We start from the raw sequence: 72089 nt of genomic DNA on the forward strand, positions 1-72089 counted from the left end.
CACTTCATAATAACTTTGGTGAACTCCTTATGAGTTAGTCAATTTGTTCCATTCATGATATTGATTAAGATGAACATATGTTTAGCAAGTACTAATGAGCTTTGTTATTTAAGATAACATCAAAACAAACTTGTACTCAGGTACTTGAAAAAAATTATGTTCTGTGAGAAACCTATGGTTTCGTAAGTATAAACATAAAGGAAAACATAAGATAGTATAATTGTAACTCCCCAAAATATAAGTTTTTAATTTCTGCATGTTATGACACAAATTGCTTGTTTGCTTTAATGGCTAAGTGATTTGGGTGTGTATGGGAGTGTTTGAGAAGCTGGGTTCAAGCCTTGGCTTTTGCAGAATTTTTTATTTTTCTCTTAAATAAACCTGGACACTAGTATATAAGCTTTAAAAATAATAGTGTTTGTTTTATGACATAGCAATAGCTTGTGGTCTAGTGGCAAGGTAGTGTTGAGTAATTGTGAGGTTTGAGGTTCAAGTCTTAGGTTGCGTAGTGGAGTATTTATTTTGCTGCTTAACCTGGGTAGGTGGTGGAGTTGGGTTAGAATACTACTTAAGGGAGTTTGGACTGGTCTTGAAGGAAGTTGGGGAGGATTTGATGGAGAAAATCAAGGAGGGATAAGGGGAGGGATTTTAGGAGAAAATCAAAGAGTTTGTGGGAGAGGAGGAGAGTGTGGGGGTATTCCAACTTGGAAAATCGGCTGGGGAAGGGGTTTTGTGCTGAATTTGCTCATTAGTGAGAAGGGTAATCGATTTGGGGGTATTTCTTTACTCTCTTTGCTTCGGTTTTGTTTAACTTTTCTTTCTCCCTTTTGTTTTCTTTGTGCCGATTTTCGCAAAGGACCTTGGGAACCTCTCGGGTTTGTTCATCTACCTTTTCCTACTCTTTTTTTTGATTAGGGTGGCCGAATAGTTTTGTATCTTCTCTACCAGATCCTTTTTCCTCTTTCTTCTTCTTTTTGTGCCGAATCTTCTCTTCTCATCTCTTATTCTCCTCTCCATTTTTGTATTGCAAGTATTGTCGACTACCGGTAAGTGCTGCTCTTCACTCTGTCCTCTTCTTTTCTCTTTCTAAAACTGAATAGCCTCCTCCATAATACTTTGATTTCTGACTGCTGATGTTTTTCTCTCGATACGCTGCTTGTTGCGGTGTTAAGGTTTTCCTCAAGGTGTGGTGCAATGTAAACGTTGTAAAGTCGTCGAAATCTCTCTCATTCCTTGATCAAGGTAGGTAGGCTAGCCTTCTTTTATGTGATGGCCAAATATTCTATGGTTCTGCATATGATCATGTGTGGTTTCCAACCACATGAATACGCAATACTGTTTAATGAGTGGTTGTATTGCAGATATTTGTCAGCAAGGTTGAAGTCGATCGTCATTGGTTGTAAAAGAGGGCAGAGCCATTTTTTTTAGTCGAGGCAAGTGTTAGTTTAGTTTTGGGTCAAGGTTGTAAAAGAAGGGGATTAGCCTTATTATTTTTCGATTAATGGAAAACGTGTTTGAATGTAAATTTTAGGGTATTCGCGAATCTTAGTACATTTTCACAAACAGGTGTGTAATCACACCCTCTCTCAACTGCAAAGCAGTAAGAGCCGAAAAGCCGTAAACACGATGTTCGAGACCACACGGGCGTGCGAGCGCTCGAGTGGTAAGCTTAACGTGTAATTTGTGGGAAAAATTACCGAAATACTCTCGAAGGGTAAAATTATCGAAATACCCTTGAAGGGTAAAATTATCGAAATACCTTCGATGGGTAAAATTATCGAAATACCCTCGAAGGGTAAAATTACTGAAACACCCTAGAAGGGTAAAATTACTAAAATACCCTTAAAGGGTAAAATTATCGAAACACCTCTGAAGGGTAAAATTATCAAAATACCCTCAATAGGTAAAATTACTAAAATACCCTTAAAAGGTAAAATTATCGAAATAACCTCAAATGGTAAAATTACTGAAATACCCCCGAAGGGTAAAATTATCGAAATACCCTTAAAGGGTAAAATTACTGAAGCACCCCTAAAGGGTAAAATTACTAAAATTCCCTCGAAGGGTAAAATTATCGAAACACCCCCAAAGGGTAAAAATTATCGACATACCCTTGAAGGGAAAAATTACCAAATACCCTCGAAGGGTAAAATTATTGAAATGCCCTCGAAGGGTAAAATTATTGAAATACCCCCGAGGGGTAAAATGACCGTTTACCTCTAAGAGATGAAATGACTGTTAAGGCCTTATGCTATGTATGACCGTTTTGCTTTATGATAATTACATGACTGTTACTGAGTATGACATATTGCATACAGGTATGATTTATGACGTGACATACAACATAGAGTTGGGATGTTGATATAGAGGAAGTGTACTGTTCTAGTGGCTTTGCCACAAATATCATTCATGGCGACTTTTTGCTATATCGATCTTGGCGGCTCTCATGCGATATCATTCTTGGCGCTTTCTTTGCGTTCATCGATCTTGGCGACTTTGCTGCGATATTGGTGTGTTGGTTGGATGGGTCGATTTTATCCTCACATGGTGTGTTGGTGGTGCAGAGTGGTGTGTTGGATGGATTGGGATGGGTTGCATTACTGCATTTGTACTGATTACTATTTTGGGCTAAGGCCCATACTATTACTGTATTGGGCTAAAGCCCATATTCTGATACTGTATTGGGTTATGACCCACACACTGCTACTGTATAGGCTCAGGCCCAGACTGATTCTGCATGTTGCATGCTGATTGTTTGGTAGAGGATTACACACTAAGTTTTCGTAAACTCACCTCTCTTCTAACTGTGCAGGTAATCTTCAGCCATAGGCGGTTTGGTGCAGCGAGGGACTCGGAGGTGGCCACACAATCACTGCTGTACACCTTAGCTTTTATTTTTATTTTAATTAATAAGTTGGGTTTTGGTTTTGTAATAAGGCCTTTTCATTTGTGTTTTAAATTTTTAATTGGGTTTTTACTTTTATCTTTTATACTACTAATTATTTGAAAACGGATTTTCAAAATAATTACTGTTTTCAAAGACACGAGCTTTAAATGCTAGAGTTTTTAAAATGCTTCCACGTTTTAAATCAACTTAATATAACAAAAAGCAGTTAACAAGGCAAGCATATGAATAAGTGCTGCGTTGTTTATTAATAAGAGGTTTCCAAAAATAAGAAATGAGTTTGTCATCAAGCCAAATTTTCGAGAGACACTTTAATGTGATACACCAGTACGGCCATAACGTCTAGGCCGGGTTTGGGGTGTTACAATAATAATTACCAAGTCCTAAGACAATCAGCAAAGTCATTAGAAAGATATCTTTAGCCTAGAATAGGATCCCACATTGCTTTTAATCCAGGGTTTGTTTTTTTCACCTTTTCAATACTGGTACTTTGCCTAGATCATTCATCTTGCCACTGCTCACCTTGATATTTATCTTTTTGAAGTGTTTAGAAAGGAGTGTGTGAGTTCTTGTGAACTTAGTGAATATAGAGGAAAGAATAAGCACAAAGCACACACAAATCATAAGTTAAATAAAGACTATAGTAAAATTACTGAACTTGAGAACTGGGTTCGCCATTCTTAGACAATGCCTAGTTCACCAATACTTACTGTGAGATAAGTTTAAACTGTAAACATTGTTTTTAAGAAAACATTAACTTGTTCACTTGTTCTTTCCTATTAGATAAGTGAATCTTCTTATAACACCTCATAATGACTCAAACAGTCTTAACATGTCCCATAAGTGCAACACAAAGCTAAGTACTCTCCAACACACTAACATGTCCCATTGAATAGAGCTAAAGCTCAACATTCCCCTATCTCTTCAAGCTATCCCAGGGCCTCAAAGCCTAAAACATAAAACATATAGGTGAGTACTCGCAATCCTATGACATGCCATTATATCCAATAGATTCAGGAGATTAACATGTTAAAACTTTTACTTAAAACATAAAGCTTGCAAAATTTATAACATATAGGGTCGCTATAAAGTGCCCATGTATCACTATTAATGAAAACATATAGTTTAGAACATAATCACAAAATCAAAGGTTTTAGAGAAGGCTTGCTCTTGGAACTTAGGTTAAAATCCTAAGTTCTTGATCAACACTATGGTTTGCACATACAAGTGGCAATCCCTGAACACTCACAAAATTTCTAAAAATTTAGACAAGTTTTGCTTTTCCCTTGTCTTTTCTTGAAGATGGTTCTGTTAAGTTCACAATTTCAAAAGTCACTAAGAGAGAAAACATATTAAAACTCATACATATCCACAAGCGTAACCTAGGTTCGCACATGCTAGTCTTTTAAAAAACCTAGGTTCCTTTGTTGCAAACTTTTCTAAACATCAATAGAGGAACAAAGTCTTACCTTAGTTCCCAAGGGCTTAAATTCTGGGTTACTTGAACTTGGTAATAAATTAATCAATGGAGAATTCAAGAGAATAATAGAATATGGATTTTCTAATGGCAAGGGGCTTAATTTATAGGCACTTAGTGTTTTAGTGTTCTTAGGATACTCTAGTTGTAATATAAGTAGGAAATAATTACATGCATGAATAGTCTTGTAACATAAATTGACTTCTTAATTTTGGTATAACTCTACTTCGCTACTGTAAACTCTAAATTATATAGATTTTTATAGCTGTTTAAATAACTTGTTTTACTTCAAATTTATGCTGATCTTGAGTATTTGATATTTAAATTGGGTGATTTCTATTCATATTGAGAAAATAAGCATAATTTTAGTAAAGTATGCAATTTTATAATTTTTTGTATTAATTTCACATAGTTTCACTATTTTATGTTACATATTAATTTCTGTGTTTTAATTGTTACAGTGGGACCATTGAATTAATAAGAAGGGAAGCTTATTCAATTCATGCATGGATATGGGGTAAAATCCACCTCAATTGGATGAAAAAGATAATAAATTAAGTATTCAATTTGATCCAGTTTGAGTTTCTTGATTAAGAATAGCAAGCCAGATTAATTAGACCACAAAATTATCCAAGTAGGGAGAGAGGAGCCCAAATTCGGTTAAGGCATGAAGAGCAACCCAAAATTAACTTTGGGATAATTGGAGGTCCTTGCACTTTTAAAAAAATACAAAATCAGCTCTCAACTTTTACCCAAGAGACCGTCCACCTCATTACATGATTCATGCATGGAATCAAACATGAATCAAGAAACCATCAACTCCTTCCTCCATAATTTATGGCCGGCCAAGTAAAGGAGAAACCTATGGAATATTCAAGCTATTTTTAGTAAACTCCTTAGCCGTCCTTCTATTATAAGTACCAACCCTTACTTCCCATTCATTCATCATTGAATAATCATTCATTCATCCCCATACCTCTCTCAATCCTCTCATATTTTCCTTTCCATTCTTCCATGCATAAGCCTTCCATTTCTCCACCTCCTTTAGCTAGCATGTTCCCTTGAGGAAAACCACTCTTGACCAGCTACCTTGAGGAGAAATTTGTGGAGAAACAGCCGTGAGAATTGGAGGAAGCCTCAACGATTGGTCACCAAACTCATCAAAGAGTTTCTTCTTCCTTTTGCTTATTCTTAATTATTCAAATATCTTTGCAAATTTTTTTGATGTTTTTCTGTTGACAATAATGACTTAAATTTTTTAATTGGAATGATTATATTAATTTGACGAAGTTTATTTGATTCATGTTTATGATGTTCTGTGTTTCAATCGTTCATGCTTTCAATTAATCTCATGCATGCATTTAATTCATTAAAATGTGATTGAATGCATTAGAATTAGTTGATCAATCCTAGCCAGATGATGATTAATGGACGCAATAATTCAAACGTGCATGCGTAATTTAGATCTTAGCTTGATTAAATTAAAGGTTCGTAATAACTCGAGAGAGCTCTATTACCTTGCATAACATTAGATTTGTGTAATTAAATTGTTTCAAACCTAATCCATCTCTGTTACTTCACATAAACTTTAAGAAACTCTTAGTTAAATATGATTATGGTAGTATGCATGTTATTCGAAGTATAAGATTTCGAAAGGACTTATAACTAATGTCAAGTTAATAAAAGATCGAGTTGCCATGAAATTTTTTTTAGAACATTGTTAAGCATGATGAAAAATGAATTGAGTCAAATGTTGTAATTATTCTAGCTTATTCATGTTATTTTTGTTAACTCGTGAAAATTACTGCTAAACCATGACCTTGCATTTTATTTCATTTGCATTTAGATTAACTTGTATTTAGTTAATTAATTTAATTTAACATCGTGAAAATTAGTGCATTAAATTAATTCTGTCTAAGGAGATTGGAATTAAGTGGGACCATTTGTGACCCCTTCAACCTTTTCTGGGAACTTAATTTAATGTAATTTTCTAAGAAAATTTTTCTAAGTAGGTGTTTTAATTTTTGATTTCAATTTTAAGTTTATTTTAATTTTAATTTTTATGTTCAATAGGAGGGTCAAGTTGGCCTAAGGTTTAATCAGTTTATTTTTGTCAAGTTTTATTTTAGTGCAAATAATAAAATTTTTGTAGTTTTGGGCTGAGGCCCATAACAATGATGAGGAGAAAAATATCCAACACTCGCTGCCCCTTCCCTTCGCTGCAGCATCACTTCCCCACGTTGCAACAATCTAAAAAAAAAAGCGGATGATACAAATTAATAAAAAGGGGAGGAATTTCTTTAATTTCTTTTTCTTAGTATTATTTTAAGGATATTTTTTTTCTACTTAGGAATATTTTGTTTTACTTATAAAATAAATTGAATTATTTGTAATACATGAGTAAATTAAGACTGAAATTTGTTCTCTAATAAAAAAAGAAAAGTAATGTGGTAATGTGAATGTACATGTATAGGATTGGATCTGCAATAAAAGACTTGGTATTTAAGTAGTCTTCATGACTCACCTTTCTTAATTGCAATCCGACCTGGTGTACAGTTTTCATTCATTGCTTTGTTCTTATGTAATGAGGACATTGTTTCTTTTTAAAGGGGGTGGTAAGGGCCAATCTTTTATATGTTTATTTTTTTTTCAATTTTCACACATAAGTATGCTAAAATAAATCAAGTGCTCAGAGAAAATTTTTATTAATAATTTAGCTCATATGAAATTATAATTATTGATTTTGTTCATGTTTTTTTTTGAATTATGTTAGCATAATCATGATTTAGTATGTTTTACACGTTCCATGCGAAATTATGCCATGAAAAATTTTCTTTCTTTTTGAATTAGACATGCATGAAGTTTTAAGTTTTTGGAATTGGATTAGTAACTTTCTTGAGGTGAAATCCTAGGAGGCATAATGATCTAAAAATGATATAGACACATTTTGTTTGGATCGTTTGAGCCTTTCAAGCTTACTATAATTGAATTTAACCTTTGAAACTTTAATTTGAGCCATACTCTGAAATTTTGGAACCTTGGGTAATTTTAGACTTTGAGGAAGATCGTGAAATACCCATCATGCTGGGTAGACCATTCTTAGCAACATCACAATCCACCATTGACCTAGAAAATAATGAATTAATAATGAAGATCAATGGTGAGACAGAAACGTTTAAATTTGGTCACCAGCAGAATGAGGAAAATAGGGAAAAGTTAGAAAAACCCTGTTACGAAATAATTATTCGAAAACCTAACTACCTTGAGCCAGAAAAAGTGTTCTATGTGATTAGTGGACGTCAGAAGAACAAGTTTTGAGAACGGGATAAGCGAAGGAATGTGGAATGACACGATGGATGCTGGACAAACACTGATAGAACCGAAGAAGCGTCCCCAAATACATTAATGGAGCTGATGAATGATCCAACAACAAGACTTGATAATTTACAATTAAAATGATAATCTTAGGTATAATCTTGTATTTTTAACTAACCAATTAGTTTAAACCTTAACGATTATTACATTTTTTATTAAACAGAACCCGAGGCACTTTCGAAAATGGAAATTTGGGTTAAAACAAAGTCGGTGTCGCAACACAGAATCCTATGTTGCAACATTGCATCCAAAATTAAGGGAGTCGAGAAAACCATCTCGATGTCACAACACAGAACCTTTGTGTTGTGACACGAAACCCCTATGTCGTGACATCATTACAATTTTCTACGGGGTCACTAGACCCGGTCGCGTAAACGATCGATTTTAAGCTTGTTTTAACCTGTTTTTAACATTAATATAACCCTTATTTCAACCCTAAAACATATCATAAACGTCTTTTAAACTCTAAAACCATGTATAACTCTTTCAAAAACTTTAAATTCCTAAAACCATAAAACTCTTTTTTCAATTGAAACCCACTCGTTGATAATGAATAAACCAAGACAAAGAATTCACGGAATGACAACTCTACGAGGAATCCAACGTATCTCCACTCGAGGTTAAGAGTTCTAAACTTCTTTTTACTGTTCCATCGGAAACATTACTTGATATTTAATTAAGTATTAGCATAGGATTACATGAAACACGCCACCTAGGAAATCTAGAAAAATAAATGACAATAACCACCGACGATTTCGGATCCTCTAAAGTTTGGAAATAAAAGTGTTGAAAAATATTTCCTCGAACTTCAAGGCAAAACCTTTATTCATGAAAGGGGATTCAAACCGTCGATGCTTCTTTGTAATGAAATTTGGTCTCTAGTACAGTATCATAGATGGGAGCATTTTTGCATAATCCTAAAAGAAAATGATGTTATTCCTCTTTTGCAAGAATTTAGTGCTACTCTTAGAGATGAGGAAACTCGAAGACCACATAGTGTTTTGTGGAAAATAGTGACAGTGAGAGGTAATGATGGACCATTCTCTCCGAAAAAGATATGTAAATTCTACGATGCTCCATTTTATAACTCTGACTATTTAGAAAACACTAATTTAACAAAATATAAACCTAATATGTCGTGATTCGGTGTAGCATATTAAACTAATTATCGCATTTTAGGAGCTTGAAAATAAGCATTTTCAATAGGTTTGAATTATGTTTTATTAAGTTTTTAAAGTTAATAAAATGTGCAAATTAAGTCTGTTATTGACTTTAGGGGCCGAATGAAGCCTAATGTAACATCCCAAACCCGACCTAGGAGTTGTGGCCGAATCTGGCGGTGTCACATTGAGATGTTTAGCGAAAATTAAACTCGTTGGTAAAAATTCGTTTGTAGGTTTAAAAACCCCTTTATTATTACTTAACAAATCATCTAGTAAAAAACGTTTACCTTGTTATCTGCTGTTATAATAAAATGTTGATCTAAAATCGCGGAAGCTTTTGAAAACTCTAATGTTGAAATTTTATGTCTTTGAAAATAGTAATTATTTTGAAAATTCATCTTCTGCTAAACTAGCAGTTTAAAATAAGTAAGCAAAAGCCAAATTAAAAATTTAAACAAACATAAATGGCCTTATTACATAAACAAAACCTAACACAAACTTTAATTTTAAATAAAAGCAAGTGTAGCACAACTGCAGTTGTGTGGCCACCTCCGAGTCCTTCGCAGCACCAAATCGCGTATGGCTAAGGATTATCTGTACAGTTAAACAGAGGGGTGAGTTTACGGAAACTCAATGTGTAATCCCCTAATAAGCAAACAGTCAATTAAATAGTAGATAAATGTAGTTTGGGCCTGAGACTGTTACAATAACAGTCCAGTTCAGTGTGGCTTAAGCCCTTTCACGTAACAGTAAACGATTGGACTTGAGCCCATCACAATGCCAGTAACCAGTAGGGCCTTTGCCCAATTTCAGTAATAGTATCAGTGGGGCCTTAGCCAATAATAGTAACATATATCAGTCATTGATATCATTAATCAGTGCAGATATGCAGTTAGAAATCCTATCCAATCCAGCCTCTACACACCACTCTGTCCTACCAAACACACCATGTAGGGATAAAATCGACCTACCCAGCTAGACACACCAAGATTAGCACTGGTTGCGGCACTAAACAGTATTGCAACAAAGCTGCCAGTAAAATAAACGGCATATAGCCATCAATAGGTCCACAGTCGTCTTGGACGACCCGTGCAACCTTATCAGCACGATACACTTCCTCCAAATATAACAACCCATCCCCATGCAATATGTCGTGACATAATATCATACGTGTATGCAAAATGTCATGCTCAATCATAGTCATACATAACATAGAGCAAATTAGTCATACATAACATAAAGCCATAACAATCATTTCATCTCCTAGGGGTATAACAGCCATTTTACCTTATTGGGGTATTTCGGTCATTTTACCCTATGGGGGTATTTCGTCATTCTACCTTGTGGGGTATTTCGGTCATTTTACCCTATGAGGGTATTTTGGTCATTTTACCCTATGGGGGTATTTCGATCATTTTACCTTATGGGGGTATTTCTATCATTTTACCTTATAGGGGTATTTTTGTCATTTTACCCTATGAGGGTATTTCGATCATTTTACCTTATGGGGGTATTTCGATCATTTTACCCTATGGTGTATTTCGGTCATTCTACCCTATAGGGGTATTTCAGTCATTTTACCTTATGAGGGTATTTTAGTCATTTTATCCTATGGGGGTATTTCGGTCATTCTACCTTATGAGGGTACTTCATTCATTCTACCTATTTTTGGGTCTTGGTGTAGATATCGACCTCTCAAAAAGTCCGCAGTTGCCTTGAGCGACTCAAGTAACCTAAATGGTCATAACAGTGTAAATGGGCCTAAGGCCCATTACTCGGCCCAAGTGGGCCCACACGCTCGTACGGCCCAATCAGCCCAGATTTTGCCACGGCTATGAGATCTACATAGCCCAGTCCAGTATTTGCCACAAATCATGGATTTCATCCGTGTGGGGCCCACAAGCCCATAAAGCCCACACGGCCTATTTCGGCCCAACGTGGCCCATTACAGCTTAAGCCAATAGAAATGCTTATGGAGTCCTCTACAGATTATCACCCATGATTCACGGGTTTGGCTTACCACACGAGTGATCACACACTTGTGTGGTCTCAAACGCCGTATTTCCAACTTTTCGACTTTTGCCGTTTTGTAGTTATAGTGGGGTGTTTACACACCTGATGCGATTTGCAGATTCCCTTCATTTCGAACACTCTTATTCCAAAAATCAATGATCATCGCACCATTGGTTCCTAGGCAATGTGCCAATCAACCTCGACCACCACCAGTTAGGAATGGAAGCAATGCAGGTTGGAGAAAGCGATGAAAACCTTAAAAACCTCACCGATCTCCCCTCGAGAACAAGGAACAAATGAGATGATATATATCTCTCCACAACAACAACCTCCCCACATCCCAATATTCTCTCCTCAAATCTCTCAAAATATCCCTCCTCAAGTCTCTCTATGACTAGTTCAAACTCCATTTAGCAGTATTTCAATCCAACTCTACCACCCACACGAATTAGGCAGCAAAATAAATACTCCCTTTTTGATGCATCACCATTTGAGCCTTAGACCCCATGTATACTTCACACGCCCCTTACCACTAAACCAACAACTCCTTTGCATCATATTTTAACCACAATAATTTAAGAACATACTATCTAGATCCAGGGATTTTATTCACTTAAAATAAAAATTTTGCATAAGCCAAGGCTTGAACCCCTGACTTCTTAGACACTTCCTAACACTCCTAAATCACTTAACCACTGAAGTAGACATTCATCTATGTCACTTACTTGCACAACTAAATATTTATGTGCAGTCTCCTAACTGTTCCCTTCTTCAAAACCTATTTCTTCTAGTCCCAAAATTTAGGGTGTTACACCTAAGGGTGAGCTAACGCAGCTTGTGAGCATACAAGAGACCTTTAAAAGGCATATTAAACTGATACTGGTTGCTGTGTCGTAACACGAGATGGCCGATGTTGCAACATAGAAAGCAGAATAGAGAAACCTCAAGACTACTTTTATTATTGCGACACAGCCTGAGGGTGTCGTGACATACCCTTTAAAAGGTATATTGACTGCTATGTCGCGAGACAAGTCCTGGTATGTCGTAACATTGACTTTGGGACAAAAATCAAATACAAAATAGGGGTTTGGTCTATATAATCAAACTTAAAGCTCGAGAATGTTAGCTAACCTAGGGTTGGGGACGACGACAACCTGAACTCTATAAATAGGCTCATTTGGCAGATGTTATAGACATAATTCACTTAGTCTAGATTTCTTTTAGTAATTTTAGTTTGTTTTTCTTTCGTTTTTAGGTTTTAGAATTTATTTCACTTATTCTTCATTGTTCTCAAGAGATTTGAATTGTGGAAAGCTTTCAAACTTTGTAGATTCACGATTAATCTTAATACAATCAGGCTCTTTCATATACTCTATACTATCGATTAAATTAACATTCTTTCTATTTATATTGATTCTATATTGTCTATGAAAACCATGTGTAACTAATCCTTCTATGGGGGATTAGTGAGTGGAAGTATGATCTATTGACTGTTTTGTAAGGTTACTCAACGGATCAGCTATTTGGGAAAGGAAGAATGTGAAAAAAACCCTAGGCCAGACAACCCAGGAAAGTCATCAATGTAGGAATTAAGCCAAAATTGGTATGGCCTATTTGTGAACACCTTCACCCCAAGCTAGTCTGGACTGTGAGGTCGGAAGATAAGTTGTCCTTGTTGACTCGTTTTGTTAGTGGAAGATCGGTAGATCTTGTTGCGATAGCAACTAGTTGATTGATGAGGAACCTGAAATGACAGTTGATGTGGATTATCGAAGCGAGCTAATCAAGCATAATCAATATTTGATTCATTCTCTTTTTCTATCTCTTGAAGTTTATTTATTTTATGATATTTTTTTATTATAAAAACCCTAAAAATATTTTATTTTATTTTTTCATACTATAACTAATTTAAAGTACTAATTAGATCTTTTAGTGTTTAGGTTAGAATTGATCTTGCACTCGACTCATTTGAGTATGATCCTCAGAGTACTCACTTACTCTATTGTAAAACTATATTACAACAAAACCCATATACTTGAGGATACCGCCTCGTACTTTTATATTTTATTGTAGTATTCACACTTTGGACGTTAGTACGTTTGAAGGTGGTCAAGTTTTTGGCATCGTTTCCGGGGAGGTAACATTTGTAAAATAATTTTAATTTTCGCATTATAATCAGAATAATTAGGAATTTTTTTAGTTATAGATACCCTTTGTATATAAATCACTAACAATATGCAGGTTTTAGGGACATTATTTGATGTAAACTGGTTAAGGTCTAGCATTTCTCGACCTGTTATCCATAGTTCATATTTTGAATTAAATCCTACTTTATTAACATGGGGGGTCTAATAATGTCAAATTTGTCGACCATATAAATGAAGATCCCATAGCGTTCTTGCGGAAATTTGACCATACATGCAACACTATTAGCTACGCAGGAATTCCCTTGGAGACTATCAACTTATTTTTTGATTCCATTTGCATTAGAAGAGAAAACAAAAATGTGGTTAGAGACAATTCCACCAGACACCATCACTACATGGACCGATTTTGTGCAACTATTCCTTCACTAAGTGTTGCTTATGACTAAGGTACTAAGTAGTTACACACAATTTTTTTTATTTTCAGCAAGGTATCACTAAAACTTTGGGACAAGTGTGGGAAATGTTCAAGTCAATCATTAGATCTATATTAGGCGAAGGTATACATTTCACGGTTCAAATACAACATTGTTACTATATGTTGGATACTCAGAATAGACGAAAATTTGATATCATGTCGGGGGGAAGTATTTGGACAAAAACCCAAGAGGAAGTAATGGAAATATTGGAAAAAATCAACATTAATGAATCAACCTGGGAAGAATATCCTGAAATAAAAAGTTAGGAACTGGATTCATAAAGAACAAGAATGTAACCAATTAGAGTTTAGTACAAAAGAACCAACGGGCTACAAAACAGAAGAATGGGATAGTGCATAACAAGAGAACAATCACATGGTAACCCAATTGGACTGGTGGAGACAAAATAAGGAACAACCAGAGAAAATTATCCCAAACTTAGTAAAAATGATGTCATTTATTGTAAAACCCCCAAAATTAGAACTTAAGCCATTATCCAACCACTTGAAATATGGATATTTGGGGAAAAAAAATACTTTACTAGTAATTATTGCTGTAAGCTTAGACGCAAAATAGGAGGAGGCTCTATTAAATGTCCTGAAAATGCATAAAAAAGAGATAGGATGGAAAATTACTAATATTAAAGGAATCAATCTTGTGTTCTGTCAGCATAAGATTAGATTAGAAGAAGGGAAAAGACCTGTGGTGGATGCTCAGCGTAGACTTAATCCAGCTTTGAAGGAGGTGGTAAAAAAGGAGTTGCTTAAATGGTTAGATGCAAGTATTGTTTATTCCATCTCTGATAGTGAATGGTTAATCCCGACCTAGTGTGTTCCGAAAAAGGGAGGTCTAATTGTATTTGAGAACGATAACAATGAGTTAATTCCAACATGAACAGTTACTGGTTGGAGAGTATGCATCGATTACTGGAAACTGAACAATGAAACAAAAAAAAAAACCACTTTCTGTTGCCCTTTATTGACTAAATGCTAGATCGTTTAGTAGGAAAAGATTATTATTGTTTCCTTGATGGATATTCAGGGTACCATCAAATCCCAATTCATCCCGATGACTAAGAAAAAAACTATTTTCACATGTCTCTTTGGTACATATGCCTTTAAAAGAATGTTTTTTGGCTTATGTAATGCTCCAGCAACCTTCATGAGATGCATGAATGCTATCTTTGCAGATATGTTAAAAGAGGGATTAGATGTATTCATGGATGAATTTTTGATATATGGAAACTCTTTTCAAGAATTTATGGGTAACCTCGAGAAAGTGTTAAAAAGATGTGATGAGACTAATCTCATACTTAACTCAAAAAAATAGCATTTTATGGTGAAAGAAGGACTGGTCTTAGGGCATCAGATATCGGGAAAAAGGTATGGAAGTAGATAAAGATAAAATAGAAGTTATACAACATCTTGCAAATCTGACAAATGTTAAAGATGTTAGAAATTTTTTAGGCCATGCGAGATTTTATTGGAGCTTTAGAAAAGATTTCGCTCATATTTCTAAACATCTGAATCAACTCCTCCAGAAAGAGACACCATTCATATTTGACCAAAGCTGCATCAAAGCCTTTAAGGTAATAAAAGAAAAAAACTCATATTTTTTCCTATAATCATCACCCCGAATTGGTCGAAACCTTCTATTATTATGTGTGATGCTAGTGAGTATGCAATAGGTGTAGTTCTGGGACAAAAGAGGAATAATCTATTTGGGGCTATTCATTATGCTAGAAAAATGCTAAATCCAGCACAATGCAACTACACTACAACTAAAAAAGAAATGCTGACGGTAGTGTTCACTTGTAAAAAACTTTGACCTTATTTAATGGCGAATCGAGTATATATATATACTGATCACTCTACGTTAAAATATGTCATGAAGAAAAAAGAAACAAAAACCAAACTATTGAGATGGGTTTTATTACTTCAGGAATTTGATTTATGACTAATAGACAAAAGGGGACTAAGAATAAAATTGCAGACCATTTATCCAGAGTTGAGAATAATTTAAAAGTAGAGGATATTGAAGAAAATAAGGAGACCTTTGCAGATGAGCAATTATTCAGAGTAGACATTAATCAACCAAAACTAGGTAAGCATATAACACCATGGTATGCAAATTATGTCAGTTATTTCATAAAAGGGGTCTTCCCAGCACATGCATCTTGGCAACAGAAAAAGATGATAGCCCATGAATCAAAAAATTACATTTGGAAGGAACCATACGTGTTTTGACAGTGCACGGATTAATTAGTCTGGCGATGTGTAGTGGAATAAGAGATACATGATATTTTAAAAGGTTGACACACATCTCCTTGTGGAGGGCATTTTGGCGGAAAAAGGATAGCTTAAAAAGTACTATAATCGGGGTTTTATTGGCCAACTATGAATATAGACACTTATGAATTCATATAAGGATGTGAGAGGTGCTAGAGAATTGGGAACATATCAAAAAAAGGAAAAAATGACGCAAATAGGGATAATTGAGGTTGAAGTGTTTGATGTTTGGGGGATTGATTTCATATGACTTTTTTAAAGTTCTTTTGGGAATCAGTACGTCTTCATGGTTGTAGATTATGTTTCAAAGTTGGGCAAAGTTGTCGCAATACCTACTAATAATGCAAAATCAGTAATGAGATTACTAAGAAAGCCACATTCGCCAAGTTTGGTACACCGCGAGCGTTGGTCAATGACGAAGGATCTCATTTCTGTAGCAAGCAGTTTGAAGCAGCTTTGGCTAAATACAACATAAGACATAAATGACAACAACATATCACCTACAGGCTAATGGGAAAGCAGAAGTATCTAATCGGGAAATAAAATAGATTCAGGAGAAAACAGTAAACCCAAGTCGAAAGGATTAGGCAGTCAAGCTAGACTATGCATTATAGGCTTACAGAACAGCGTATAAGACTCCCCTAGACATGTCTTCATATAAGCTTGTGTATGGTGAAAACTATCACTTACCAATTGAATTGGAGAGGAAGGCATGCTAGGCGATCAAAGAGTTAAATTTGGATCTAAAATTAGCTAAAAAAGAAAGACAAATTCAACATCAGGAATTAGAAGAATTCCGCGAAAATACTAAAATGTTTAGTGAGAGGAGTAGACTTCGACATTATGCAAAGATCAGAAAGCGTGAATTTTTATCAGGACTGAAAGTGTTGTTTTTCAACTCAAGATTAAAATTATTTCTTCAAAAGCTGAAATCAAGATGGACTTGTCCATATACAATACATCAGGTAACTCCTCATAGAACAATAGAGTTGATCGGAAAATGGGGAGAGCCTTTTCTTGTTAATGGCCAAAAAGTAAACTATTATTTTGGAGGAAGAATTAATACTGTAGTTGATGAACAAACCTTGCAGTGTAGCGTGCTTCTGGTTTTCCAAGGAATCAATGGGAAATCAACAAGCATAAAGAGTGATAATGAAGAAGGTAACCAAAGTACTGATTTCACAAAACATACAATGAACAAAATTCTTATTTTGGAACCTGCCCTTGAAGTCGCGACATCACAAAGGGATGTCGCGACATCACTGCGTAACTTTGTTTTCAGATCTAACCTTAATTATTAACTTTTTTGTATCTGAATTATATTAGGATTCTTGTTCTTTAACTTTTTATTTAGTAGAAATAAACTATAACTCTTAAATAATTTATTATTTCCTTCTAATCTATAAATAGGACACATTGCTACCCTCTTTTATCACCATCAAAGATTAAATTGCAGGCATAATAGATTTTAACAAGAATAGATTATCAAATGGTCAGTTTTAGTGTAGGTGCTTCAAGCCTAGTTGTTGAGTTCCAATAAGGCAACATGGATAAATACTTGCAGCAACTACAACCTTATACCTTTATTCAAGAGTAGGGATTTGACCCTCTAATGAGGAATTGCAAAGGAATATGGGAGAATACAACTGGAAGAGAATGGAAAAAATTATGTTTTCCCTCCGAAGAACCCGTAATAATTCCTATGGTGCAAGAATTTTATCTAGCATTAAAACAAAAGGAAGCATCCAGACCATTCTATGAGATGCGCTCTTTTGTGAAGGTTAATGTTCCGGTAATTGAGATGAGTATTTTCCAAATTTATGATATGCCATATTATTATCACGTTTATCTCTATAAAACAGATTTGAAGGAATTCAGAAATATAGATACGGAAAAAGTCTTGAGATTTCTAACGAAAGGGAAAGAGATGTGGAAATATCGAATGGGAACAAAAATAACTGAAACATTCAATCAAGAGCTAATGACACCAAAAGCAAAGATATAGATGAAATTTTTTTATTGAAGAATATGGTCTATAACAAAGATGTTTGAGATTGGTCCAAGTCAAGCCATCATAACATATGAGACCCTCCAAAAGAAGCAAATATGTATTGGAACATGGATATATAAGAACATGGTTGACAGTGCGAGGAATTTAGGAAAGGGAATATTTTTCCCCAATATAATTATAGAATTGTGTAAAAGGGTAGGAGTACCCATTGAGCGGATGGATAAAACCATGAATCCCTCAAGCAAATTACTCGGTGATGATTTATTAAAGCAATTTGTTCTTCTATAGACAAAAAAAAAAGAGGAAAAAAGAAAAAGAGGATTTCAGGAAGATAAGGACTGATATTCAAGAGTTAATTCAATAGGATTTTAATTTTAGGAATAGATGAATTTAGGAAAATTGAATGTGTTTTTATTAGGAATTTGTATTTTCATTAGTAGTTATTTTAGGGATCGTATTAATTACTTTAGGGATGATGTAAATATGTTTGTAGGATTAGGGATGTATATATAAAACTTTTTGTTTTGTAGTTCATTCAATTTTTTAAAAACTGTAATGTTGGGGTTTGTGCAAGTGTACATAGTCGTTATCAAGTAATAAGTAAGTATCTAGTTATCGCTCCACAGGATTGTATTTGTTCTAAGTCACTTAATTTGTAAAATTATATTAACAATTTGAATAATAAAAGCACAATATAGTTGAGAAGTGGTGATTAAAATATATTAAACTAAATGCAATGATCCCTAATGCAAATTATCCTAAGTATGCAAACTATATGAATGAAATAGATTTTAGAAAATTTAACACAATTTGCAACAATTATAGCATAAATAAACTAGGACAATTACTTTAATTAAACTCAATTTATTATGTTGACTTGGTCCCCAATTTGGACGATTTTGCAATTAGAAGAAACTCTTAGACTGTTCAAAAATAGTAGATAGTTTAAAGGACCAAATAATATAATTTAACCACTTTAATTAATCAATTTACTTAATTAATTAAAACCTAATTTATTAATGAAGTATTTAAAATGAATTATGAAATATAACTTTATATTTTATTATTTAATTTAATCATGCATGACCCACTTTATAGCATAAAAATATAATATGCTCAAATTAATATAAAATAAGCCATTTTATGCATGCAAACTATATAATAAAGTATAAAATCACATTTTAATAATTTCTATGTCCTAATTTCATATTTTCAGATATTTCCTTAATTTATTAAGCAATTACTTGGTTTTAACAACAAATTTAAGTAAAAAGGTGATGAATTATATGAGAAAAATCCTATATGTTTTTTAGTTTACACACCCTCAAACTTAAATCATTGCTTGTCCCGAGTAATGTTCATGCACAACACAATGTCTTGCTAAGGTAAATTTTTCTAAAAGTGTAAGTAGCATCAATCTTCGTCTCATAATCATGCATCAATAAATTCATGCTCATAGATTTCTTTATTAACAAGTAACTCATATACAAACATTTTGAAAATTTTATTCTATGTTTCAAGATATGCCAACATGAATCATAGTTTGCATGTATGTCACAACCATAGATAATATTCATCATTCAACACAATTTCTCATCAATCAAGCAAAACAATCATAAGGCTTATTTATGATCTTCATATGTTGAACTTAACACTTCCTCTCCACTAGTGCAGGTGACATAATCATCAAATCAATAGGTCTTTTATAAGGTTGTAATGGGGCTCGGTTAAAGGTGGGGATTTTAAGAGATGGGACATTTCAGTTTCAAAATCTTAACCTTTAACTTGTCTTGGATTTCTCAAAATTCAACCTTTTTCTTCAAGTGAACCTATGGAACTCTCCCAAACTTATTTTGAACTCATACTCATACATTTTCTTTTTGGAGACTGAACAAAATTTTCTTCACTCTTTCTTTGTCTTTGTTGTTGTTATTGTTTTTTTAAGCATGAGCACATACATCTTCTGGAAATTTCCCTCAAATGTTAATTACCAAGACAACTTTAGTTAAGACGGTGTACAAAATTAGGATAGCTTTAAAAAAAAAGATATGGCTTGTAATGTAGGTTTATTACAATGAACAAGCCTTTAAGCTCAAAAATATAGTTTCAAGGGTCTAATATCATAAGGTGGGCTTGAAAAGGCTCAAACGGTCTAAACAAAAATGGTGCCTATATCATTTTAGATTTTTATGTCCCCTAGGATTTTGCCTCAAGAAAGTCACTAAGTCAATTCTAAAGATATAAACCTTCATGCATGTCTAATCTCAAGAGAAACTAAGTTTTCATGGAAAACATTACCTAAGACTAAGATCATAAAAACATTCCATTTTTCATGATAACATACAATCACTCAGATAAAATCATCATTCATGCTTGATACAAGCTATCTTATTAAAAAGAATTTCTCGAAACATTCATTTATTAAAACATACTTATGAAAGAAATGATTTGCAACATACTTGAAAATTTTAAAGAATTGAGCAATTATTTGCCTTACCACCCTTTAAAAAGAAGCAATGTTCTAATTGTAAAAAAAAAGTAATGAATGAAAAATGAACACCAGGTAGGGTTGTAAAGAAAGAGAGGTGAGTCAATAAGACTGCTTAAATACCAAGTCTTTCCTTATAACTCAATCCTAGACATGTTCATTCCCATTGCCACATTACTTAGTCTTTTTCTTTCGAAAGAAGTATTTATTCATGCTTGCTATGTTTTATTTTGTAGAAATTAAATCCTAATTACTAAAGAAATAAATTCCTAATGACCTAAAAACAATTAAATAAATAACAAGACAAGAATCCCCCCTTTATTTTTCTGACTTATTCCCCTTGTCTTCTTTAGCTCCATCTTCACTTGCATCGTATTCCGTCCATGTCTCAAAGATAGCATCTAGGAACTCAGGAACAAAAGTATTAGAGCTATTCTTAAAAGTATTTCAAATTGAGTCATCTTTAATTTTTGCATATTTCCAGTAAGTTTGTTGTTGATTGTGCACGAACTTACACATATCCATCAAAATTGACAATTTCGATTTCCCTGAAGTACTTGCATAAGTTGGCATGGGAGTTGTATATTCAGGTTCAACACTTAGCTTGACTGGTTCTTTTTCTGGCACAACCCTAGGTTCAGGGTTTTCAGCTCCTTCAGCTGGTTGATGACTATTTGGTTCCTTATCAGATTCTTCTTCTTCAATGTTTGTAATTGAATTGGCTTCAGTTTCAGTTTTATTTGTTGACTCTTCAGTTTCTGGCTCAGTTGGTTCCTCTTGCTCGCCTTGGTTCAGCTCATGCACTCTCTCTACTAACCTTTCAAGATCATGACTTGTAATGCACCCTTGGACATACTGCCCCTTCAAATTTGCTTGTGTTTTAACACGGGCCCTTAAGCAAAGTGAAGTGATTAATGATGGGAAATAAGAACTTCCTGCGTTCTTTTTAGCACAATCATGAATCTCCTTAAGGATAATTCTCCCAACATTAATAGACTTTTCTGTCAAAATTGCATATAACAAGAGCATCCGTTCTATCAAGATGGTGGAACTGTGTGAGATAGGCATAAAACTGTAGCGAACAAAATAAAACCATATCTTTGCTACTGGTTTTAAGTATTCTCTTCAACAAGAATGGCTCCCATACTTTCTTATAATCCTTTGGGATCCCGGATTTGTCACAACATCAAGCACTTGTTGAAGAAACTCCCAATTGATATTGTTCATCATTGGGTAGTACTTATCTTCTTCAACATCAGGTAAATTAAACAAATCATTGATGGAGTTAGAAGTAAGAGGTACCTCTTTCTTTCGAACGATGGCTTCAATAGCATCTTGCCTAGTCAAACTAGCATAGAATTCTCGAACTAGTTCATCATCAGAGAGTGAACAAGCATCACAGAATCGTTCCCACTTGAGAACATTGATTATCTTTCTAATCGACACAGGAACAACCATCACATCATTGCTCTCCAGGTTAAAACTTTTTTCCAGCATCATAGTTTGATGCTTGAAAATTGAATCAAATAGCTCTTTCACTTCTTCATCAACCACAATCGGGTTTTCAGGAGTACTCTTTGACGATCTAGTTCTTTTGCGAGACATAGTATTTTCCCAAAAATTTGGCAGAGTTTCTGCACAAGAGAGAAAAGATAAATCGACAAAGTAGGTATAACTTGCTACAACAAAAATCTTGCGACAGCAAAGATGATGCGTCGGCGATCTCTTTGCGGCAGCAATAGGGAATTTTGGCAAAAAGAAGAAAAGAACTAGGGTTTCTTTCAAGATTTGAGGTTGACAGCACAAAAAAAGAGGTTTAGGGATTTTTAAGGTGTAAGCAAATTGCTTTGAGGGATATGAAAATTAGTAGAATAAAGAGGGGTTTATATAGGGAAAAATTAGGGCAACATGTAGCAAAAATTTAGCTACATTAAAGTTACTTGGGCAGCAAGTAATAGATGTGAAGGCAAGGCATAGATTTTTCCCTCCTTTTTGCTATCTTGGGCCTTAAACTTAGACTATATCTTAAAAAAAAAAACTGATTAGTACTTGGGCCAAATTTGACCCTCTTTATTAAGACAAAATTTAAATAGCACAAATGAAATTAAAAAAAAGAGTCTTAATTAGAAAATTTCTTCTTAAAAAATTACATTAAATTAATTCCCAAGAAAGGTTGGAGGGGTCACAACGGTCCCGCTTAAGTTCCAATCTCCTTAGACAAAATGAATTAAATGTAATAAATTAAGAAAATAAGTTCTAATTAATTAATTATTTATTTACACAATGAGTTCATGAAAAATTAAAGGTCTGTTAAGATGAACGAGGATTCAATTCACTCATCTTTACCATCCTAGTAATGTTTGAGACGTTGACCATTAACTTTAAAAGTACCTCCGTAATTGTCGTACAATTCAATAGCTCCATAAAGATAAAATCGGTAGATGGTATAGGGTCCTTCCCATCGGGATTTCAGCTTCCCAGGAAATAACTTCAGCCTTGAATTAAACAACAACACCTTCCCAAAAACTAACCGGTAATGAGTCATTCCTAACGGAGTCTTGAATGCTGTTCGATAGGCCCATAATGCATCATCGAGCCTTCGAGACCAATCTTTTCTGTTAGGGCATACTACCTTTTCAAGGATACCTTTTGTACAAGCCCAAATTTACCCGGGGCCCAAAAACACAAGTTACCAGCCCAAATCAGAAACCCACACCAAAATAAAACTAAAACAGCCCAATAAGCCCAATAACAAATCAGAACCAACCCAAAACAATTAGTCAAACTAGGGTTTCAGCTTTTCTGAAACCCTAGGCACCGCACGTCCATAGCTCTACTGGCCGCCGCGCACTGCCACCACTGCCACTGTCCCATCGCCACCTGCTCGTTAATCACCTTGCAAAATGAAGCAAACACGCAAGCAAGAAATAAAAGAAAAAAAACAGAAAAGCATGTATCTTTCTTGGCTATAAATGGCCCAAAATATTTTGTAAGGGGGTTTCGGCCTCTAGTTTTCACAGACATTCGAAATAAAAAGAGAGGTTGTTGTGTTCTTCATTTTTTTCTGTTTTTTATTCTTTTACTTTTATTTATTTATTTATTTTTTCTTTTACAAATCCGTTTAAAAAAAACTATTAATAAGAAGGATAAAAGAGGGGAAAGGGAGTTTACCTGTATTGCGTCGGTGAAGAAAGGCAAATGGTCTTTCTTGTTTTGCCGAGTTTGATTCACCTTTCAAGAGATTTGGCCCTAGATCCGGTTTTTAAGGATGGCCAGCTTCAAAAAAGACCAAAAAAAGGTCCAATCTTGCACCTCCGACCATCGCATACGGCGGGGGTGCGCCGGAGTCTTAGGCCGGAGTATGGGCAAAGGGAGAGAGGGGCTGAGAGAGAATGAGGGAGTTTTTCTAAAAAAGGAGGAAGAAATGAGAAATTTTTTTGGAAAATTTTAGTTTTTATACTGCTACAAAACGACACTGTTTCATTGAAGGTCTTTTAGTGCCAAAACGGTGCCGTTTAAGGTCGACCCGCGTGCGACCCGACCCGTTCCAGGGAAGATCCGTGTGTTTTCAACGGAAGGGCTAATTGCACTTTTAGCCCTTCCACTTTTTTAATGATTTTCAATCAAGTTTTTTTTATTTTTTTGATTTCACCCTGTGATTTTTTTGAGACCCCAATTTAGTCCCCCGCTGGAACGACACCGTTTTGGAGAAAAAGGAAAATTTCCCTTTCGGCCCCTCATTATTCGTGCGTTCAAACCAGCCCCTCCTCTTTTATTTATTTCGAAACTACACTATTTTTTTGTTTTTATTTCAATTTAGTCCATGTTTTTAGTTATTTTATTATTTAATTAATTATTTTAATATTATTATTGCTACTAGATTACATTATTATTATCATTATTGTTATTATTTACTTATTTATGTTACCTTAATTTCAAATTTTGTTATATATACATACATTCATTTGGTTATATATGTGCATACATACGTACATAATTTTTTAATTTATTTGCATATATATATATATATATACTTATATATTATTTATACTTTATGCCTTATATATATATATGTACACATACACACATGCGTTTCTACAATACATGTATATACATGCATGTATATTTTATAACTCATACATATACATACATATAAATGTCTTTCATATTTTATAATTTCAAAGTATATATATACATACTTGTATATGTTCTTTATATTTTAAAATATATTTATATATATATATATTTAAATCTTTTACAATACATATATACATACATATGTTTCTTTTATATTTTATTTAACTTATATACATATATATGTAAATACTTATATTTTATATTTTATAATTCATATGTATATATCTCTACATACATACTTCTACTCATATATATACCTACTTATGTTTTTTACTTTATAATTTATATACATGTTTGCATAGTTATACGTATTTGAATTTTTATATGTAAATACATTCCTACATATTTTATGATTTATAATTTATATATATACGTGCATGTTTTTATTTATATATATACATACTTGTCTTGGTATATATTGATATTATTATTTATATATATTTTATTTCCGACTTTGTTACACATATATACATAGATCTTTATTTTATTTTTATTTTAGTTTTATAATTTATTTTCATTATTGATATTATTGTCTTATCTCGATATTTATTTATTTATGTGTTCATCATTATTTTCATGAAATGCTTTTAGACCCTTTTATTTACTTGTTTTTTCGTGTATAATTGATTTGTTTTATGTATCTTTTGTTGTCACTCGTATTATTTGTGTTTACGTTATCTTAGTCATTATCGTTTCGTTACGCATATTAATATTGTGGTTGTTTTTACCATCTCGTGTTAGATCAACTTTACCCGATTCATAAATCACGATTTTTTTTAAAACGAGTAACATTTTTTATTTTGGGATTTAAAAAGGTCGTATCATAACTTACGGGGTTTCGACTTTCTTGATAAATCCAAACACGATACTTTCCAAACCATAGCTTTTAAATGATCTCGGGAATTAATAAAAAAATTGTGTTCTAACTTACGGGACATGATTTCTTTTCAAAACCGAGATAATCGATTATCTTTTAAATAAATAAATTTTTGGCATTTATTCTCGTGTTGAGAATTTAAGACATTGTGTCCTAACTTACGGGATGTAATTCTTTTTCTTGATTAATGTAAAATATGCCATTTTTTCGAAAGTTTTTTAACATTTCAACAAAGGATCATATTTTGAATCTTTTTTCCAAATTTTTAATCTTCGACACTAAGACACTAATTAATCAACAAGGTACCAATTTTGGGCGTGTCGAGGGTGCTAACCCTTTCTCGTACGTAACCGACTCCCGAACCCATTTTTTGATTTTCGTAGACTAAAATCGTTGTTTTGATCAAATTAAATTGTTTATTAAAAAAATCATTTTTTGAGGTGGCCCGATCACAACTCATAAAAAAAGATTGGTGGTGACTCCTGTTTTTATTTTCAAATCTAAGTCGACCCCGTTTTGTCAAAAAAATGGTGTCAACACCTTTGATTTCGCGATTCAGTCTTTCAACTTGCCCATTAGACTGGGGGTGATAGACAGTAGCAACCTTGTGCTTTACATCATTTTTTTCAAGCAACCGCTTAAGTCATTTGTTTACAAAGTGAAAACCTTCATCACTAATAATAGCTCTTGGCGTCCCAAATCGTGTAAACACATGCTTATGTAGGAATCGCATGACTACCTTAGGATCATTTGTACGGTATGCTTTAGCTTCAACCCATTTGGATACATAGTCCACAGCAACAAAGATGTATTTGTTCTCATACGAAAAAGGAAATGGGCCTAAGAAATCAATGCCCCATACGTCGAATAATTCAATCTCCAAAATATTTGTTAAAGGCATCTCATTCCTCCTTGATATATTACTAGTCCTTTGGCATTTATCACAGTTCTTCACATAAGCATAAGTATCTTTAAATAGTGTAGGCCAAAAGAAACCTGCTTGCAAAATCTTTGCAGTAAGTGAACCATTAAAGTGTCCCCCACTTGGAGATGAATGGCAATGATACAAGATCTCAGCAATCTCACTTTCAGCTGCACACTTTCGGATTATATTATCTGCACATTGTTTAAACAAAAACGAATCCTCCCAGAGATAATACCGACTATCATGAAGGAAATTTTTTCTTTATTGGTATATCATTTCTTGAGGAATTTACTACACTCCTTTGTCAAAGCAACAATCTCATACTCACTCAGTCGTTTCTTCTTAGACAGTATATCCTTCACAAACTTCACATAATTCGGAATATTGATGTGTAACTGCTTCAGAACATCTAAAAACTTCTTGAATTGCACCTCTTGTTTCTACTTATTTTGCTGCAATCTTTGCGGATATAGAGGTGATGGAACTTTCGGTTGAACCAGACAAATTTTCTGAGTAGGTAAATCTGTATCCAAAGAAGATGTTAAAGTATCTGAATTTACTAGGTTAGGATTTACCTTATCAGTCTCTACAGATTCTGACTCTTTTGGTGTAGGAACTTCAACATCTGGTTGACTTCCCTCTTTTTCAACATGCTCATCTTCGACATCAATCAGTCGGGGTTCTAAAGTCTTACCACTACGCAATGCCACCACCTTGATATGCTCTTTACATAAATTCCTTGGATTCTCAGTATTGCTCGGCAAGGTTCTTTGCGGTCTATTACGAAGCTTTGTAGCCAACTGACCTATTTGGTTTTCCAAATTTTTTAATGCTGCTGCTTGGCTTTGGATCAAAGCATCATTCTTTGACATGTACGCTTTCAACAGGTTCTCATAACTATTTGATGCCTCAGATTGAGGTGGTTTTGGAGCTTGCTGATTAAACCTTTAAAAGTGGTTGGGTCTTTGATACAATAAGTTATTGTTCGGTCCATTTCCGTGGTTGCTCTAAGAAAAGTTAGGATAATTACGCCATGAAGGATTGTAGAAGTTGGATTGGGGTCCTTGTCCACTTCTATTTTGATATTGGTTCCCCACACAGTATACTGACTTGGGATTTGATGGAAAATTCTTAAAAGAATGACCTTTCCCACAGTACACATAAGAAACTACTTCAAACGGACTTGGTGGCTGAACTGCAGAATTATTAGTACTATTAGCGATTAACTGTTTTAACATAGAGTAAATAGACGATACCTGAGTTGATAATGAAGTGAGGGAGTTAACTTCATGAACTCCGGCTACACGTCTTCCTGAAGCTATTCGATTTGTTGGCCGTTGATAGTTATTACTCGCGATCCTCTCGATGATCTCATAAGCCTCATTATAAGACTTAGAAAAAATTGCACCATTCGTGGAAGCATCTACCATCAATCTTGTATGTGCATTGAGACCATTATTGAATGTCTCTAGCTGGATACAGTGAGGAATCCCATGATGAGGATACTTACGAAGTAACTCCTTGAATCGCTCCCAAGCCTCATACAACGACTCGTCATCCAATTGTTGGAAAGTTGTGATCTCGTTCCTTAACTTAGCATTTTTTCTAGGCAAGAAATACTTAACCAAAAATCTCTCTGCTAATTCTTGCCATGTAGATATGGAACTTGGTGGCAATGAATTGAGCCATGCTCGTGCATGATCTCGCAACGAGTACGAAAATAACTTCAACCTCAGTTCGTCTTTAGTGACACTGGCTATCTTGAGTGAATCACTCAGCTCCATAAACAATCGAAGGTGGAGATGTGGATCTTCTGTGGGCATACCAATAAATTGGCCCACTGTTTGTAGCATTTGAAACATCACTGGTTTCAATTCAAACCGGGTTACCTCAATATCTGGCCTTCTAATTCCTGGGTTTAACTTACTAAAAAGTGGCACAGCATATTGTCTGATGCATTGATCCCTATCATCAGCAATGCGGATGAGATTTCGTACATGATCGGCTTTATTACCTTGGTCTTGATTTTGATTTCAAAGGTCCATCTCGACTTGTCTTTGAGCTGTTCTTTCACATCTTCTTTGTCTGAAAGTTTGCTTAATTTCAGGGTCTACAGGGAGTAAATCGATAATTCGATATATGCTCATAAACACCTGAGAAAAAAATCAAAAAAATTAAAAAGAATAAGTTAGTAATGTTAGAAATAAATAAAATTGAAAATAAATAATTTCACGAAAAAAATGAATATGGCAACAGTTGACAATCCCCGGCAATGGCGCAAAAAACTTGTAAAGCTGGGGTTTGTGCAAGTGTACACATTCGTTATCAAGTAATAAGTAAGTATCGAGTTATCGTCTCCACAGTGATTGTATTTGTGCTAAGTCAATTAATTTATAAACTTATTTTAACAATTTGAATAGTAAAAGCGCAATATAGTTGAGAAGTGGTGATTAAAATATATTAAACTAAATGCAATGATCCCTAATGCAAATTATCCTAAGTATGCAAGCTATATGAATGAAATAGATTTTAGTAAATTAAACACAATTTACAACAATTATAACATAAATAAACTAGGAAAATTACTTTAATTAAACTCAATTTATTATCAACATGCTTAATAACATTTGGAAAAACATTCTATGGCAACTCGATCTTTCATGAGTTTGGAAACCACGTTAGGCCCTTTCAGAATCCTTTACTTAGTAAATACGTATTTTACTGATCCTTATTTTCTAATGGTTTCTTAGCATTCATGTGAGGTAACAGGGATGTGTTAGGTTTGGAACAATTTAATCACACAAATCTAAAAACTATGCAGATAACAGAGTTTGGTTAGAATTGTTATGCAGCCTACAATTCAATTGGGTTAGGATCTAAATTGAGCATGCACATTTCAATTATGCGTCCATTAGCCGTTGTCTAGTTAGGATCGCTTAGCTGATTCAGGTGTATTTCAATCAGGTATGAACGAAATGCATACTTGATTTTAATTGAAAACATGATCTATTGAGGCACAAACATTATAAGCATCAATCAAATAAATATTATTTAATCAAAATAATCATCCTAGCTTAAATAAAATTAAGCTATCATTGTTGTAAACAAGAACAAAGAACACATAGCAAACATCTTTATATTAAATTAAAGAAAAGAAAGATTAAACCCAATTCAGAGTGGCTGTCACACAAGACTCTGACTGACGAGGCTCTTTCATTCCTTTGCTTTGCTCCTTTGCTGATGGCTTTCCAAGGTGGCCGACCAAGGGTTCTTTAATAGGCTAATTTGCTAAAAATCCTTATACAAGGATGATGATAGGCATGAGGGGGAAAGATGGCTAAGAGAGTTGAGAGAAGAAAGAATGATGAATGAGTGAGGGATGATGGGATGATTGAAAAAGTGAGAAATGATCTCTTATTTATAGGTGAGGCAATGGAGCTAGTTTGCTAAAAATAGGAGTGCCCATCTTTTGAAACTTCTTCCAAGGGTGGCAGGCCATGAATTGAGGAAATGTGATTGATTTTTCCTTAATTTTTGGTCAATTTGAGTGACACAACAACTTAGGACTAAGACTCGGTCACCAGCAAATCTTGGGGAAAATCTCTGATTTCTTTAACTCTTCAAGGACCTTGTGTAATTAAACCAAAAATTGATTTATGGTCAGCCATGTGCAACCAAAAATTGGGTTGACTTGGTCCCCAATTTGGACAATTTTGCAATTAGAAGAAACTCTTAGACGTGTCCAAAAATAGTAGATAGTTTAGAGGACCAAATAATATAATTTAACCATTTTAATTAATTAATTTACTTAATTAATTAAAACCCAATTTATTAATGAAATATTTAAAATGAATTATTAAATATAAATTTATATTTTATTATCTAATTTAATCATGCATGACCCACTTTATAGCTTAAAAATATAATATGCTTAAATTAATATAAAATAAGTCATTTTATGCATGAAAACTATATAATAAAGTATAAATTCATATTTTAATAATTTTTATGTCCTAATTTCATATTTTCGCATATTTCATTAATTTATTAAATAATTACTTGGTTTCAACAACAAATTTAAGTAAAAAAGGTGATGAATTATATAGGAAAAAACCTATATATTTTTCAGTTTACAAAACCCAACACAAATGAGACACAAACAATTTGAGCTTTAAACGATCAAAGGAAGAAGAACCCACCATTAGCAGTTGGAGCGACCACGATCAATCTAGTAATTTCTTTTTTTATCTCTTTATGGGCTACACATTGAGGATAATGTGTCAACTAAAGTGTTGGGGGGGGGGTAACACAAAAAACTTTTTTATTTTCAATTTCTACATTTTTCTTTTATTTTTTCTTTTCTTTGGTGCGCTTGAGCTTTTTGAAATACAAGTGATTGGTTAGGAGCATGTACATATGTTGCTTATGTTTACAAATAAATTTGGCATGATGGTAGGTGATTTTATGTTTTTTTATTAGACTACTAAGTTTTATATGTTACACTCTACATAGGTATTAAGCAATCAATTGTACCAAATGATATAGAAAATACAAGGAAACGAGCATGCTAGTATGAATGATAAATGGTTCAATTTGAGTTTGTTTTGCTGATTAAATATGTGCATATTGAGATATTTAGGGATGACCTAAGGCATTTTCTGAAACACATCTAAATCCAAAAAGTTGACCTAATTGTATTTCACCCTTAGTTCTAATTTTTGAGCTTGTTGACACTTCTTGATGAAACTCATTACAAACCTCGAGCCTGAAAACGTTAATTTGTATTTGCCCTTTTTTCTTTGGTCCTGCACTACACAACTATAGACGTCTGGCCCTACTTATTGAGGGTTAAGTAGATGCATTACGATGGAATTTGTAAAAATAGAGTGAAATAGGAAAGATTGGTGTGATATTGGAACTATAAGTTAGCCTAATGTAAATAAAAAGAAAAATCCAAAAAGAAAATTAGTACGAGTAGAAAAAGTCCTAAACTAGCGGAAAAGCATTCATGAGTGAGATGTATTGAAAAAGAGAAAAGTCACAAAGTCACAAAATAAAGAAAAACTTGTTCACTAGTTCACAAAAACTCGTAACGCTAGTCATAGTTACTACATCATGCTATGACTTCCTAGATATGGAGAGACAAGAAAGGTGAGAGAAGGAGAAAAAAATGCGGTGAGTGGGTAAGGGTCACTAAGGGGGGAATAATAGGGATCAATATGATGTACCAAACTATTTTCGTGTTTGTAACCCTCTTGATGCTTACTATCTTTGAATTCCATACTTATCCTAAGCATTAGAACGTTACAAGCCTAAAAGTACCGTGTGACCTAAATATCCTTATACATGAATGGACCTCATACTAAACATACAAATAAATGACTATTCGTATTCTGCTCGGATAATCAAAGTACTTGTATGATTTACTGATGGATCCTTACAGGTGAGACCTTCAATGCTTGTATACTTTGTAACATACCAAACTTAGATATTTGTGGTCAAAAGTGGTAAATCAGTTATTCATCATGTTAAAGTTGTGAGTGAATGTAAAATTTATAAGTCACGTGCTCTGAAGTCAATATTTGCATCATATTTTCTCAAGGGTCGTCATTTTTATTTCTTGTTTTTATTCATGTTGCTTGAGGACAAGCAATGACTTAAGTGTGGGGGAGTTTGATCTGCCGTGATTTGGTGGAGCAAATATAACTAATTACAGCACTTTAAGAGCTTGAAAACAAATATTTTCAGTAGGTTTGAATTATGTTTTCTTAAGTTTTTAATAAGTTAATAAAATATGCAAATTGAGTCTATTTATTGACCTTAGGGGTCTAAGAAGGCCTAAAGGTGAGCTAACGCACTTTGTAAGTGTACAAGAGACCTTTAGAAGGCATATTAAACTGATACTGGTTGCTATGTCACAACACAGGATGACCGATGTCGCAACATAAGGAGCAACATGGAGAAACCTTAAGACCACATTCAATGTCATGACACTGCCTAAGGGTGTCGTGACATACCCCTGAAGATATCCCAAAAGGAGAATACTGATTGCTATGTCCTAACACAGATATTGGTGTGTCGCGACATCAACTCTGGGATAGAAATTGAATATGAAACAGGGGTGTTTTGGTCTACAAAATCAAACTTAAAGCTCAGGAATGTCAGCTAACCTAGGTTTGAGGACGACGACCATTTGAACTCTATAAATAGGCTCCGTTGGCACATGTTATAGACATCATTCACTTAGCCTAGATTTTATTTAGCAAATTTAGTTTAGTTTTTATTTCGTTTTTAGGTTTTAGAATTTATTTCACTTGTTCTTCGTTGTTCTCAAGAGATCTGAATTGTGGAAAGCATTCAAACTTTGTGGATTCGCGATTAATCTCAATACAATTAGGCTATTTCATGTACTCTATACCATCGATTTAATTATCATGATTTCTCTTTATATTGATTCTATATTGTCTATGAAAATCATAAGGAACTAATCTCTCTTTAGGGGATTAGTGAGTGGAGGTATGATCTATTGACTATTTTGTAGGTTTACTCAAAGCCCATCCGTGAACACCTTCACCAAAAGCCAGTCTGGACTATGAGGTCGGAAGATATGTAGTTCTTACTGACTCATTATGTTAGTGGAAGATTTTAAGATCCTACTACGGTAGGGACTAGTTGATTGACGAGGAGATGGGGAAAACCGAAGCGAGCTAATTACCCATAATCAATATTTGATTCATTCTCATTTTCTATCTCTTGAACTTTATTGCTTTTATGATATTTTGTTTTATTGTTATAAAAACCCCAAAAATATTTTATTTTATGTTTTCGTACTATAACTAATTTAATGTAATAATTAGATCTTTTAGTATTTAGGTTAGAATTGATCTAGCACTCGCCTCCCTTTGGTATGATCCTCGGAGTACTCACCTATTCCATTGTAAAACTATATTACAACTCGACCCATATACTTGCGAACACCACCTCGTATTTCTCTATTTTACTACAGTATTCATACTATGGACGTTAGTACATCTGAGGTAGTCAAAACCTTAAGTATATTTTCTATCTCCCTAAAATTTTTGTGTTTAAACTGATTACAATAATCTTTATATAGGCTAAACTCAAAATATTAAAGTGCTTAAATTTTTCTTGAAGTCCTTAACGTTTGAGTAGGACAAATACACCTAATTTCCTTCCAAAATGTAATTATCATGTGCAGGACTTTTTTGGGCTGCGTAGGGGATGTGTTGCAACACAGGTATGCGATGTTGCAACACAGTGGGTATGTCGTGACATAGCAGGGAACGTCTCGCGAAATCGAAGGTTGTTTCACTCCAAGACTTGTTTTCGGCTTCTATCTTCGATGTTGAGACATCAATGTTTTGGTGTCATGACATAGGCATCAATTTCGGCCCAAATATGCATATTTAGCTCTCGATTTTTCCTAGAAGGCCAAGCTATCTTGTTTATATATATATAATGTAATAAAAACTACTAAAAATCATAAATTACTACTTTAAGCATGGAAACCAAAATATATAGTAAGATGCTTTGATTTAACTACTAAACAAAGCTAAATTTATGTGTAACAAGGATTTAAATAATAGTGTAATTCATTGTAGGTCAGCAACATTGCTACCTTCCCCAATTGGAATAGTAGGATCTTTCTTTCCTTGCAAATCACACATGAGAGATCTAATATCCATAATGTGCCTAAGTTCCTTTGAAGAATCACTACACCCTCATGAAACTGAATTTGCAGCACGAACACTAGTAACACCTGCATCACTAATAACAATATCATCATTACCACTTGCTATTTCTTGAGAGCTCGCAGAACCTTCTTGACTACTTGAAGAAAAGGAAGACCACTTGCAAGGTTACAAATTACAATATGAATATAAAAAATTTATAGACTCCACTTTTTTCCCTAATAAATTTATCCCCAACTCATCAGAAGCATTGTGGGGCCAGGCAAGCTTTGTAGGAAACACGAGATAAAGATTTTCACCATTCCTAATATCATATGCTTGACAGCCATTAGGACTTAGCTCTAGAAGATAATACAAAAATGCATTTCGCACGGTGAGCAAGCTCTCTAGTTTCAACACGTGACCCTTGTACAACCTTGGGTACTGAGTAGCAACTACCTCAGAATCAAGGAATTGGCATTGTGTACAAACAATAAGTTGGATAAAATTTAGTTTGGAAATGATTTTCTTTCACAAGGAAAATTTAAAATTTTGAAAATCAACCCAATTTGTGATATTTATAGCAATAAACCTTAACCGAATCCGTACTTGTGTTTTTGACTTAGCGGATGTTTATTGTTCCTGGCTTTCAACCAAAAAATCTTCTCCTCTATTCTCGTACCACGAACTGTTTCGAATGTGGGCTCGAACCAATTGAATCGAAACATAGGACTAGAAAAATTTCTCTCTTCTTAATAGTAATCGGTAGAATTGTTATTTTGAAAAAATACATGTAATAGTAAAGAATAAATTCTCTTTATTTTTTGGCAGAAAAATAATATTTCAAAATTGTGTTAGTTGCTTCACATGTGTCATTTATTTATATGAAGAGAAAGTAGAACCCTTGTTAAGTTGCAGTGGTTTGTTTCAAACAGAAAAATATCCTACCTAGAATAGGACTAGGGTGGACGATACACCCTAGTATTCCAACTAGAGTTGCCGCCCCCTTTATGCCATAAGGGGTTTTTGGGCCTCTCTCGCATCGGGTCAAATTACGAGTACTTACTGGGCTTTTTTGACCCAGTACTCTGTAATGTGATCTAACCCAATTCAGTTTTTCTATTTCTCAAAATAAAATTTCATATTTATATATAAAATAATTTTCTCATCCCTATTTTACCCTTAAAAAAATTGGACAATTTTACCTTTTGTAAAATTTTGACCATTTTTCCCCAGGTAATATTTCGAGAAAAAAATGTTCAATATTTCGCAACTCAACATGTTCACTATGAATGAATGGTTTATTTTCATTTTCGGGCTTCAAAACAGTCCAAAAATATAAACTTATTATTTTGATCATTTTTTAAGAAATCCATCTAGGATTGCAAATGGATTATTTCCATTTCCATTTCCATTTTTTGAAACTTACATTCATTTCCAAATGATTCCATTTCAACATTTCACATTTCCTATTCATTTCGTTCATTTATATTCAAACACGTAATTCATTTCTGGTTTCAACAAGCTAGCGAAGGGACCAATTGGGCATGTGTAGTCAAGGCTCAAATGATTTATAATTAAGTTTATGCTTTTCGCCTATTAATTTTAAACTTATTTAGTCATGAAGTCATTCCATTATAGTATCGTGGCTGAGCTCTCCTCAACGACATACCATTACTAAAACAACTACTCAGTGCTCGTCCAATGACCATGTCATAAGTGTGTTACCCTCATAGTATATCCTTGATCTCTTTGGGATAATATCTGGTCTCCCAATATGATCCTATTTTATCTTATGGCAACCATTACAATTTTTTTCATGAAAAGTCAATCACTATCAAATAATGATCAAGTCATCCATCACAAACACGAACAACCCCTGGCCACGTTTACTTTTCATCAACCATGTAATGCCAATGAGAGGATATAATTTACCCATTTTTTGGGCAATGAATTCCATTGTTGTGAATGACACTACAGACTACAGAAGTCGTACACCTAACATACTAGTTCTTGATTCCTTATCTATTTGAACTTAGGCTTTTACTTACATCAAAGTGTACAAGTCACGCATACATAGTCCGCCATCCACTCAGGATTCAGGAATGCCACACTATGAACGTCACAAGTGAATAAATCCATAAACAGATTCAGGGTCTATTTTTCTTAGGTCCTACCCGATGTATTTTTAGTCCATTCAATCACATCTGTCTCTATATTCCGGGAGTCATCCACTCCGATGCCCAAGACAAGGCATCTCCCCAATTGGACTTGATAGTTGACATATTAGTCTTTTAATCGGTTTACTCATTTCTGATTAGACTAAGGACATGTTTAGGTTCATCTACTAATACAACCCATCTTTCTAAACTCCTATCCGACTACCAGTTAGTGTTAGTTAAACATTTAGACAACTAATGAGAAAATTTCTTTCTGGTTTGCTTTACATGCAAAAACCATGTGAGGAAGATATACAATATATTAATGTAATTTATGAATAATTTTATTAACCAATTTTTTTGAAAAAATTACAAGTGTACTTAGATGAAAATACTAAAGTTAGGGTACAAGATCCAACATATCGGTACTTGAAAGGGTCCAGGCAATAGGGAAACCAAAGTGATCACCGAATTTTCACTTCACTCATATATATTTTGAACGGTTAATCCAAAGGTTAGATGACCAATTCTGTATGATCAATTCAAATCAATCTTAAGGACAAAAGTATGCCATCCCTAATGAATTGTCCCGGTTCAAAACCTTCAGCTGATAAATACTTTGAATAATGAGCAATAAGAGAGGCTCATCGTGAAGACAGTAGTCAATGAAGTACACAATTGATATAGAAAAAGAAAAATTGGTGAGTTGTCCCAATGCAATCCTATACTTTTGAAGGACAATGCAGAAAAATAGGTGAAGAGGAAGATGGAAGCCTGCTTCCAAAAGATGTAAAGGTAGCAGAAAACCCTTTTCAGTCTCACTTAATTTCTTTACACCCTCAACAATAAGAAAATCAAAAGTAAAGTACGACGAAATCATTTCCCAAATAGAAAGATGCAAAACCATCTCTTCCTTTTTTGTGGTACATCGATACGCATTGCCCTCTATAAATGCGCAAGCCCCGTGACGCTTACTTCAACTACTACCTTTACCCTCCGTCCCAAACCCACGGCCTCGACTACTACGGGTGCTGCAACCATCACCCCTATTGCCCCAACCCATCCTATCCCTAGCCTTATTATATAAACAAATTCAAGATGAAAAATAGCAGCTGAATGGCTTACTTATGAACAAACGATTTCCCCTTTCCACCAAAGGCTGTGATATCCCTAAGTCAAAATTTTCCTAAATCATAGAAAGAGACGGACATATATGTCAAAATCGAAGAATGAGAAGAAAAATGGGAAACAAAAATAACCAATGAAGTAATTAGAGAATAAAATAAAAGGAAGAAGAAATACGGAAACAAGATATTCAGAAGATAATCTAGGGTTTGTGGAAAATTTCCTTTTAAAGGAAAAGATCTGATTCAAATTCACTCATTTAAATTTAAAACACCAACAATTATATTACATCTGTAGCCCTCTATCACGAAGCAAAGCTTACTCTGTAGGATTTCAGTTAAAATTTCCACAACAAGCCTCAATTACAATATTCATACATGAAAGTCAGTCTCAAAAAGGTCACTTTATAACCCTTCTTCAACCAAGTAGGGAAAAATTGTTATAGAATACTTCAGAACACGAAATCTGACATATTATAATACCTCTAAAGCTCGACCCATCTCGCGGGCTCACCAATATCACGCTACCACCTTGCATGCCTCGCGAAATACACTTATGCCCCTACAAGATCCGTACACCACCAATGTCCCACCTCGCTACTTTGCGAAATCACTGATATCACGCCGAGACCTCATGAAATACACTTTGCCTCACCACTTTACAAGATCGCCTTGAAAAATAAGAATGGGAGAGATCATGTGTGAGCATGAGAAATACCTATTGAGGTGGTCCTCAGACAATTTGATCCCATCAGACCTCACAGCCTTGCGAGGTGGGGGTGTGCGATGTTCGTTCCCCAGGATGATACATTTCTACCAAAGGGATTGTTTAAGGGTACTTATTGAGGCTAAAGGGGGAACTTGACCGCCTTCAAACATACCTGTATCTAGAGTGTGAATATTGCAACTAAAGATAGATATTTAAAGTAGTGTCTGCAAGTATACGGTTAGGTTGTAATATAGTTACAATGAAATAGGTAAGTACTCCGAGGATTTACCCAAGGCAGGTGAGTACTAACTGAAATTTAACCTAAACGCAAATGAATATAACTAGCACTTTAAATAAATCATATTAAGAAAATATATAAATAGGATATTTTTGGGTTTTTATAATAAAGAAAATAAAATTATCAAAAGTAAAGTGAATTTTAGGTGTCTGAATTTTAACTTAATCAAATTTAAGCATGGGTGATTAGCTCGCTTTAGTGATCATAACTAATTCCTATTTTAGGTTTCTACTCAATCAACTAGTTACTAACCTAGCAAGATCTCTCAATCTTCCACTAAACCAACAAGTTGACATGAACTACTTACCTCTCGACCTCACAGCCTAAACTGATTTGGGGCTAAGGTGTTCACGAATAGACCATACCAATTTTGGGTCAATTCTCATCTAAATGACTTCCTAGGGTCATCAAGACTAAGGTTTAAGTTCTTCCTCTTCCAAACAGCTAATCTGCTAAGAAAAAAAATCACAAATTCAATTATTTGTCATACATACTAGCATGCTCATTTCCCTATATTATCTATATCAATTGGTATATTCAATTACTCAATACTTATTTACAGTGTAATATATAGAACTTAGTAATTTAATAATAAAAAATTTAGAGTCATTTACTATCATGCCAAATTTATAGAAAACACGATCAACCTATGTACATGCTCCTAACCAATCATTTGTATTTCTACAAGCTCAAGCACACATTTGACAATAAGAATTAAAAGAAAATTATAGAAATTAAAAACAATTTTCCTATGTTACTCCCACACATGCTATAAATAACACATTGTCCTCAATGTATAGTCTTGAAAAGATAAGGAAAGAAGTTACTCGATTGATCGTGACATTGCAATAGTCTAATTGTGGGTTCTTCTAGCCCTAAACATATCATGCTTCTATCATGCGGGGTTCTTACACAGAAATTTATTAAAGTACAAACTTATAAAATTCTAATATTTCTCTAAATTTGAACAAATTAATTACAATATCCTAAAAAAATTCAACTATACTTTCAATGAATTGTCCTAACGTATATGTGTATCAGCCTAACATATACTTTTACAGATTTTTATTTTATTTTAGTTTTTTGAAGGAAATAAAAAAATTCCTTATTCATCTCTCTCTTGGAGTCCGTACTTTCTCATCTCTTCCTTTTGCCTTCTGTGAAATATTACAAATTTTTTGTATAGTTCATCTCCTAATAATTTCTTTGGAGGGTTCATCTCTTTGTCTAGTCAATCCATGGGTACACTTGCTCTTTTGCATAATTCCGTTATTAAATGTGGAAAGAATGTTCCTTTGGATTGATTCCTTACACACTTAATCATAATCTGATAAATCCAAGTACCAATACATATCTGCTTCTTTTAAAAGATTTCATATACTAGAATAGCTTGTATCTGGCTGATATTAGATATATCTTATATGAGCCAAATTCTTGAACATACGAACTTCTTCCAGATTTTTGCTCTTGGAGTCATTAGTGCTTGATTGAATGTTTATGGCATCGTTGTTCCGGGTTGATACATCCATTCTTCTTTTCCTTCTGTTAAAAATCTCACATCTTCTTTCATGTCTATGTTCTTGAATTGTTTGAGATATGTTTTGAACATATAATCATGGTAATAATAAAGAGCATCATAAAATATAAAAATACTTTTTTTTATTACCAGAATGTTGACTCCTCTGACTTTGACATGTGTTCGCATCTCATAATATGTTCTTTTTGCTTCTCTTTCTTTTAACATGAGATAAAATTCCTATACAATGGGTATTACTGTTGGTTTATCAGGTGATAAATAAAAGTTAGTCCATTCACGTTTAGTTGCGATCTCCCAAACTCCTCTACAATTCCTTATCAAAGGTTCAAACCCCTGTTCTTCAACGAATTTGTAGGGTTGCAATTGTTGTATGTATTTGTCTATGTTGCTTTCCTGAAATTCAATAGATGTATTCATGATGTTATACAAAAATTTGTAACTACTTAAACATGGATTTACTTCAGTATTTCTTTCTGTGGTTATTGAACTTCTTGAACGACTAATGAAGAAATCCTGCCATTTTCACATAGTCATAAAAAAGGGGGAGATTTTTGTAGCCTACTAACTCTTAGAGGAGGATGAAAATAAGAATGAGGGTTAAATTTATGTTAGGGATGCTATTTATAAAGAATTATAAATTAATAAGTTCTAAATCTACTGAAACTCTATTACAAATACGTGTGAAGTTAGTAATTTCGAGCTGCAGATTATGTAGAGGTGTACGACATCCCCTGTTGGTGTCACGGCATCGAAGGCATGTTGCCTATGCTGAATTTTGTTCAATGTCACGACATGTTGAACTAATGTTGCGACATGGAGAGTAGTTTCTGCCGCAATTTCTTGTTACCTCCGGATCCTTGTTTATCTCACTTTCTTTATTTGTTTCCCATTCTTTCTCTATAATTTATTGTTTTTCAAATTAACCTCATAGAACCTTACATTGTAATGATTGAGTGTCAATTACTTCTTTTGTTTTTTTGCCAAAGTAATGTTTTACTCTCTGTCCGTTGATAATAAAAGTTTGCCCTTCGTTTCCCATAAGTTCTATTAGTATATGGGCCTGCCCACCTTGATTTTAAGTTTCTAGGAAAGAATTTTAGCCTTGAATTAAAAAATATTACATTTTGGCCTAGTGCGAACTCTCGTTTCCTTATTTTAGCGTCATCTAGAGTTTGCTTCTTTCTTTATATAGTTTACTGTTCTCATAAGCCATAAATTGGAATTCTTCCATCTTTTGCAACTGAAATAGTATTTCTTTCTTAGCTAATTCTGAGTCCAAATTCAATTCTTTTGTTGCCTAGTATGCTTCTTTCTCTAGTTCGACCGGTAAATGACAATTTTTCTTGTCAACTAGTTTGTAAGGGGACATGCCTAATAGGGTTTTGTATGATGTTCTATAGGCCCATAGTGCATCATCTAATCTTGCTACTCAATATTTCCTATCTGAATTTACCATATTCTCCAAAATTTGCTTAATGTCTGGATTAGACACCTCTGCTTGCCCATTGGCTTGTGGGTGGTATGTTGTTGTCATTCGGTGTCTTACGTTGTATTTGGCTAAAGCTGCTTTAAACTATTTACTATAGAAGTAGGATCATTCATCACTTACCAAAGCACAATGTGTTTCAATTCTAGCAAAGATGTTTCTCCTCAGGAATCTAACTACAGCTTTTGTGTCATTCATAGGTAAAGCTACTCCTTCAACCCATTTAGAGACATAATCAACAGCCAGTGAGATGTACTGATTACCAAAAGAACTTGGAAAATGTCTCATGAAATCAATTCCCCAAACATAAAATATCTCTACTTCAATTATCCCTATTTATGTGATTTCATCTATTTTTTGATATATTTCCACTCCTTTGGCATCTATCACATCCCTACATGAATTCATAAGCATCTTTGTTCATAATTGGCTAGCAAAATCCCGATTGTAATATTTTCTAGGTAGTTCTTTTTCCTTCGAAATGTCCACCACATGGTGATGTATGACACCCCTAGAAAATATCTTTTCTTTCTTCTTCTGCCACACATCTTCGAACTAACTGATATGTGCATTGTTGAAATACATGCGAATCTTCCCAAATATTTTTCGCTTCATACATAATCCTCTTCTTTTGCTATCATTATGCTTTTGTTGGAAAAAATTCCTTAACAATGTAATTTACAAAGTCCTCATACCATGGCATTTTAGTATTCCTATACCCAGGCTTATGTATATCTACCCTGAATAGCTATTCATCTATAAAGGTCTATTTGATGTCTTCAAAATTTTCTCTTCCACTTCATTTTCTATATTGGACAAGAGATCTGCAATTTGATTTTCTATGTCTTTTCTATCCATTATCCACAAATCAAATTCTTAAAGTAACAATACCCGCCTCATTAGTCTGGGTTTTGTTTCTTTCTTTTTCATGACATATTTCAATATGGAGTGATCAATGTAGACATAGACTCTATTTGCCATTAAGTGAGGATGAAATTTTTCATAGGTGAAAATAATAACAAGCATTTCTTTTTCAGTAGTATTATAATTGCACTGTGCTGAGTTGAGTGTCTTACTTATATAGTGAATAGTGCAAAAGATGTTTCTCTTATGCTAGCACTGCTCCTTGATCTACCGTAATTCAATGTAGTAGATTAAACTAGTTTTCACATTTAAGGGGCTTGAATACAAGCATTTTTGTTATGTTTTAATTTAGTTTCTTTAGTTTTTTTTTTAAAATTTAATAAAATGTGCACATTGACTCTTTTATTAAACCTTAAAGGCCGAATAAGGCCTAAAGGAGAGTTATCATATTTTGTGAGTGTGTAGGAGACCATTAGAGGGCATTTTGGGTTAATACTGGATGCTATGTCGCAACATGGGGGATCAGATGTCGCAACATAGAAAGCATAATAAAGAAAGCGAGAAACTGCCTTTAATGTCGCGGCACAGGTTGAAGGTGTTGTGACATACCCCTGAAGATGTTTACAAAGGGACATGCTGGTAGCTATGTCCCAACACAAGTCCTAGTGTGTCGCGACATCAAATCTGTGACAAGAATAAAACACGAAGCAGGGGTGTTTTGATCTGCACTGTAATAACCTATTTTCAGTGATGTTAGAAACAGTGGTTTCGGTACCACAATTCTGATGAGTGAATTACTATTTTATTAATTATTTAATGACTACAAGATTATATTAAGGTTTCATTAGAGTTTCGTTAAGAAATTTTGTTTTTTAATTAGTTAATTAAGTGAAAAGGACTAAATTGTAAAACGTGTAAAAGTTGAGTTCTATTAGTTAAAAGGGCTAAAAGACCATGGAAAGGAAACTAAAGGACTTGAATGGTAAATATACCATTTCATGAATTAGTGGATGTGCATGGCATGGTTTTATTGAAATTTTGTTAGTTTTTAAAGGTTAAAATGGTAATTAAGTAATTAAAACCTAAACTAAATAAAACAAAATTGTTTCATCTTCCTTATTCATCATTATAAACTAATTTTAGCCATTAAAGGAGGAGGAGAGTTTGACCAAGCTTGTTTCCCTTGCACGGTATAGTTTTGTGCCCCGTTTTTAATGATTTTTATGTTTTCGAGTTCGTTTTAGCTTAATCTAGCTAGCCCAGGGGTTAATTTGAAAAAAATTTAAAATTTGAGGGAGTTACCATGAATTCATTTGAATGAGTTTTTCTGTTAGTTGATAGATTATGAGTTTTTGTTGGAAAATAATCAAGTTTTGTTAAGTGATTTTTGATAAATTTTGTAATTAGGGATTAAATTGTTAAAAGTATAAATTCTAGGGTTTTATTATGAAACTATGGTTGATATGGGTTGTATCAAGGTACCTTGCATCTATAGCTAACATGGTTTTAGGTTAAAATGGTTAGATTTTAAGTTATAAGCTTACAGACTAAATTGTGAAAAGTTAAAACGTTAGGGGCAAATTGTTAATTTTGCATAAATATGAAAAATGGATTAAATTGAATACTAGAAGTATTTAATTGATTTAAATTACCTATTTAGATCAAGATAAACCATGTTCGGACTTAGATCGAGGAAAAGCTAAAGCTTCGGACTAGTTCGATTAGACTACTACGCCTTAATTGTCGAGGTAAGTTCGTATGAACTATAACCGTGTATATGCTAGTTAAATTGAATATCTATTATGTTTTTTTGATATAAATGAACTTATATATATACAAATATATCAATGATATGATGAATTGAAGGATATCAAGTCCTGGTTGAACCTTAGGAATTCTTAGGATACAAATCACATGTCATTAGGGATTTCATCTTTCGGGTGCTGGTCTTGAATTTCCTATCGATGGCTGGGGTCTTATATTTGCTGTAGATTTTCTATAGCTCGTGTGAGTAGCATCATGTAGTTTACATTCCGACCCACAACTCGTGAGCAGGCTCATTTCACAGCTCGTGTGAGTAATTATATAAATGAAAGGTTACGATTATATGTAAAGGCACACTTCGTGTAATCTTTCTCAAGTATCCGGTGTAATTCTAGATGGTCTAACGAGTTTGAAAAGGAAACAAAATGGTAAGTGTTCAAATGTAATGTATCATGGACTTATGAAAAGGATTTATGAACTAAATGATATGATTACATGTGTAAATTTACTTATTTATGGATGAATTCATTTGAACCTTGTACAAGAGTACTAACTTCTGAATTTGGTGATGTTGTATAGGCTTGAGACACTAGCGTGTGACACAACCATGTAAGACATACAGCTTGGCGACATGACCGTGTGTCATCTGAGGATTTCTTAAGGTTCAATTCAGTGAGTTACACGACCTAGCACACGACCTGGCACATTGGCTGGGACATGGCCGTGTGTCCTTGGTTCGAATGTTACATGGCCTAGGGCTATGTCACACAGCTTGGTTACACGGCCGTGTGACCCTTGTTTCAAATTTTTTCAAATTTTTTCCTAAACTTCCTATTTTGTTTCAATTTAGTCTCGAATTGTTTCTAAGCTATTTTTAGGGCCTCGAGGGCTCGACTTAGGGATTGTATGCATGTGAATGAATGATTTATAATATATTTTAATTTAGTGAATGTTATAATGTTTAAATGTTTTTGATTGTATTGTAATGATTCGTAACCCTAATCTGACGATGGAGACGGGTTAACGCTATTACATGCACGATCAAACTTTAAGCTTGGGAATGTTAACTACCCTAGGGCTAAGGACGACGGCTACCTAAAGGCTATAAATAGACCTCTCTGGCACACATTATGGACACCATTCCATTAGCTTAGATTCTTTCTTTAGGTTTAGATTCTTTCTCTTACTTTCTTAGGTTTTTATAATTTTAGTTTATTTGTTTTCTCTAAGAGATCTGACTGTAAATGAGATCAATTTCTGTGGATTCACTCTATTCATCAATATCAATTTGCAAGCCATGAGGAATGAGGAACTACTCCTTTATAGGGGATTAGCAAGTTGAGGCATGATCTCTTAACTGTTTTGTAGGGGTACTCAACAAATCAATTTTTTGGAAAAGGATGAACGTGAAACAAACCCTATGCTTGACAATCCTAGGAAGTTATCAAGGTGGGAATTAACCCAAAATTTAGTATTGCTCATTCGTCAACACCTTTACCTCAAGTCAGCCTAGACTGTGAGGTCAGAAGATAAGTGGTTCTTACTGACTCGTTATGTTAGTGGAATATCGAAAGATCCTACTAGGGTAGCGATTAGTTGGTTGACAAGGAACCCGAGACGACGGTTAATTGGGATTGCCGAAGCAAGTTGATCACCCATTCTCAGATTCAATTCATTTTATCTATCTCTATCTCTTGCAATTTTAATTCTTTTTTTATGTTATTTTATTTTATTATTTTACAAACCCTAAACTCATTTCTTATTTTACTCTCGTACTGTAGCTTACTTAAAAGTATTAATTAGATATTTAATTGTTTAGGTTAAGATTGTTTTAGTACTCGCCTCCCTAGGGTATGATCCTCGGAGTACTCGCCTACTTCGCTGTAAAATCTATATTACATTTCTAGTTATATACTTGTAGATATCACCTTGTAACTCTCTATTATATTATAATATTCACACGCTAGATTTTAGTACGTCCCGAGGCGATCACTCCTACATGATAATCACTAGCATCGTACATTATAATAAAAGGTTCTAACCAATCAAAAGTAATGATTATAGGTGCATAATTAAGTTTTTCTTTTATTACCTTGAACACTTTAATACAATCTTGATCGAATATAAAAGGCATTTCTTTATGAAAAATTTGATTCAATGGTTTAGAGATATGAGCAAAATCTTTTATATACTACTTGTAAAACCCAATATGTCCTAAGAAATTTCTTACTCCCCCACTGAACTGTTGTGGGATTAGGAAGATTTTTTATGACTTTAATCTTTGGTTTGTCCACTTTCAAACCTCTTCTTGATATTTGATGTCCAAAAACCAATCCTTCTTTTACCATAAAATGACAATTTTCCTAGCTAAGCGCCAGATTGGTTTCTTCGTATCTTTGTAAGACATTCTCAAAGTTATCTAAACATTCTCGAAAAGAATCTCCATATATTGAGAAGTCGTCCATGAATACATCCAGACCTTCTTCCAGTATATCAGCAAAGATGGAAATCATGCATCTCATAAATGTTGCAGAGGCATTGCATAACCCGAATGGCATTCGTTTAAAAGAATATGTGCCAAAAGGACATGTAAATGTAGTTTTTCTTGATCATCTAGATGTATTGGGATTTAGTGATATCTGGAATCTCCAACAAGGAAACAATGGTACTCTTTTCCAGCCAATCGATCCAACATATGATCAATAGAAGGAAAAGGAAAATGATCCTTTTTTGTCGCATAGTTTAGCTTTTTGTAATTAATTCATATCTTCCAACCAGTGACTGTCCTATTTGGAATTAACTCATTCTTATCATTCTCAACCACTGTTAACCCTCCTTTTTTAGGACACATTGTGTAGGGCTAACCCATTCATTGTTAGAAACTGCGTAGACAATACCCGCGTGCAACCATTTGAGTAATTCCTTTTTCACCACTTCTTTCATAGCCAGGTTTAGTCAACACTGTGCATCTACCACTGGTTTTTTTCCTTCTTCTAATCTGATCTTGTGTTGGCATAGTGCATGATTAATTCCCTTAATATCAGCGATAATCTATCCAATGGCTTTTTTGTATGTTTTAAAAACACTCAATAATGCTTCTTCTTTCTTAGAATCTAATCATGTAGCTATAATTATGGGTAATGTGTTTTGCTAAATACACATACTTCAAATGTTTTGGTAATGGTTTCAATTCTAGTTCAGGTGGTTTAACAATGGAAGAAACCAATTTTTTGTATTGGAAATTATTTGTTCTAGTTGTTCTCTACTTTTACGCCACCAATCAAGTTGCAAAGCTATCTCTTTATTTTCTTGATCAGCATCATTTAATTTTTCCTCGTCTGATTCATATTTATTTTGTTCAACAGAATCTCCCATAGTTAACCCTAGGTTATTGTAGCTTTGTTCTTTTGGCGTAGATTCTACCATTTTTGTATGTTCTAATTCCCGATGTATGTCCCAAGTAAATTCATTATCACTAAAATTTTCAAATAATTCCATAACTTCTCTTCTTATTTTCTTCCAAATTTTCGTCTATTATGGCCATCCAATCCATCATAAAAATGCTGGATTTGAATTGCAAACTGTATACCTCCTCTTAATATTGACCTAATGATGGCTTTAAATCTTTCCCTAGCTTTTCCCCATATTTCAACACCCCTTTGTTTAAATTTTAATAATTTTTTTGTAAGTACTAATTACATCGGCAAGACCCGACGAAGGAATAACTACACAAAGTCAATCCATGTAGTGATTGTATCTGGTAGGAGTACATCAAACCAGACTTTTTCCTGTCCACCTAATGCAAATGGAATTAGTAATAATTTAATGGCTTCTTTTAAGACACCAGGATATGTGAAACTGCTACATATATGTTCGAATTGCCGAAGAAAAGCTACGGAATCCTCTTTTGTATAATCATTAAACCTAATATTAGAAGAAATCCATGTTAATAATGATGGATTCAATTCAAAATGAGGACTATGGATCATGAGATGCGTGATACTAGGTCGCAACTAACTCATATCAAAAGGAAATGCTCCTAACACCTTCATCATGTTGTTAAAGGTTTAGTTATCAAACTATAGCACTCAGATTTTAATTTGTCAACTTCCTTTGTGAGTTGTTTCCTGTTTCACCGAGAGAGCCTATTTATTAGTCTTCTTGGATAAGTGATTAGCTTTATAAATAACTCTTATACCCTGAAATGAGAAATACATAAAAGAAAAGTGTTAGTAAGGATAAAATTAAAAATTGTATCTATCATTTATAATTTTCCTAATTATTCTATTAGAACGTAAAAATTAAAATCAATTTAGTAGCGTTGCTTCCCCGGCAATGGAACCAACAACTTGATAGCCTCCACATGTATCAGTGTCTAGAGCTTAAATACTGCAACTAAAGATAGAGACTTGAAGTGGTGTCCGCAAGTATACAGGTCAGGTTGAAATATAGTTACAATGAAGTAGGTAAGTACTCCGAGGATCGTACCCAAGGGAGGCGAGTACTAAATTAATTTAACCTAAATGCAAATAAAGATATAAATAGAAGATTTTTAGGTTTTTATAATAAAGGAAATAAAAATAGAAAAAGTAAAGTGAACTTCAGGGGTATGAATTCTAACTTAATCAAATCTAAGCATGGGTGATTAGCTTACTTTGGTGATCATAACTATTTCCTATTTTAGATTTATACTTAATCAATTAGTCGCTACCCTAGCATGATCTTTTGATCTTCCACTAAACCAATGAGTTGACAAGAGTTACTTATCTCTCGACCTTACAGCCCAGATTGATTTAGGGCTAAGGTGTTCACGGATAGGCCATACCAATTTTGGGTTAATTCCTACCTAAATGACTTTCTAGGGTTGTCAAGCCTAGGTTTTAAGTTCTTCATTTCCCCAAAACAACTTATTCACTAAGAAAACCTTACATAGTAATTAATAATCACACCTCCATTCACTAATCCCCCATAAAAGTTTTAGTTTCTCATAGTTCTCGTGAACACAATAAACTTGATAATAAAGATAAACATAAATAATGAATCAAGAGAAAGGGTTAAGAGAATCCTAAATTGTATTGATTGAAGTGAAGAATCCACAATAGTTTGATCACGGTTACAACCCATGTTTTACAAAGAACACAAAGTAGAAAAGAACTGAAAATAAAACTAAGGCCTAAAAGAAAGAAAAACTAAAATTACCTAGAAACCTTAAAGTATGAAAAGTTGTCCTTAAACAAGTGTTTTAAGAGCCTATTTTAGAGTAAGGGTTGTTGTCGTCCTCAACCCTAGTTCAACTGACGTTCTCGTATTTAATTTCCATTATGCAGACCAAAATGCCCCTGGCTCATAAGTGATTCCCATACAAGGCTGATTTCATAACACCTTAGTCCCTGTGTCACAACATTAAAGGCAGTTTCCATGGTTTAGGGGTAGCTTCAGAGGTGTGTCGTGAAATCCCTTGGTTTTGTCATGACGCCCAAGGTAGTATAACAATTCTAGCATTCTGCTCCCTATGTTACGACATCAAACTTCCCGTGTTGCATCACAACGACCATCTTTAAGTTCCTATGCCATTGAATAGTCTCATGCGCACTTACTAAGTACGTTAGCTCGCTTTAGACCTCATTCGGCCCCTAAGGTCAGTAAAAGAGTTAAAATGCACTTTTAATTGAATTTAACTAAACTGCAAAAACATAACTAAAACATACTAAAATTGCTAGTTTTCAAGCTCCTCAAGTACAAAAACTAGTTTAATCTATTACACCGAATTACGACAGATCAAAGCTAGTCATATGCATGGCACCAAGTTGGGAAAACGTGTCATATGAATGGCACCTAGTTGACCCCTAGCACTTCACATTAGGGAATCGTGCTTATAAATATGGAAGAATTGCTTCCAAGGAAGTGGAGACCAAAAGAGAATCACAACAAATTTATAGAAATGTTAAAATAAAACTTTCGTTGAGTGGTAAATTTAATGTTTTGCTAACCCAATTAGCATGGGTTCAAATCTCATCAAATGCATATTTTTATTATTCAAATAAAAAGACTAAAGTACCCTCAAATAATTTAATTTAATTTAAATACGAAGGGACATTAAAGTAATTTCCTTGAGTTCGAATTGGTTGATTGTGACACCAACTCAATAAAGAACTCTGTGCATAGTTTATATATATGAATTATTATAAGGTACATTGGATAGTCTTATTCAAGGGTTGTGTAATTCATCCAAATCTAATGGCATGTTCAAAATTTTTAAGGGTTTGAATAAAAATAAAAACCCTGAAAAATGAGTCTGGGTAAAAGAATTAGGCTCGTTTAAAATATGGGTCGGGCTGGAACACCTCACACCAACACGAATGACAAATCCAAATTTGTGATGTCACGTCATCAAAGAAAATTAAGTTACTATAACACAAATAATTCTTATACATGCATTCATACACCCATTGATTTTATTTCATCAATTTATAGGGTTATAAGGGTTAATTCCAATGTTAGGATTTCATATCCAAACTCAACAGTAAAATTTCAAATTTATATCCCAAGACAGGGGTCTCTGTGTCTTGAGATAGATCATAAATTATTGTGGGATTTTTAGCTTCGAATTTAACATGTCTCGAGACCTTAAAAGTTTTGTTTGTATCGAGACTCAGTGCCCAAATGGTCAAAATCCTACACTTTTAAGTATTTAAAGCCTTAACCAAATGAGCCTAAACATATTCATCCAATCAACGTATCTAAACATGTTTAAATATTTCAAATCTTAACCTCCAATACAACATTACTAAACCAACCAATTTGCACAATCAAACTCACATAATCAAACTTAATCAACTAATAATCAAAAGATAAAATTTAACCATTATAACATTATAGGTCACTTACCAACATTGCCAAAACTAACTTAGGTATCAAGCCAACCAACCAAAGTAAATTTCATATGACCTCAAAACATATAAATACATACAAAATATGATTGTGATGACTTTCGTGCTGAGCTTCAGAATTGGATGTGTAAAACCCCTCACCCGACCAGATTACTGGGTCCGAGTTACAGGATGTTAAATACATTATTGGAATAACTACAAACAAATAATAAGCATTTTACATCATAAAACATGTATTCACAATCAAAACAACTCATATTCATATTAACAATCTTTTTTGGGATTTATACAAGCTTACAAAAGCTCAATTGCTAACTTGAGCTAAAAAAAAGACTAAATTACAATGTTTTCAAAGTTTCCATAATAGGTATCAATACCATATATAGGTACCGATACAATTTTGAGCTTCTATGTTTTACAAAATTGACTTAAAAGCGAAGGTACCAATACTATGCAAAAAGTACTAATACCTTTGTTAAGGTATCCATACCTTATCTTTATATCGATACCATTTTTAGGTTCAATGTTTAAAAATTAAAGAAAAACCACTAATGTATCGATACCTAATTCTAAGGTATTAATGCCTCTCTGAAAAAGTGTCAAAAACTTGAATTTTGGTACCATTTTCATGCCAAGCTAACTCTTTTCCCAAATGGTGCTTAAATGCACATTCAAACTTACATAAACCAACCAAAACATCCATTCTATCATTTTCAAAATCAACCTACCCAATATGCCACAGTTTGGCACCAATTCAAACCAAAACAGTCTACTCCAATTCAACCTACTTCACATGCCTTTAAGTCATTCAATCCTACATTTAGCCATGTCATATTAATCCTTATCCATGCTACTCAAAATCACACACTAAAACACACAAGTTACCGAATATGCATCTTCCCATTTGAACATTAACATCCATAATTCAAAATTTTCCAAGTTTTAAACCAACTAATAGTTCAAACTAACACTTATATGAACTCTTTATATACATGCCATATAACTGAGTCAAAAAGATCAAAAGTCTACCAAGTTGATAATTAGATAGTCTGAGCTTCGAGGTGATCCGATTGTCTTATTTTGCAAATTGACACTACAAGAAAGAAGAAACGATGATATAAGCATTGTGAATGCTTAGTAAGTTCAAATGGAATTTACCTAGCTTACCTTGACATTTACAAAAATTTAAGCTATTGAAATTTTAATGGTATAATACATGGCATCCTTTGGCACCTTACACTTTGATGTTCAAATCAACAATACAACCAATAGGTTAGTTTATTTGCATAACAACACTATGCTACTCAAGTCATAAGTACAAAAAACCATTCAAACCATAATCAATTTGCAAAATAACAACTCAAAACTTGTTCACACGATTCAACCATTTCATTTCCAATTTAAATTACCATTTTCATTTTTGTTACGCCTGGAGAACCTTAGTAAATTGAACTCGGATACATGGGACTAATTTGCTCACAGAGTTGACATATTTGGGTTATTCACAAGAGCTTAAAAGAATCTACAACATATATTAGATCTCAATCTATCGTATTAATCCCTGATCAAACATCAATTTTTTGTTTTTGGGACCCTAATGGCGTGTCATTCGTATCCTAGTTGTGGGCGCTGTAACAGTTCACTCGCGAAAGACTCAATATTCTATTACTATTTGGTGTGTAAATGGAAAATTGAGTATAGAATTTAGTAAGTAAAGTATTATTTCTGGCTAAGTAGAGAACTTTGTGGGATTTGCCATTTGGTGAACTCTATGTTTTGACAAACACTAGGGTTTGGTAGACTCTTCAATTAAGTATTTGCCTAGTCCAGATGTTTTGGGCAAACTTGTTAAGTTTGTAGTTTTGATTAAGTTGTCTTATTTAGTGCTTGGTGACTAAATTAGTTATATTTGGATTTAGTTGAGATTTAGTTAGAACTGAACTAGACTACCGTAAAATGATTAGACTCAAAAATTGTTAAGTGTGTTTAATCACGGGAATCAAAGGTGTTATTGGGATTATCTAATTTCTCCACTAAACTTTGTCTCTGTTGCTTGGTATATAAGAGTATCAGTGGCTAACATGAGACACCTTTACATATTCTTTCTTGAATTTCTCTGTAAGTCTCTGAAAAACCTAAGTTTAGAATAACTTCATCAAGGGAAAGGTACAAACTATTTAGATAACGTCTACATTAGTACTAGCTTACTAGTAATTTTGGGTGAACCCTTCAGTTATTATCGAAGTAATCTACGTGTTTATTGTACTACATGCATAGATGTTAGAATTGTTTGTAAGGAAGGAAACTTCCTGATTCTGGATTTTGTGATATCGATCCTTACATGTATGTTAAGTTTTGATAGATTAATTATCTGATAATAATAATTATCTTTCTTTTAGCTAAAGAAGCTAACAAGGGTCCCAATGATAAGGGCAAAGGACCTGCTGTGTAGATTTGTACTAGAGTTTCTGGTGAGTTCCTTTTTATCTTTTAAATTCCTTTGTTATATAAATTCTGTGAGATAAGTAATCTTCCTTAGTAATGTATGAATGATAAATGTGTGGGTAATAGTTGTTTAGTGTTGTCAGTCTGAGTTCAGTCAGTCAGTATTATGAAGTAAACAGCATCTTTCATGCTTAAGCCAGTACCAATAGTTTGTGATATGTGAGATATGATCTGTGGTGGTAGAGAATGGGGCATATGTTTGTGATGCCTTTAGTAGGGCAACTATATTACAAACAAGATTGACAGATCACGAGAAAACATATTATTCTGAATGAAAATGATATGAGGAGTTAAGGAGGAGTATGTATGTGAATGAGACTGTCTGATATTCTTCTGACTCTAATTTTTGGGTATGTGGTGGCTGACATGAAGATGAGTTGTCTACATTGGGTTAAGTTGGCATATTGTATCTATCCATGTGTTTTGTAAATTGGTGTATAAGTCTGTCTGTGTTCTATGAATGCCATTGGGTGTATTATGATCATTATGTGTAACTCTTTCTAAAAGGTTTGGTATTATCATGAGAAATAGTGTGTATGATTTCTCTTTACCTTTCGAACTCACTAAGTTCGTATAAACTTACTTTGTTATATTTTCCTTCTAAAGCGTGCTAATTGAAGGGACGCTTTTTGTTTAAGGGACTACGCTAGAGAACTGTTGCTATTGTGAGCTGTCTGTTTTGTCCTGTATCATGCATGACCTTGTAGGGGTGGTGTGTAGATGTATTTTTTAAACAAATTTTTATAGCGATCTATTATTTTGTCACGACATTGTTTTTATGAGAATCTTATTAAATTTTATGCTTGGATTTGAATTATTATAAATTGTTTCACGAAATTACTTATTTGAACTTATTCGCCAAATAGGTTGAACACTGTTTTAAACTATCAATGATGTACATTAAAACCTTTGTAAAGTAATAGCTCATCACACATTTTATACTCATAAATTTGTAAAATTTTACAAAGTTTCCACTAAATAATTTGTTAAAATTAGTATGATTTTAAATTCTGAATGATGCATTATAAGTTTGGTATCAAAGGTCAAGGTTGAGTCGATTCTTGGAAAATCGAAGGTTGTGTCATGTCTCATCATGCATGATACACCTCTGGCTTAGTCCTGTAATTTGAACTAATTTGATTTTTATTGTAGTGTTGACAAAATGTCCGAAGGATCTAAAGAAGCAATTGGTGAGGAAATTGAAAACTGTGTGCCTCCTGCTCAAGAGCAAACTCCCACAACCAATTTGGGTGTTGCCCTTGGGAATAATTTTCAAAACATCTTCTTCATAATGATAAGCCAAATTCTTGATCAATTTTTGGGGACTATTCAAGCACCCTAACCTCAACAGCCTCAGCAACCACAACCAGAAGTGGTACGACCAGCACCACCTATACCACTAGTACCAGTTGTAACTCCATCTAAGGGAGATCTTATCCAGGAGATTAGAAAGAAATGTGCTAATGAATTTTTGGGTGATAAGGATGATGCTCCCACTATAGCTGAGAAGTGGTTATCACGAGTTTGCTGAGTGATTAAAGAACTGAAGTACATGCCAAAAGATAGCCTTTTGTGTCCAATCTCTTTATTGGAAGGAAAAGCCTATCAATGGTGGGAGACATTGACCAGTGTAACCCTTAAGGAGATGATTGATTAGGAGTTCTTTTTAGAAAAAATTAGAGAAAGATATGTGAATCAAATGTATGTAGAACAGATGAAAAAGAAATTTTTGTATCTTGAGTAGGGAAGAATCCCTGTAATGCAGTATGAACGATAGTTTGTTAAACTTAATCGTTATGTCAAGAATATGTTCCAAACAAAGAAAGAGATGTGTGACAAATTTGAATAGGTGTGAGAGATGAGATTCGTGTTTTGGTAGCAGCCTCAGAATGTAAAAGCTTAGCATTCATAACCAAGGCTCACAAAATGGAAATAATTATTCAAGATAGAAGTAGAATTTTTGAAAGAGAAAGAATGAATCATGGAATGTCTAGTCCTCCACCTTCAACAAATTTCAAGAGGTCGAGAGAAAAGACTTTTTCAACATCAAGAAGGGAATTATAGCCTATGAGTTTCAAGCATGATGGAAATAGTAGAAAGGCTATTTCGATTGCAAGTTCTGGTGGATCTAGAATAATGAGAAATTCTAACTATGAGCACAGTGGAAGAAGTTATGGAGGAGAATGCTAGAGGCATTCTGAAGCATGATTTGGATGTGGATCATTGGATCATCAGGTTAAGTATTGTCCCTCCAAAGTACAAGTAAGTACATAATAGTCTGTTCGTGACCCCTAAAAGTTTCAACAAGAGGCTAGATCTGGCGTACCAACAAAATCTAGCTCAGTTCAGGGAACTCCAAGGAAAAGCTACACTAAGCCCAGTTCTGGAGTATGGCAAAAGAAGATGTTGATTTGTCAGAAGTCATAACGGGTAAATTTTCTTTCTTTGGAAACAATATTTATGCATTCATAGATCCAGGATCAACTCATTCTTATATATGTACTAAAGTTATAGAGGGTCTGATTCTTGAGGTTGTGTATTCTGAGAAGAATGTGTTAGTGCTAATCCTCTAGATCAAAGTAAAATGGTGAATAGAGTAATTAAAGATTGTCTGTTGGTATTTGGCGAGTATACTTTCCTGGCGGACTTGTTGCCATAGATTTTCCATGAGTTTAATGTTATTATTGGATTAAACTGGTTAACTAGACATAATGTTGTGATGGATTATCGTGCTAGAGTCATGCGTTTATTAACTATAAGAGGTAGGAAGCATTAATGCCTAACGTACAGACTAGTTTGGTGAGTAGAATAATTTTTGTTGCATCCGCCAAAAAATTGTTAGTTAACGGTGCAGATGCTTACTTAGCATACATTATGGGTTCATTTGAATTGAGAAAGGACATTAGTCAAGTTCCAGTTGTAAGAGATTTTTTAGATTTGTTTCCAGGAGAGCTACCAATGATGCCACCTGATAGATAAATAGAGTTTTTAATTGAATTGGAACCTGGTACAATGTCTATCCGTTGTACTCCTTATAGAATGGCACCACTAGAACTGGAAAAGCTTAAGGCACAGTTGCAAGATCTGTTAAATAAGGGATTTATACGACAATGTGTTTCACCATGGAGTGCGCTAATTTTGTTTGTGAAGAAGAAATATGGGACAATTCGAGATATGCAAAAGATCGATCCGCTAGCTGAAGCGTCACAGTTGTATGTCTTACTTCACCTATCCCTAACATCTTGAAAATAGACTTAGGCATCAAGTTGATACTCGCTCCTAAGTCACACAAAGCTTTACCATAGTAAGATTCACCAATGTTACAGGGTATAGTAAATCTTCCTGGGTCTTTCAGTTTCGGTGGCAATTTGTTCTGCAGGAATGCACAGCACTTCTTTATCAAGGAAACAGTCTCATACTCACTCAATCTTTTCTTCTAGGACAGTATATCCTTCATAAACTTCACATAATTCGACATTTGTTCTAAAGCCTTCACCAACAGAATATTGATGTGTAACTGCTTCAGAGCATCCAAAAACCTCTTGAATTGCACCTCCTATTTCTGCTTGTTTTGCTGCAACCTTTGTGGATATAAAGGTGATGGAACTTTCGGTTGAACTGGACAACCTTTCTGAGTAGGTAAATTTGCATCCAAAGAAGATGTTAAAATATCTGAATTCACTAAGTCAGGGTTTACCTTGTCAGACTTTGCAGATTCTGATTCCTTTGGTGTAGGAACTTCAACAGCTGGTTGATTTTTCTCAACGGGCTTATCTTGAACATCAATCCATCGGGGTTCTAGAATTTTGCCACTTCACAATGCCATTTCCTTGATATGTTCTTTACCCAAATTTGTTGGATTCTAAGTGTCGCTAGGCAAGGTTCCTTGCGGTCTATTATGTAGCTCCGTAGCTAACTGACCCATTTGGTTTTTCAAAATTTTCAGTGTTGCTGCTTGGCTTTAGATCAAAGCGTCATTCTTTGCCATGTAAGCTTTCAACAATTTCTCCAAACTGTTTGTGCCTCAGATTGAGGTGGTTTTAGAACTTGTTGATTAAACCCTTGAGATTGGTTGGGCCTTTGCTGCAATAAGTTGTTGTTCGGTCCATTTCCTTGGTTGCTTCAAGAAAAGTTAGGATGATTATGCCATGAAGGATTGTAGAAGTTGGACTGGGCTCCTTGTCCACTCCTATTTTGATATTGGTTCCCCATATAGTACACTAGCTCGAGATTTGTTGGACAATTCTCAAAAGAATGACCTTCCTCACAGTACACACAGGAAACGACTTCAAACGGACTTGGTGGCTGAGCTACAAAATTATTAGTACTATTAGCAGTTAACTTTTTTATCATAAAGGAAATAGACGATACCTAAGCTGATAACGAAGTGGGAGCGTCAAATTTATGAGCTTCGGCTACAAGTATTCCTGAAGCTATTCGATTTGTTGGCCATTGATAGTTATTACTTGCGATCCTCTCTATGATCTCATAAGCCTCACTATAAGACTTAGACAAAATTGCATCATTCGCAGAAGCATCTACCATCAATCTTGTATTTGCATTGAGACCATTATAGAATGTCTCCAACTGGATACAATTAGGAATCCCATGATGAGGACACTTACGAAGTAAATCCTTGAATCGCTCCTAAACCTCATACAAAGACTCATCATCTAATTGTTGGAAAGTTGTGATCTCATTCCTTAACTTAGCATTTTTCCTAGGTGGGAAATACTTAACCAAAAATCTCTCTGCTAATTCTTGCCATGTAGATATGGAACTTGGTGGCAATGAATTGAGCCATGCTCGTGCTCGATCTCGCAACGAGTATGGAAATAACTTCAATCTCAGTGTGTCTTTAGTCACACCGGCTATCTTGAATGAATCATTCACCTCCACAAATAATCGAAGGTGGAGATGTGGATCTTCCGTGGGCATACCACTAAATTGGTCCACCGTTTGTAGCATTTGAAACATTACTGGTTTCAATTAAAACTGGGTTGCCTCAATATCTGGCCTTCTAATTCCTAAGTTTAACTCATTGAACAGTGGCACAGCATATTGTCTGATGCATCGATCCCTATCATCGAAAATGAGGATAAGATTTCATACATGATCGGCTTCATTACCTTGGTCTTGATTTTGATTTCCAAGGTCCATCTCGACTTGTCTTTGAGCTGTTCATTTGCGTCTTCTTTGTCTGAAAGTTCGCTCAATTTGCAGGGTCTACAGGAAGTAAATTGATAATTCGATCTATGCTCATAAACACCTAAAAAGAGAATCACAAAAATTAAAAAAGAATAAGTTAGTAATGCTAGAAATAAATAAAATTGACAATAAATAATTTCACGAAAAAAAATGACTATGGCAACAGTTGACAATTACCGACAACAGCACCAAAAACTTGTAACGCGTAGGTTTGTGCAAGTGTACACAGTCATTATCAAGTAATAAGTAAGTAGCAAGTTATCGTCTCCACAGGGATTGTATTTGTGCTAAGTCACTTAATTTGTAAAATTATATTAACAATTTGGTAAATAAAAACACAGTATTGTTAAGAAGTGGTGATTAAAATATATTAAACTAAATGCAAATTATCCAAAGTATGCAAACTTTATGAATGAAATAGATTTTAGTAAAATTAAACAAAATTTGTAACAATTATAACATAAATAAACTAAGACAATTACTTTAATTAAACTCAATTTATTATCAACATGCTTAATAACATTCAGAAAAATATTCTATGGCAACTCGATCTTTCATGAGTTTGGAAACCACATTAGGTCCTTTCGGAATAAGGTAAGTGTAAATACACATTTTGCTGATCCTTATTTACTAAGGGTTTCTTAGCATTCGTGTGAGGTAACAGGGACGTGTTATGTTTGATACAATTTAATCACACAAATCTAAAAAATATGCAGATAACAAAGCTTGGTCAGAGTTGTTATGCAACCTTCAATTTAATAAGGTCAGGATCTAAATTGAGCATGCAGATTTTAATTATGTGTCCATTAGTCGTCGTCTGGTCAAGATCACTCAGCTAATTTAGTTGCATTTCAATCACGTACGAACGAAATATAGAGTTGATTTTAATTGAAAACATGATCGATTGAGGCACAAACATTATAAGCATAATCAAATAAATATTATTTAATCAAAGCAATCATCCTAGCTTAAAAAAATTAAGCTAACATTGTTGTAAACAACAACAAAGAACACGTAGCAAACATCTTTATATTAAATTAAAGAAAAGGAAGATTAAACCCAATTCGGAGTGGCTGTCACCCAAGACTCTGACTAACAAGGCTCCTTTGTTCCTTTGCTTTGTTCCTTTGCTGATGGCTCTCCAAGGTGGCCGGCATGAGAGGGTCTTCCTTATAGTTGAGGAGAGGGGGATAGTTTGCTAAAATAGGAGTTTTCATCTTTTAAAGCATCTTCCGTGGGTGGTCGGCCATAAATTCAGCAAGTTGAGCTGATTTTTCCTTGATTTTTGGTCAATTTGAGTGCCACAACAACTCAAGACTAAGACTTGGTCAAGTGCAAATCTTCAGGTAAATCTCTAATGTCTTCAACTCTTCAAGGACCTTGTGCAATTAAACTAAAGAGTGGTTTATGGACAGCCATGTGCGGCCGAATTTTGGGTTGACTTGGTCTCCAATTTGGACAGTTTTTGTAATCAACCAAAGCTATCAGACCTGTCCAGAATAAATCAACAAGTTAGAGGACTAAAGAATAAAATTTATCCAATTTAATTAAAAACCCAAATTATTAATTAAATATTTTAAAATGAATTATTACATATAATTTTATATTTTATTATTTAATTTAATCATGCATGACCCACTTTATATCTTTAAAAATATAATATATTCAAATTAATATAAAATAAGTCATTTATTGCATGAAAACTATATAATAAAGCATAAAATCACATTTTAATAATTTCTTTGTCCTAATTTCATATTTTCACATATTTCATTAATTTATTAAACAATTACTTAGTTTTAACAACAAATTTAAGTAAAAATGTGATAAATTACATAGGAAAAATCCTATGTATTTTTCCGTTTACAACGATATTCTGGTTTATTCTAAAAATGTGGCTAATTGTGAGGTGCATTGAAGAATTGTGATGAGAACACTACACGAGAATTAATTCTACACCAATTTTAGCAAGTGTGAATTCTGGCTGAGAGAAGTTTATTTTGTAGGTCATGTAATTTCTACTGAAGGTATTAAAGTAGATCCTAATAAGGTAAAAGCAGTGCTTGAATGGAATCTGCCCAAGAATGTCACTGAAGTTTGCAGTTTCTTGGGTTTAGCAGGCTACTATAAAAGGTCTGTAAAAGGCTTCAGAATGTTGGCAACTCCCCTCACACATTTGATGAAAAAGAAAGAAATTATCCAACTCATGATTTGGAGCTAGGAGCAATACTTTTCGCATTGATGATTTGGAGACACTATCTTTAAGGAGAAAAGTGTCGTGCGTTCTTAGGTCATAAGAGTTTGAAGAATTTAATGACACAAAAAGATTTGAATCTACACGAAAGACGCTGGTTGAAATTTCTGAAGGATTATGATTTGGCCATAGAGTATCACCTTGGAAAAGCTAATGTTGTGGCTAATGCTTTGAGCATAAAAATAGTGACAGTGTTAGCATCCCTTCGAGCAAAAGTAAGTCTGGTGTTGATGAGGGATCATTATTGGCAGAGTTGATTATTAGACCAACCTTTCTCTCTCAAATTTTGGAAAAATAAAAGAAAGATACGCAGTGTAATATTTATAAGTAGCGTATGATGTCTGGTAAAGCAACAAACTTTAACTTGGGAAAAGCTGGTGAATTGCAGATTATGGGAAGAATGTATATGCCTGTTAGGAATGGTTTAAGGCAAGAATTTTTTAAAAGAGGCTTATCAAGGACCCCTTTCACTTCATCCAGAAAATTTCAAGATGTATTGAGATTTGAGAAGTCTATACTAGTGTCCTGGAATAAAGAAAGAAATCACAAAATATGTTTCAAATTATTTGACATTCCAACGAGTTAAAGTAGAGCATCAAGTTCTTTGGGGTAAGATGTATCCTTTGGAGATACCAGAGTGGAACTGGGATAAGATTACGATGGATCAAATCTTCCTCTCATTTTTTTAAGAATAATTCAGTTTAGGTAATTCTGGATAAACTCACTAAGTCAGCTCATTTCCTACCATTACACATCACTTATTAACTGGAAAAGTTAGCAAAGTTATATGTCTCTGAAATAGTCTGCATTCATGGAATTCAATCATCTATAGTTTTAGACTGAGATCCAAGGTTTACATTAAGGTTTTACAAGAAACTACAAGGATCGTTGGGAACCAAGCTACAATTCGGTACTGCCTTCATCCTCAGATAGATGAACAGTCTGAAAGAGTAATTCAAGTTTTGGAAGACATGTTAAGAAGTTGTGCGATTGACTTTGAGCTAAATTGGGAAAGATATATCCCTTTGGTTGAGTTTGCTTATAATAATAGTCATCATGCCATTTTGGGTATGTAACCATTTGAAGCTCTGTATGGAAAAAAAGTGTTGAACACCCACGAGTTGGATGGAGCTCAATGAAAGGAAATTGGTAGGTCCTGAGTTAGTTCGAGAAATAGAATAAAACGTTTCTGCCATTCGTAATAATTTGAAAGTTGCCCAAGATCGCCAGAAAGCTTATGATAATCTAAAAAGGAAAGATATCTCATTTGAAGTTGGTGACAAAGTATTTTTAAAAGTTTCTCCTTGGAAGAAAATTATAAGCTTTGGTCAGAAAAGAAAGTTAAACCCATGTTTTGTAGGACCGTATGAGATTTTAGAGCAAGTTGGACCAGTGGCGTATAAGTTGGAATTACAACCAGAGTTATTGAAGATTCATAATATGTTCCATTTGCCTATACTGAGAAGGTATCGATCAAATCCAAATCATGTTGTGCAGATCGAAGACTTAGAAGTAGAACCAAATATGTCATATAAAGAAGAGCTTATTCGAATCTTTGTAAGGGAAGTGAAAGAGCTAAAAAATAAAATAATTCCTTTGGTGAAAGTATTATGGAAAAATAATAATATAGAAGAAGTTACTTGGGAAAGATAAAGTTTAATGAAAGAGCAGAATCCTCAACTTCTCGTAGGTACGAATTTCAAGGGAGAAATTTTCCAAGTGGGGGAGAATTTTAATAGCCTGCCCGGCAGAGACTCGATATTTTGTTATTGTTTGACGTATAAATGGTAAATTAAGTATAGAATTTAGTAAGTAAAGTATTAGTTCCGACTAAGTAGAGAACTTTGTGGGATTCGTCATTTGGTGAACTTTATGTTTTGGCAGACTCTTTTGTTAAATATCCACCCACCCAAATGTTTTGGTCGAACTTGTTAAGTTCGCAATTTTGATTAACTTATTTTATTTAGTGCTTGGTGACTAAAATAGTTATGTTTGGATTTAGTTGAGATTTAGTTAGAACTAAACTAGACTATTATAGAATGATTATACTTAAAACTAGTTAAGTGCATATAATCGCAGGAATCAAGGGTGTTAATGGAATTATCTGATTTCTCCACTAAACATTGTCTCTATTGCTTGGTATATAAGAGTATCGGTGGTTATCATGAGCGACCTTTACATCTTCTTCTTTGTTGAATTTCTATGTATGTTTCTAAAAAACCTAAGTTTAAAATAACTTCATCGAGCAGAAGGTTTGGAGTGTTTAGATAATGTCAATGTTAGTACCAGCTTACTGGTAATTTCTGGCGAACCCTTAAGTTATTATAGAAGTAATCTACAAATTTATTGTACTACATGCACAGATGTTAGAATTGTTTGTGAGGAAGGAAATTTCCTGATCCACTAACACAGATTTCCCTGATGGACTGGACACCACTATTGATACTCTAGACATCTCAGACTCCAAACTTCCCGACTCAACCAATTTAGTATTAACATAAGAATGTAAAGATCACGGATCTATTAAAGCGCAAACAGGTTTTGAATGCAATAAATAACAGACATAGCATACTTTGCATCACCCTCCCCACAAGTCCATAAAACATAAGCTCGAGTTGTTGTTCTGGTCTCTAATTGTAGAGTAACAACATCATTTCCTTTTCTAGCACCACCCCTGGAAAATGAACCACTCCGACTTGATCCACGACCTCTAGAAGTAGGCATAGATTGCTAAGAAATAAAATGTAACACCCCCTAACCCTAAATCGTCGCCAGAATAGGGTTACGGAGCATTACTGAACATAGTGGATAACTTATAACTAATTCACAAATAAATAACAGACATAGCATACTTTAATCATTAAGTCCCTTTACTGGACACTCAAGGCCCAAATTACGTGTTAAAAGTTGATCGGGTAATTTTTCAGAAAATTTTAAATTTTTTTCTCAAGTACAGGGCTCACACGCCCGTGCAAATAGGAGACACGCCCATGTGCCCCCTTGACACGCCCGTGTTATTCAGCCATGTGGCTCAACACGACCAAGGTATTCTAGGACATGCCCGTGTCCCTTACCCGTGTAACACTCTGACTTATACTTCAGGTACAAACAGATTTCACACGGCCTGACCATACACCCGTGTGCTCAGCCCGTGTGGATCATATGGCCAGCCACACGCCCGTGTGCTTGGACGTGTGCTAAAACTTGGACATTCTGCTTCTCATTTTTAAGGTGTAGGGGACACACAGCCAGACTACACGCCCTTTTGTTAACCGTGTGTCTCACACGGTCTGGCCACATGCTCGTGTGCCAGGCTATGTGGACTCTATATGAGCCTTTCAATACTAACCTAGCTAACCCTGCAAATTTCAAACCAAAACCAATTTGCAACCAATATAACAATCAATATATTTTCATTTTCACCCTATCTAAATCATAGCTAAATATTGACTTATCAATTTAAATCTATTAACATTCATAGTACCATATAAATTCATACTTCATTTTCATTTCATACTTGTATCAAATATGTCATATTAGTTCCATTTCATACTTATAACCAATTTAAACATCATTCTACAACCATAATCACAAGACTCTTATACTTAACCTATACATCACCTAGGTACATGCCACATTATCAAAACAAAGGTACATCACTAAAATTTCTTTAAGGTCGTGTTTACTCTGGATGCTGGACCGGACACTGGCTTTTTACTAACCTGCGCACGGAAACAATCGTACTCTGAGTATGGGTATACTCACTGGTATTACCATAATTCAAATTTATAACATTAATCGATAAATTATATACATTCAATTTATGCCTACAATTATTCATTAATTATCTCATTCTTTAAATCAACTTGATCATTAAAAACAATAAGCAATATTTCACTATCTCTATTTCATTGGATTTTTCACATCTTATTCCAATATTTCATTTCAATTTATATACAATTCATTCAATTTATCACTATATTCAATATCAATTCTATTGCAATTTGTACTCAATAATATCATATAACAAAAATTTACTCTTAATCAAATCACGAACTTTGGGTTCATATCTTCAAATCTCATATCTCGATTTCCAATTCACATATCAATTCACAATTTCACTTTCTCATTTCTTTCCATAGCTCAATCAATCACACTTATTCAAATTTTCTCATTTCAATTCTTTACCCCTATTAACAAGACACGGACCTTGGCAGCTATACGGATCCAACCAAACACACCAGAATGGCACCCAGTGTCGCATCAGATAGTTCAAAGCAATAAAGTGACACCCAGTGTCTCATCGGTAGAGCTGAAGAAAGTTGGTACCTAGTACCACATCGAAACTATCCAAAGAAATATAGTGACACCCAGTGTCTCATACTTTCAATTTAAATCATTCCAATTTAATCACAATTCAATACATTTTCCACTTTGCTATCAATATACCATCAAATGCTCATACATATTCATACTTCATTTCAATTTCATTCAATTCACGATTTCTCATTTTCACAATTCAAATCAATTTCTCAATCCAATATGCATTTCAATACCACATTAATTCTTTTAATTCAAATCATATCACTTGTAATTTCCATTCAATTCACATACAATTCAATATCATTGAATTCAATATCGATATTCACCTTATTTTTATTTACTAAACATATTATTTAAAATTCAACAATTGCTATTAATAAATTCAATACCAATACGTATTTATCATTCAATTCAATCTTGATACTTACCTCAATTTGCTTATCATGTATATTAATTTAAAATTTAACAATTAATAATTAAATTTGAATTATGGTAATACGAACCGAAATTTCTCTCGAGTCATTTCTTGTCCACCTTCTCCTTTCCTTTCTTGGTCAATGACTCTTGCACGACATTAGCTACCTAATTAAACAATTAAAAATCATTAATACATAATTTCGTCTAAATATTTCCATTTATACCTAAACTTTACCTAAATTCTAATTTAATCATTTATCAATACTAATTTTATTTTCCCAATCTAACTCCATATTCCTCTTAATTCTTACTATAAACTCATTTTAACTCTTCAATTTCACCATAAATCCCTAATTTTGAGATTCTTTCAATTTAGTCTCTACTATTCAAAACTTACACTTTAATTTACAATTAAATCCTTTACTAACTTCTAACTTGAAATTAAGTCAATTTAACCCCTAATTCATCATCTTTCCTAACATGAATCATGTCTAAAAATCTAATATCCTACAAAATTTTAACATAAATCAAATAATACTTTGTTCTAGGATTCCAAAAACATAAAAACTAAGAGAAAATGGACTAATTTGACTTACCAATTTAAGCTTGAAGCTCAAAAACCCTATTTTTCCTTTTTCTTTTCTTTTTCCCTTTCTTTCCTTCCTTTTCGTGAGCTTCTCAGTTCTTTTTCTATCTTTATTTTATTGTTTCTTTTATTTTCATTTCTTTCTTTTGTTTAATTAATAATAATATAATATATAAATGTCTTTTACTTAATTACAAATGTGTACATATATTTATTACACATGTATTTATAATTACCACACACTTGTCGCTTTTATGGTTTAATTATTAGTTTAATCCTTTCACCTTTCTCTATTCTATAATTAACTTTCACACTTAATTCAATTTAGTCCTAATACTCAATTAACTTTAATTCAACTAAATTCACTTAACTAAAATCTAATTGGTCATATAACTAATTCTATAAATATTTTTAATAATTATTTTACGAGTCCGTTTTACCAAAACGGAGACCCGATAATTCACTTTCCAATGCCTGCACTTTTTAGGTCGTTACAATTCTACCCCTCAAAAAAACTTTGTCCTCGAAATTTCTCACCTGATACAAGTTATTTAGTCAAATCTTTTCTTCTACCTTTTTGATCGAAGTCCATAAAATTCAATGATAACTCATATCATTTTCGAACTCCTGTCAGAACTCTTTTTAGAACTTGATACTATGCGTCATACAATACCATCAGTTTGAGGATGAAATGCAGTGTTACAATACAACCTCATACCCAAAATTTATTGTAGTTTCCTCAAAATCACAATATAACTTCGGATCTCCATTCAGATCAATGAAGACTGGCTCTCTGCGTAAACTAACAATCTCAGAAATGCATAACTCACTAGTCTATCAAAAGAGAAATTTGTACGTATTGAGATAAAATGCACAGACTTCTTCAAACAGTCAACAATAGTTTAGATAACATTTATCTTCTGCGAGAATAATCCTGAAAATCCATCGAAATTCTATTTCATTTCTACTCAAATATTAACACATAATATAACAGTCCCTAAGACACTTGATGATCAGTTTTAACCTGTTGATGGATCAGAAATTTGAATACAAACTCAGAAATATCGCATTTTATACTCATTCACCAGTACAACTATATCAGATTATTGTATATCTTAGTACTCCCTGAGTGAACAGACAATTACCGTTGTGAGCTATATGTAACAATTGTTGTATAATCTCTGAATTTCTCGGTATACAAACTCTATCTCAAAACAACCAACAATCATCAGCTCCAATCTGAAATTCTGAGTCAGAAATCAATTTACGTTATACCCTCTTTACCCTGTCTCAAAATTTCTTAATAGTTTCCTCTGTTTCTTGAATTAATTTCGGCCCAATCATTTTTCTTTCATTCAATTCTATCCAACACACAGATGTTTGACATCTTCAACCATATAATGCTTCATATAGAGCTGTTTGAATACTTGACTGAAAACTATTATCATATACAAATTCAGCTAAAGGGAAATAATGTTCTCAACCTGTTTCGAAATCAATTACACAAGCTTGACCATGTCTTCTAAAATTTGAATAACCCTCTCTCAGATTATCCATCTGTTTACGGATGAAAAGCTGACTAACATTGAGCCGATTTCCCAATGATTCCTGCAACTGTCTCTAAAATATTGAAGTGAACTACAAATCTCAATCAGAAATTATTGATACTGGAATACCATGAAATCTTACAATTTCTCGAGTGTACACCTCAACAAGTTTCTGAAACAACCAATCAGTTCTGACTGTTATAAAATGAGCTGATTTTGTAAGCCGATCAACTATATCTCATATAGCATTCTTATAATTTATTTCAAAATCAGGAAGTGAACAGTAAACAGTGGATCTCTATCAAACATATCGAAGACTGACACTTCATATAGCTTGACAATTTCAGGAACTTATATCTCATTTCCATTCCAGTATTATCACTAGCTATAATAATTCTATAAGTGTCAGTACCGGATATTCAACTTTAATCTACTGACATATTAAATATTTAAACATAATTTCAGAAACATCACATTTTATCCTGGTTTCCCAATAAATCTTTTCAATTTATCGTATTTCCCGGATGAGAGATATATTACCATTATAAGTTTCGTATGAAATTTTCTGTGCAGGCTTTGAAATTCTTCAGTACAATAGTTCTATCTTGAAATAACAGACAATCATCATATTCAAATCTGATATCCTGATTCAGTAATTATTTCACTCTGTACCTGTTTAACTTACAATTCATTATCACCTTTCTGGCTTCACAGATCTATTGTAGAAACATCAGCTTAGCTTTAAGTTCAGCTAAAATTAATCTTTCATCAGACAATAACAATTGAATATTTATTGCTCATAAAGCAAACAAAGATCTCCCTACTCAAAACATCTACAACTATATTTACTTTTCTTGAATGATAATCAATTATCAAATCAGGATCCTTCAATAATTCAAACCATCTACTCTGTTCAGATTCAAATCTTTCTATACAATCGGATGTTTTTAACTTTATGGTTATTACATATATGATATTTTCAACATACAGATACTGTAACCAAATTCCTAGTGCAAACTTGATAATTGTCAATTCAAGATCATATATCAGGTAATTCTTTTTTTATAGCTTTACCTGATTGTAAGTATAGACCATTACTTTGCCTTTCTTCATCAAAATACAGTCTATTCTTTTAGTGATGTACCACTATAATAATACATTTCTTATGTGATTTAGACTGCACCAGAACTGATGCTAAGCTTTAAATTATTCTGAGGCTACTGTCATCAGATAGGTTAAAGCCATAGTACTATAGCAGATCTGACATTTCAACAATATAAATGGATCAATACTTCAACTTCAATAATATTTTTCAAATAGAAGAGAAAAATCGAGGATGGCTCCAATATCAACTAGTGCAATAATACAGTTTCTATAATATTTCTCATGGTCAAGTCAAAATTCATAACAGTAATAAGTATAATTACCACTGACCAACGGATATCTCTTCCAGTTAGACCATAAAATTACAAGAAAACCAAGACAACGAAATCCAACTTGCAAAGCTATACTTAATTTCCGAGAAGATAATTCATGTTACATAATAAAAATATTGATGATATCCCAAAGAAAGTCCAGAAGAGTAATATTGTACATTCACAATATAACAATCATAATAGAGACAGTGTAGCTTGCACATTTATTATTCAGAGCTTCAACCAACAGAGGTAGAAAATAATATTATACAAATCTTATCATCAAGTCTTCTACCACTTATAATAGCTTGGGAGAACCAAAGAAAAGATAAAACAATACCACTCATGAATAAATCAAACTTGAAATCATTTCCACCTATTACCATATTTCGCCAACCTTTCCATATAATGATTATAACATTCGAACATGAATAGTTACATATATATCTAAGAATAACAACACATATAGAATATTTAGAAAAGATTGTTGTAATATACCCGATTATAACAGCTGTATTCGAATATTTTTTTGCAATTTCATCACTAATTCACTAACATATATAGTCATCAACAGTCTCATATCATCCAATTCACTCACGAAGCTTATTTCAAAAAAAAATTTCAGTTAACTCATTCTGTAGATACCATATCTGAATAAATCGATTTCTCATAAATAACTTCTTCTATAATAGTAGCATTGTGTATCCCAAATAGTTTTAAAAAAAAATCTGATGTCTCTCTTCAAAACCCATCTTTATTTACCAACCCACTCTCAGTTTTAACTGCTTTATTTATCATTCCATCACTGAACTCTTCAGTTCCACACCTCTGAACTAAATTTTCTCTTTTCAATTATTTACCTTATTAACAAGACTCAGACATTGGCGGATACACGGATCCAACCAAACACACCAGAATGGCACCCAGTGCCTCACCAGATAGTTCAAAGCAATAAAAGTGACACCCAGTGTCTCATCGGCAGAGCCGAAGAAAGTTGGTACCCAATAACAAATCAAAACTACCCCGAAGAAATATAGTAACACCCAGTGTCTCATCAACTCAAGGTCAAAGAATACCTGAACTCTTCCAATCCTATGGCATACAAACTATATCCGAATCAGCCCGACTAATTTATAGGGTTTCCGAATCACATTTCAATTCAATCACTTTCTCATGCTTTCAATTTAAATCATTCCAATTTAATCACAAATCAATTCAACACATTTTCCACTTTCCAATCAATATACCATCAAATGCTCATACATATTCATACTTCATTTCAATTTCATTCAATTCATAATTTCTCATGTTCACAATTCAAATTAATTTCTCAATCCAATATGCATCTCAATACCACATTAATTTTTTAATTCAAATCATATTACTAGTAATTTCGATTCAATTCACATACAATTCAATATCATTGAATTCAATATCGATATTCACCTTATTTTTATTTACTAAACATATTATTCAAAATTCAAAATTGCTATTAATAAATTCAATACCTATACGTATCGTATTTATCATTCAATTCAATCTTGATACTTACCTCAATTTGCTTATCATGTATATTAATTTAAATTATAATAATTAATAATTAAATTCGAATTATTGTAATACTAACCAAAATTTCTCTCGAGTCATTTCTTGTCCACCTTCTCATTTCCTTTCTTGGTCAATAACTCTTGCACGACATTAGCTACGTAAGTAAACAATTAAAAACCATCAATACACAATTTCATCTAAATATTTCCATTTATACCTAAACTTTACCTAAATTCTAATTTAATCCCTTATCAAGACTAATTTTATTTTCCCAATTTAACACTATATTCTCTCTTAATTCTTACTATAAACTCATTTTAAATCTTTAATTTCATCATAAATCCCTAATTTCGAGATTCTTTCAATTTAGTCCTGCTATTCAAAACTTACACTTTATTTTACAATTAAATCCTTTACTAACTTCTAACTTGAAATTAAATCAATTTAACCCTAATTCATCATCTTTCCCAACATGAACCATGTCTAAAAATCTAATATCTTACAAAATTTCAACATAAATCCAATAATACTTTGTTCTAGGATTCCAAAAACATCAAAACTAAGAGAAAATGGACTAAATTGACTTACCAATTTAAGCTTGAAGCTCAAAACCCTATTTTTCCTTTTTCTTTTCTTTTTCCATTTCTTTCTTTCCTTTTCTTGAGCTTTTTTGTTCTTTTTATATCTTTATTTCATTGTTTCTTTTATTTGCATTTCTTTCTTTTGTTTAATTAATAATAATATAATATATAAATATCTTTTACTTAATTAATAAATATGTATATATATTAATTACAAATGTATACATATATTTATTATACATGTATTTATAATTACCACACACTTGTCACTTTTTATGGTTTAATTATTAGTTTAGTCCTTTCACCTTTCTCTATTCTATAATTAACTTTCACACTTAATTCAATTTAGTCCTAATACTCAATTATCTTAAATTCAACTAAATTCACTTAACTAAAATCCAAATTAGTCATATAACTAATTCTATAAATATTTTTAATAATTATTTTACGAGTCCGTTTTACCAAAACGAAGACCCGATAATTTACTTTCCAATGTCTGCATTGTTTAGGATGTTACATAACTGGTGAAACATTCTCATTTTTCGGGCAATCTCTAACAAAATGCTCTACAGATCACAACGAAAGCAGCCCCAAGTCAATCTCCAACATTCACCTCGATGTTTTCTCCCACAATGTTCACAATTCAAAATTTCGGTATCCCGAGATGGACCTCGTCCACTACCTGTAGAAACTGTCAACTGTCTTTTACGGTTTCTATCAATTCTATCTGATTTGAAACTTGATCTCCAATTACCACGACCTTCTTTTGATCTTTTGGGTTGTAAATTTGAACTAGTAGGTCCAGAATGTTTTCCAACCGGACGGGGATTCTCAACGTTTTTATCAAATCCCAGTACTTGTTTAACCATTTTTGCCGTTTCAACTAAATCTGCAAATTTAG

The 72089-nt window shown here is 33.5% G+C and overlaps 2 non-coding genes across 2 annotated transcripts; both read left to right on the top strand.

Annotated features, from left to right (window-relative positions):
• Nucleotides 1-27770: 27770 nt before the first annotated feature.
• LOC128042041 (small nucleolar RNA R71) lies at nucleotides 27771-27877 on the top strand. The gene has a single exon (XR_008197249.1). It is a non-coding gene; the product is annotated as a small nucleolar RNA R71 (small nucleolar RNA).
• Nucleotides 27878-57912: 30035 nt separating this feature from the next.
• Nucleotides 57913-58019, top strand: LOC128042236 (small nucleolar RNA R71). The gene has a single exon (XR_008197442.1). It is a non-coding gene; the product is annotated as a small nucleolar RNA R71 (small nucleolar RNA).
• The last annotated feature ends 14070 nt before the right edge of the window (nucleotides 58020-72089 follow it).

Source organism: Gossypium raimondii, chromosome 6, assembly GCF_025698545.1.
Source record: "Gossypium raimondii isolate GPD5lz chromosome 6, ASM2569854v1, whole genome shotgun sequence".
NCBI classification, from domain to species: domain Eukaryota; kingdom Viridiplantae; phylum Streptophyta; class Magnoliopsida; order Malvales; family Malvaceae; genus Gossypium; species Gossypium raimondii.